Source organism: Pogona vitticeps, chromosome 3 (assembly GCF_051106095.1).
Source record: "Pogona vitticeps strain Pit_001003342236 chromosome 3, PviZW2.1, whole genome shotgun sequence".
NCBI lineage: Eukaryota > Metazoa > Chordata > Lepidosauria > Squamata > Agamidae > Pogona > Pogona vitticeps.
In genome coordinates this window covers 66,421,599-66,493,687 of record NC_135785.1, presented here as the reverse complement: position 1 = coordinate 66,493,687, position 72,089 = coordinate 66,421,599, and the positions used below count along the sequence as shown (strand labels likewise).

The 72,089-nt window shown below is 40.8% G+C and overlaps 2 long non-coding RNA genes across 2 annotated transcripts; one reads left to right on the top strand and one right to left on the bottom strand.

Annotated features, from left to right (window-relative positions):
• The first annotated feature begins 28,938 nt into the window (after positions 1–28,938).
• On the top strand, positions 28,939–57,904 carry LOC144587923 (uncharacterized). The gene is made up of 2 exons (XR_013543180.1): positions 28,939–53,922; positions 56,878–57,904. It is a non-coding gene; the product is annotated as an uncharacterized LOC144587923 (long non-coding RNA).
• Positions 57,905–61,397: 3,493 nt separating this feature from the next.
• LOC144587922 (uncharacterized) lies at positions 61,398–70,067 on the bottom strand. Its single transcript, XR_013543179.1, has 2 exons — positions 66,737–70,067; positions 61,398–64,399 (listed from the first exon to the last, which is right to left on the bottom strand). It is a non-coding gene; the product is annotated as an uncharacterized LOC144587922 (long non-coding RNA).
• Positions 70,068–72,089: the final 2,022 nt, after the last annotated feature.

Here is a 72,089-nt window from a genome sequence, read left to right as displayed (position 1 = left end):
CAGAAGTGATGAACTCTAGATGTTGCTAAACTGCAGTTCCCATAATCCTTAATTGATGCAGCCAATGGTGAGGTGTCATGGGAGCTGCAGTTTATCAACAAGTGGAATACCAGACTTTCCTCTAAATGTCAATAGTAGAGATGGGGGTATTCGTATACGAATATCCCTGCATGGGTGGAAATAACAAGGGTCTGGCCCCATGGGCTGGACTCTCCAGTCACAATTTCACCACTGCCAATGCCTCCACAGTGCCTTCCTATCGCACTATTGTCTGCAATTGATTACGCAGTCCTGGCAGGAGGCGGGATGACAAGCCTCTCTGCTAGATCGGAGAGTGGCTAATCCATTGCAGAGATTAGCGCAATAGGAAGCTGCTGCAGAGCCAGCGGCAGAAGCGAAATTGTGAGTGGACAGTCCGGCCCCATGAGGCTGGACCCTCGTTAGTTTCCCCTATGCGGGGAAATTTGTATTCGTACACAAATATGAATACCTCTAATCAATAGCAATCTCCTTCCCCATGACAAGCTATGTAAAAGTTCCACTGCAGCAGCCTTTTCATGTCACTTATCAGCTGTCACCCTTGTCCAAAGTGTTGAGACGGGCAATGCATGTAGTGTAGTTGCTTAGCAACCTTCTGACCGTGCAAAATGGTGGTTTGGAACTCAAGTGGCTGGCAGGAGTACATCACAATTCCTGAAATGCCCTTTAAAAAGTGTAAGATTTCAGTACTTTGGGTAGGAACAGAAACCACAACAGCAGGATACTGAGGGACTAGATTCTTGATCAAAGCTACTCAAAGCTTAGAACCTTTATTCTACTCCCAGAAGTACTATTGTTGCTAGCCTGCAACAAAATTTATTCTGGAATCTTAAACACTGTTTTGTTTATAGATATATACATAGTCTGAGGAGAGTTGGTAGGTGATCCATGATATATCCTCCAGGAAGATATATCAGGAATCTCCTACCAACTACCCTTAGACCGAAGAAGCTCCTTGGATGAGTAGTGAAATGTTCCAACCTAATAAGAAAGAAGTCCATTTGCTATGACTCAACTTCCAGATAACCTCACCTGGATGACTGAGAATCTTCACAGGATATATACATAGGAATAATAATAGCCATGTGCTGTCAAGTCAATGTTGATTTATCAAGTCAATTTATAGTGACCCCTTTCAGGGTTTTCCTGGTACAGAATACTCAAAAGTGGTTTACCATTACTTTCTTCTGGGCTGCCCTGTGATTGTGTAGCTTGTCCAAGGCTGCACACATTGACTATTGTGCAAGGACAAACAGAGGGGAATTGAACACCCAACTACTGGCTCTGCAGCCATATAGCTAAAGCCTTGAGCTATCCAGTCAGCTATACATGATTAGTTGGGAACTGTAAAAAACAATGGCAAATGGAAATGAGATAGATGAAGTGTAGCGGTTGCTTTAGTCAACCATTATAACCTGTGGCTGTGGAGAGGGAGCCATCACCAGAACCTTCTCTACTTGCAATCTTTCTGCTTTGTCAGGATACAAAAGGACCACTATTTGCATCAAATGGACAAGATTATAGAGCTCCCTGAAACTGGAAACTCTGTTTTATCATGGAATTTATCACATCACCTAATCGCCATTTTTAAGAGTGAGCCAACACATTCCTCTAGTAGACCAAACAGCAGGCTGAATGCCTTTGTAGTCAGCTTCTTGCAGAACTTGGAAGGTCTCTTTTAAATATTTTTTTAAAGTTACAATTGTAACCCCAAGTATCCCATAGCAGTTAACCATAGCAGTTATCTATAGTAATTTTCCCCCTTAGAAGCTAAAATGGTCAAACTGCTGCATATAGGTACTTTGAACATATATGTTGTTGTTGTTTAGTCATTTAGTCATGTCCGACTCTTTGTGACCCCCATGGACCAGAGCACGTCAGGCCCTCCTGTCTTCCACTGCCTCCTAGAGTTGGGTCAAATTCATGTTGGTAGCTTTAATGACACTGTCCAACCATCTCATTCTCTGTCGCCCCCTTCTCCTCCTGCCTTCACACTTTCCCAACATCAGGGTCTTTTCCAGGGAGTCTTCTCTTCTCATGAGATGGCCAAAGTATTGGAGCCTCAGCTTCAGGATCTGTCCTTCCAGTGAGCACTCAGGGTTGATTTCCTTCAAAATAGACAGGTTTGTTCTCCTTGCAGTCCAGGGGGCTATGTGTACTTTTGTTGGCAAGGTGATATCTCTGCTTTTTAAAATGCTGTTTAGGTTTGTGATCACTTTCCTCCCAAGAAGCAGGCGTCTTTTAATTTCGTGGCTGATGTCACCATCTGCAGTGATCAAGGAGCCCAAGAAAGTAAAATCTGTCACTGCCTCTACATCTTCCCCTTCTATTTGCCAGGAGGTGATGGGACCAGTGGCCATGATCTTAGTTTTTTTTTATGTTGAACTTCAGACCACTTTTTGCCGTCTCCTCTTTCACCCTCATTATGATGTTCTTTAATTCCTCCTCACTTTCTTCCATCAGAGTGGTATCATCTGCATATTGGAAGTTGTTGATATTTCTTCTGGCAATCTTAATTCTGGCTAGGGATTCCTCCAGTCAGGCCTTTCACATGATGTATCCTGCATATAAGTTAAATAACTAGCCATCCAGAGTGGTCAATTGACTAGATGGGCGGGATATAAAAACAAACAAACAAACAAACAAGCCAGGGGACAATACACAGCCTTGTCGTACTCCTTTCTCAATTTTGAACCAATCAGTTGTTCCATATCCAGTTCTAACTGTTGCTTCCTATCCCACGTATAGGTTTCTCAAGAGATAGATAAGGTGGTCAGGCACTCCCATTTCCCTAAGAACTTGCCATAGTTTGCTGTGGTCCACACAGTCAAAGGCTTTTGCGTAATCAATGAAGCAGAAGTAGATGTTTTTCTGGAACTCTCTGGCTTTCTCCATAAAAACCCGTGGTTTTTCCTACTCTCTTCAGTCTAAGCTTGAATTTTGCTATGAGAAGCTGATGATCAGAGCCACAATCAGCTCCAGGTCTTGTTCTTGCTGACTGTAAAGAGCTTCTCCATCTTTGAGTGCAGAGAATATAATCAATCTGATTTCGATATTACCCATCTGGTGATTTCCATGTGTAAGTCGCCTCTTGTTTTGTTGGAGAGGAGTTAATGACAAAGGCAATAATGAGAAGTGGAGGGTAGTAGGAAAAGAGGAACACCTAACATGAGATGAATTGGCTCAATAAATGAAGACATGGTCTTGAGTTTACAAGACCTGAGCAGGACTATTAATGTAAGAACTGCTGGATAGCTCAGTGGTTTCAGTATCTGACTGCAGAGCCAGAACTTGGGAGTTCCATTCTGCACCACGTCTCCATAAGAAGGGCTGGACACAATGATCCATAGGGTCCTTTCCAGTTCGACGATGATATAACTTTTGGAAGTCATTAAATCATAGGTTTGCCATAAATTAAAAGCAATTGGATTGCATATAACAACTATTTTTTTTGGCAATAACTCTTTTTTTATTTCTGAAAAGTAACTAGAATAGTTTCAATTAGCTTTTTTTGCTTGAAAGGGAAAAGAAATACATACCTGCATGCTAAAAGCCGCTGGCCTGTGATATAAAATGTACTCTGTTTCCTCCCCTTCAGTGTCACAATACTCACAATAAAGCACAAGTCAGCAGCCTGAGCCACCGCTTGAACCACGTGGTAATCTTCTTCCATTGTTTAATGAGGCTGAAACTTCATAAATTATAGTTGCAGTGCAAAATGAATGAAGTTACACCTCGTTAATTAATCATTCTAACAGCCAAAATCCTGTTGGCTTACACGGCGATGGAAGGGTAATTGTATAAGCTCCCCAGCATTGTGAAAGCCCGTTGGCCTATCAGAAACAGGACAGTCCACCAAGGAGAAAGAACCACTGCATGTGCTTTTTTTCCTTCTTCACAGGAACCTGGCCAATGTAGTGTAGTCATGTTTTTGTTATTGGGAAAAGTAACAAGTTATTTGTAACTAGCTATATCCAAGCTCTGGATCCATAGGAATGGTAGACTGAAGATCCCACTCTACTATGAGCTGCTGCTATTCATGAGCCTGAGAACACCCACCATGTACACATACACACACATGCACATCATGAATGCATCTGAAGCCCCACTCTCCAAAGTTAGAGCTGTGTTTTAATTCACAAAACAGAAGGCTACATAGCCTTTTCAAAAATACCTTCAAATGAGCAGAATCAGTTTTATTCAAGAACACTAGATATCCCAGTAAAACAGCAGTAGTTTGTCTTTTAAATGCCTGTTTGAACTAAGTTTTATGATGCTTATCTGTATGTTTTCTATGAAGCTATTTAAAATGTATGCAACCACACTGTTATTTTGAGACTTATAAAGATCTATCTGCTCTGAGTGATCCTTTGGAGAAGTCAGGGGAATTGTATAGAGTGAATGCAGTGTGCCAGCTCTTCTTATGCATAACACAGCAAATAAAAAGTTCCTTTCTTTTTATTCTTAACAGATGGTTCATTTTGCCAGAGGTTCATAGATGAATTCATAAACTAGCATCGTGGGCAAAGAAAGGTAGGTCTGAGTGAACATATCTTTTGCATGTTTTTCACATTAGTTTTCTCCCATTATCCCCATAGTAACTTCAATGTCTTTCTTAGCCCCATTCCTTGATACATAGTACATTTATATCTTAGAACTGGAGACTTAATAATCAAGGGTTATTTATCTAAGAAAAGAGCCCCGTGGCACAGTGGTTAAACTGCTGTCCTGCAGCTAAAACTGTGCTCATGGCCCAGGGTTCAATCCCAGGTAGATGTCTTCAAGGTTGACTCAGTCTTGTCATTCCGAGGTTAGTAAAAAGTGTACCCAGCTTGCTGGGAGGGGGCAACATATGTAGCCTGCATAATTAACCTGTAAACCACCTAGAGAGTGCTTGAAGCACTATGGGGTGCTATATAAGCAGCACACTTTGCTTTTATTTATTATTTATTTTTTAAGAAAAGTTATAGTTGCACCCGTAGCCCACACCACACCAAAAGGGAAAAGTTTCAGTTCAATTTCATGGCTGCATGTGATCATATACTTTGCTTGCAATGAAAAATCAAAACAAAAAGATGAATGAGAAACTCTTGCATTTTATGGGACTGTGAAATTCTGCAAGGTCAAAAATCAATCACTACACCTCACTCCTAAGTAAGTGAGTAGATAAACAGCAGCTAATATTACTTATTATTCAGTCAAATGACCTATCACACAGAGGACAGAATTTTAAATATTGCTTTAAAAATTGATTTGATTAGGCATCCTTCAGTCTCAAGAGACTATGGTAATGTCCTCTGTATGGAGGACTTGGAACAGCGTCTGGTGTGGCTGAGAAGGCCAATTCGAGAGTGACAATCACTTTCACACTGAAGACAAATGCAGTTTGTCCCCTGTACAGCTCCCTGATTTTTCTGGTTCCAGGACTGCCTCTTTGCCTTAGCCTGCTGGACAAGGGTCTCTTCAAAATGAGAGAGGCCAAGATGCATCGCCTGCCTCCAGGCAGATGTCAAAGTTTCCCATCTGTTGAGGTCCATTCCTAAGGCCTTCAGATCCCACTTGCAGATATCCTTGTATCTCAGCTGTGGTTTCCCTCTGGGGAGATTTCCCTGCACTAATTCTCCATACAGGAGACCTTTTGTAATCCGACCGTCAGCCATTCTCACAACATGCCCAAGCCAATGTAGACGTCGCTGTTTCAGTAATGTATGCATGCTAAAAATTCCAGCTTGTTCTAGGACTACTCTATTTGGAACTTTGTCCTGACAGGTGATACCAAAAATGTGTTGGAGGCAACGCATATGGAACATGTTTATAATAATAATAATAATAATATAATTTATTGTCATTGTAAGTATATACACAGTATACCATACAACGAAATTCACAGACACCCAGAGACCAGACACATGCACACACATAACATTCCCCAAACACTCCCCACCCACTAGAAGTCCCCCACTAAAAATACAAACATCTACACCTCAGGCCAAGTAACACAGTCCAACTAATTATTCACTACTGGTGGTCTTTAAGCTCATTATTAATTGCAATTATAGCTCTAGGATAAAAACTATTTAGAAAACGTGTGGTCCGAGTCTTAATTGTTCTATATCTTCTGCCAGACGGTAACAGTTCAAAAAAGTTATAAGCAGGATGGGAAGAGTCTCTCAGGATGCTGTGTGACTTCCTCAGACAGCGGGATGTGAAGATGTCATCCAGGGTTGGTAGCTGGAGCCCGATGATATTCTGGGCAATTTTAATGGTTCTCTGTAGAGCTTTTTTGTCCGCTACAGAGCTACTCCCAAACCATGCCAGAATGCCATAAGTTAGGACACTCTCAATGGTGCTACGGTAGTAGGACAGAAGTAAATGCTGTGATAAATTTAACTTCCCGAGCATTCTCAGGAAATACAGCCTCTTCTGTGCCTTCTTTATTAGCATGTTGGCATTTATAGTCCATGAGAGGTCCTCTGCGATGTAAGTACCCAGAAATTTAAAACTACCAACTCTCTCCACTTCCTCACCGTTTATGTACAGTGGTAAATGTACATTTCTCTTCCTCCTAAAATCAATTATGAGTTCTTTAGTTTTTTTTGATGTTAAGTGTGAGATGATTTTCTTTACACCATAGTATCAATCTTTGTACTTCCTTTCTATAAGCAGACTCATTGTTCTTATTTATGAGTCCCACCACTGTCGTATCATCCGCAAATTTAATAATTGCATTGGTGTTATATAGTGGGGTGCAATCATGTGTGTACAGGGAATAGAGGAAGGGACTCAGCACGCAGCCCTGGGGAGCTCCTGTACTTAGTACCAGGGTAGAAGAATGGTGGGATCCCATCCTTACTGACTGTGGCCTATCTGTCAGAAAATCCTTTATCCACATGCAGATCTCCTGAGGTAATCCCAGGTTGATCATTTTTAAAAACAACCTATTTGGTAGAATGGTGTTAAAAGCAGAGCTATAATCCACAAACAACAGCCTCGCATAAGTTCCCTGTTGTTCTCAGTGGCTCAATACAGTATGGAGTACGATGGACACAGCATCATCAGTAGATCTATTTCTCCTGTATGCAAATTGCCATGGATCCAAAGAAGGTGAAAGACTAGCCTTTCTAGATTAGCTTCCTCTCCTGCCATGCACAAAAGGTCCAGGACTTGCTGCAGTACAGCAGTGTACGCAGGACACAGGCTCTATAGACCTGGATCTTGATATATGCCGTCAGGTTCTTATTAAGCCATACTCTCTTTGTGAGTCTAGAGAACATGGTAGCTGCTTTGCCAATGCGTTTGTCCAGCTTGACATCTAGGGAGAGAGTGTCAGAGATCATTGAGCCAAGGTACACAAAGTCATAAACAACCTCCAATTCTTGTGTGGATATGGTAATCGAGGGAGGTGAGTCCACACCCTGGCCCATGACTTGTGTTTTCTTCAGGCTGATTGTTAGTCAAAAGTCTTGGCAGGCCTTGCTAAAACGATTCATGCTTTGTTGGAGGTCTTTAGCAGAGTGGGCAACAATGGCTACATCATCGGCAAAGAGTAAGTCTCGCATGCATTTCATGTGTTGGTTTGCTGTCCAACTTTTCCAAAACAGGCAGGCACTCAATGTTATTTAATGCCTCTTTGGTTACTACGTTCTCTCTGGAATATAGCTCTGAGTAGTGCTGCACCCAGTGTTCCATCTGCTCTGCTCGGTCTTGGATGATCACGCCTGTAGCAGACTTCAAGGGAGCAGATTTCTTCTGTATTAGACCTAAAGCCTGCTTGATACCGTCATACATTCCCTTGATGTTACCTGTGTCGATTGCTATCTGTATCTGAGAGCAGAGCTGAAGCCAATAAGCGTTGGAACATCTCCTGGCAGCCAGTTGGACTTTGCTATGAGCAGCTCAAAGAGCCTGCAAGTTGTACTCACCAGGAAAGGCTTTGTATGCTGCTAGATCTCTTCACTTATCCTCAATGGGTGGCATCAACTCCTCCGAATGGGCTTTGATCCAGTCTGCCATCTTTTTGGTCTTCTTGCCAAACGTGAACAGGGCAATGTTATAAACAGCATTCTTGAAATGTTCCTATCGTTCAGGTGCATTTGCATCAGCCAGGCCTGGAAGGGTTTCCTCAAGCACTTGGGGAAATTCCTCCAGTTTTCTCCCTGATGTCAATACATGGTCTTCTTTCCTTTTTTGTGTGATACAATCTCTTTTTTCACAGTTTTACTCTGCTACACACCACAGAGTGATCAGCATCACAATCAGCACTGTGATAATTGTGTGTTTTCATAATACAGTGGTGCCTCGCTTAACGAGCGCACCGTTTAATGACGAAATCTGCATAGCGACACATTTTTTGCGATTGCTAATGCAATCGCATTTCGATGGTTTAATAGGCAAAATATCGCATTGCAATGATCGGTAAGCGTTTTGCTTACCGATCTTTGCATTGCGATGTTTTGGGAACAGCTGATTGGCAGTTCCAAAATGGCTGCCAGGTGCAGAAAATGGCCGCCTGCAGCATTTTCGCGCCCTGCCCTCGCTTACCGGGCAGTGAAAATGGCGGCCGGATGGAGGATTCCCCGCATAGCGGTGAGTTTTTCCCCAATAGGAACACATTAAATGGAGTTTAATGCGTTCCTATGGGTTCCTCCCCCCCGCATAGCAACGAGTCCGGATAGCGACATTAATCCTGGAACGGATTAACGTCGCTATGCAGGGCACCACTGTACTAGGAAGGATAGACCTCTAGTGAGGATCAAATCAAGCTGATGCCAATGCTTGGATCTTGGATGTCTCCAGGAAACTCTGTGTTGAAGCTTCGTATTAAAGAATGCATTGCTGACACAAAGACCTTAATAACAGCAAAACTCCAGCAAGCATTGGCTATTTTCGTTCATCTTCCCAGTGCCAAAATGGCCTAAGTAAGTGGGCCAAGAATTGTGATCAGCACCAATTCTAGCTTTAAAGTCTCTGAGAATGAACAGTGACTCTATCTCAGGGACCTTTTTTTGATAGTAACTGCCAGATTGTCATAGAATTTGTCTTTGACTTATGTTGTGGGAGACAGTGTGGGTACATACGCACTAATGAGGGTGACCGGTCCTACAGTGGAGCTGCAGAGACAGGATTATTTCACTCCCCACAGTAGGTGGAACAATGGATCTCAGCAGAATAATTCTGACCGCAAAGCCAACACCATATTCCCTGGTCTCATTTAATGGTTTTCCCTGCCAGAAGAATGAGAAGTTTTTTTCTTTGACAGATCCCATGTCTGGCAATCTCGTCTCTTGCAGGGCAACAATGTCCATCTGCTGTCTACTCAGTTCCATATTGATGACAGCTGTCTTGTGCACGTTGTCTATTTCCTGCAGGTCGTCAGAAAAGCCAGGGGTCATTGTCCGAACATTCCAGGTGTCCAACTTTAGGGCAGAAGTTTTCTCATGATTGTTGCATGGTGCAGGGTTATCAATCTGCTTGTTGGCTTTCACTCTAAACCCCATGCATCCTGTGAGGTTAACAGACCGTGGCAAGGTAGAACCTTACTGGCTGGGGAGTGCTCAGCTTTAAGGCAGACAGTAGCTACCTAGTGAGGTGCAATGACCTCTTCCACCATTGGAAGTAGCCCCTGGCATCATGCCCTGTGCCAATTGAACAAAGACTTATAACTGGTAACTGCTACTTCCTACGTTATTTCAACGCTGTATGTGAAGCTGGAGTGTCCTGCCCATAGCACAAAGCCTGGGTAAAATAATATGGAGGATAGGCTATTACCCAAACAGCAAATCCCCCCTCTCCACATCGCTGAAGTAGTCCAATGGAAAGGAAACAGCCAATACAACTGGTTCCAGCGATGTCGCAGGAGTTGCCAGAATGACACAAACTGCCTCCAGGACTCCAGCTCTGGATTTTGCCTCAAGGTTAACTCCTGAAGCCTTTTTCCATCAGTGGATATAGCCACAAGGCAGTGGAGGTTTGAAATCGGAGTTTTCCTTCTCCTAGATGGGCTGTCTTCCAAGGCTGACGAGCCCCACCTACCCAGCTTTAAAAGTATTAAACAAGAAAAAGAAGCCTCAGTAATGAAGCAGGGCAAGGGAAAAGGAGTTGGTAAAGTGGCAGATACATCTACATTGTGCATTTCAGGGTCAACCCTGCTGTGAGGCTAAGAGACATGTTTGTATTAGGTAGCAGATCTAGAATACCATGAAAAGGCAGAAAATTGTGTTGGAAATATTGCAACCTGCATATGATGCCTTTGAAAGCTTTTCTGGACTGGGGAAGACCAATCAATTCAGTAGCAGCCAGTTGTTCCCTCTCTACTTCTGATTTTTCTTTTCCCCGCCTTTTTTCCAGTCAGGGTTCTGTCTGTGTTAGCAATGGAGTCTGTCAGAAGTGGACACCTAGAGTGAAGTGTTCTGTCAGCTACGTAGCCAGTCATTTAGTCAGTAATGAAGCTAGCTAACCAGTTAAACTCAATGATGTAATAAGTTAACATTTTTACACAATATAATATTTGTTTTCTGTCTATGTAGAACTGTAAGTAAATAGAAACATTTTATTCTTTCTCATTACCAGAGACTCTGAGTGAATTATTGAGACAGTAAGTGCCAGTTGAGATAAACTAACTACAAGTCTTATAGCTCAATTTGCTCTATAGGTTTCTGAATAAATCCTTTAATCTGCTGCATAATTAGAGGAAATTTAATTTATTCATTTAAGCCAAACTCAATTTCCTCACACACTCTGCTCCCAAGAATGTGTTCTTTAATTTGCCATTCTTATATGCTTACTGCTAGAAATGAGGAGAGGCCCTTATGAGGTTTTCTGTCTCATGTGGTAAAATAATGTGGTAGTTTGGGATAATATTTATCCTGACTTAAATGAATAGGCAGCACCATTTGCTGCTGCATTTCAGACAGCACAACATCTTGAATCAGCCCTGCTGTTTTGGTAACAGAAGAAGAAAATACTGCCAGGATGAAAAATTCAAGGGGTAATTTAGAAAATACAGGTAATAGATATCACAGGCAGCTCAGTATTATCACTGTGTGCAAGTGCAGTGATGCCACTCCGTTGGGCAGGTCAAATCAACATTCAAGGCAATTCTAAAAATGGGGGCAGTCAAAACAAAAAAAAATTTCTAACTGATGCTGGGCTTCAAATAAGTCCAGTATCAGATGTAGCAGACAGTTGGTTTGTCCTTTCTACCAAATATGGGTAGGTTTGTGCAAAAAGTTTTACAATTATGGTTTTTAAAATTAAAGCTGTTTCCCCTCCTTGTGCAGAAACAAGTGACTTGAAATACTTCCTGGTGTAAAACAGATCAAATAAATTGAAAAGGTTGATCTTCTTGATCTTAAAAGAAAATGATTGGTCCCACCCATTTTTAAAAAAAATTCAGAAGGAATCCAGGCTGCAGGAACTGAAACACTGATCTTCAAAAATACCTTTCAAAAGGGCAAAACAAAGACATCTTTATAAACTGAGCATGTGTGGAACAAGTTTATGAGCAAGAGAACTGCATTGAAATTCACACTTTTTGAAAAATAGCCTTGCTTTGTTTTTGGTGAGAAGTGATGAAACTGGTTTGGGTGATTAACTGATTAAAAAAGGAGTCTGCTGAATGTTCCTTGTTTGGTATCACTTTGCAAATGGTAGTGACTGTCTTGACTGCTGCTACTGGTGTTGTTAACATTCAGGCTGCCTTTTGCTATGTAAAGCTTGGCATCCTTTTTCCTTCTGGCAATGTAAGCACAATATTTTGCAGCAATATCAGACTATTTCCTGGCATATTGAATCATAGATACAGAAGCACAATGTCCCATATTCATAAACAGGAGGGTGTTCTTCTTTTTTAAGAATTGAATTACATTTAAGTGTGAATAGCAGCACTTGAATATACATAGATATTCCACATGCTCTTGAAAAGCAGCTATGAGGTACAACAACTGGCTCTGCAATTTTAGATCATCATAGGAAGTGAAGATTTCTGTCCAGGTAACGGAGAATTCATATATGTTGAGAAAGCCTTCTCAGAGAAAATATGGAGGTTGTTCTTATTCATAGCTTATGAATAAGAGAACAATTGGCTATCAAAGGTGCAGTTTACAAAACTAGACTGGGGTAAAAAAAGTGAGCCTGTTCAGGTTTGAATTTGGGTGTGTTCCATTGCTTTTTGGATTTGAAGGCTGTACCCACAGTTCCTCTCAGAAGAGACACATTGGGTAAAACTGATGGCAACTTAGGGGAACTGAAGTCCATAACCCCTTGTTCTATGCAGTCTTGAAACACTAAAAACAATGGTGTTTCAGGAAAGGCTCTAAAGGAGAAAAAGAACTCAATAAAAATGGGCAAAATGTAGCCCTCCGGATGTTGTTAAACTGCAAATCCCAGCATTCTTCACCATGAGCTCTGCTGGACAGATGTAAAGGGAGCTGCAGTCCAGCAATCTCTACTGGGACATGCTGTTGGGCTAAATGGAATGTTAGTCCTAACTAGAGCCATTTAAATCAATGGAACTTCATGACTGGTGTGACAAATCCCATTTATCTCAATGAATCTACTTTAGCTGGCACCAATTTGTTCAAAATTTACAGAGCTTTTGTCTGTATTCTGTGTTGAAGAATATGATTCTGATGAAGACACAAGTGATCCAACAGCAAATGATCTTGGATCACTTTGACTAAATTACTTGATTCTCTCCAGGAAAATATAAAAATATATGATTCCTTCAAATTGTTGCACATTTCAATGGATTTAGGTATTTCTATTACTGGCTCATATGTTATAAAATGTTGCCTGCTTATTAAATTTTGTCACTGGCTCAGCTTCAGTTCTTTCTGTGACTTAACTATAGCCTGTTTCTGAAGGATTCTAGCCTGCTTAGTTGGTGGAACCTTCAACCGTCCATGTGTTATTTCAAAAGAATATTTTCCATCAGTATAAAAAATACTGTAAAGTAACATTAAAATTTAATAAGTACAGTTTGTTCTACCTCACTTTTACAAAACCGAACCCGTAACTCACCTTCCAGATTCCTATAGGCGTAGGTTCCTATCCATTTTTGGATTGAAATGTAAAAAAATGAAGTTTTAATAATTTAGTTGGAATGCTGGTTTTAAACATAATTCCCTCCAATGTATTTATTACTTCTGTTTGGTTACCAGATGACAAAATTTGTTGCAGAGGTTTTAATGCTCCTTTAAAATGTAGAATATGGGTATTATTGCTATTGCTATACATTACGGGCTGAAATCTTGTTCATGCAGCTGCCCTGCTTAAGACTAGAGTGATTGTTTTTTAAATAAGAAGTCTCTCCCCACCTCTGAAGGTTGTGAGGCTCCCATAGAATCCCCTTCATTGTGAAACAGTTGTTGAGGGCTTCAGGATGCGCACGTGGGGAGGGGAGGATTGTTTAGTTTCTCAAGGTTGATGCCAGTGGAATAACTAGTGGCAGTGATGTTCAGAAATTAAAGATCCTCCCAGATCCCATGGCACCTAACAGCTTCTCCATGATGAAGGGGCTTCCATGCAAGTCTCAGGAACCTTGGGGGGGGGGGGGGTTAGATGTTTTTTCCAAAAAAAAATATTGCCAGGATGGATGACATCATCAGTCTTAAGTACTAGAATTTACAAATTAGGCATTTAGTCACTTTGTTGACATTTTGAATGTAATACAAATGTATTCTAAACATATAGTAAAATTACCTTTATCAAATCAAGCCTTAGCTCTCTTTAAAAGAAAAAGGGATTAAGTTGAGATTATCATGCACTGGACTCAACATGAGAAGAAATAACTTACTGGAAAAGACAAAATACTGGGGAAAGTTGAAGGCAGCAGGAAAAGAGAAATAACCAGCATAAGATAGACTGACTCGATAAAGGAAGACATGGCCTTTAGTTTGCAAGAGCTGAGCAGGGCTGTTAAGGGGTCATAAATTCATAGAGTTGCCATAAACCAGAAGAAACTATATGACACACAACAACAACAACACAAAAAACCCTCCGCCACCTGCTGCATGAGTCTTCCAATTGGATTTACCTGGGATTGAAACTGGGACCTCCTGAATTAGGCATGCGCAGTGGCGTTGGACAAATGTGCAAAACCGGACTGAATCAGGGCATTTGTACTGTTTGGAAGTGATTTTGGAGCAGAGCATGTAATTGCTGTTCAGCCCCATGACACATGGGAAGTGTAAACCCAAACATCTGTTGGATGTTTGGGGGGGGGAATGTTCCTGGATAAATATACGCCTCAAATGCCAGGCTAACTGAGGAATGAGGAGCATTTGCTATTCTGGCAGCACAATGCCTTGGCAGGTCCCATTGTTCTGTGAAGCTCACCGCACGGAGCTGTGCTAGTGACCTACTGCACCAAGGGAATGTGGATCTGCCCAGTTTCTCCGCTTAGAAAGTATCCAGGTGCAAAGCAGGCTGGTGACGGTGACGTTTGCTGACTGGTGAATCCACACTGGGTGTTAGTTTCTACTTTATCCACTGTGCTGAGCCTATTTTGGGGCTGGCCTTCAGGACATTGGACAACAGCCAGCATGATATAGGTATGTAAGGATGCATTGTTCCTCCATGCATGATGCCATTCAGTGGGGCTTTGTCCATCTCTGGCCACAGGTGAGACGCAGACCTTCCACACTCCCACAGCAAGCCTGGCCTGTGGAAAGGTGGGTTTTGTCTCTTCACTCCTCAGTCATTAATGATATAGTGGCTGCAGATGGAGGAGGAAGTAGACAGAAATCTCTTTGTACTACCATAGAAACAACACAGGATCCAGCTTAGAGTAAAAACTGTTCTGTGCAGGAAGAACCATTGACAGTAAGGATTTTGCTAAAGCTAAATATCATTAAACAAACAAATGAATATTATAGTCTTTAAAAAGATATTGTCACAATTGATATTGCTTGCATAAGGAAAAGGAAGTATATAAATCAACCAGCTTTTCAATTTTTAAAAATTGATTTGAAAAAATGAATGAAAAGCTTATTTAAAATAGCAACTGTTTGTGGCATTAAATTCCATACCCACCTCCAGTGAACGCAACTCGAAATACACTATTTGTACCAACTCAGACATACATCCCATTCAGTTGGGTAGGGCTTACTCCCAGGTAAGCAGATACAGGACAGCAGCCTTAAGCTCTGCCCCCCCTCCATTCTAGTTTGCTTTGTGTAAATAACATCTTGAAAATGATAGTATACTGTATAGCTTTTCAAGTTTTGATTTAATAAGCGTATAATTTCACATTTTAACGTTTTACTTCATCTAGATTCGCATCTGTGAAGCTGAACTGACTTGCACCCTGTTCAGAAAAAGGGCTATAGCAAGATCATTTCTAAAGTCTAACTGGAAGAGAATTGTTGTGAGTTACAGGAAATTAAAAAATTCCTGCAATACCAAACCACTACTCAAAGTCAATCTGTGGTATCCCACAATACACTACGCTCTGAAGTTGAGCCAGAATGATTTTTGAAGAGTAATTTCAAGCCCTATAAAGGGTCACATCATGTATTAAAGCCATATTTGCTTCTGTGTTTTGTAAATTTCAAGCTCATTACTAAACCTTTGTCTCTTTTGTTATATGTCTGGCTTTGAACTCTGCTTCATCAATCTGATCCTGCAAAGTCCCAGAGAAAACATTTGCCACACATTTTGCATGTGAAAATGTGATAAAACATAAATAGTTATAACCCCAGGAACAGGCCTTTAAAGGTGACAGTAATGGGGGTAGGGGTGGGGAATCAACTTTATTTTAGCAATTGATCGCAGTACACTTTCAAGTCAGAGTCGGGGCAAAGGGTTGGAAAGAGTTATAGTCCTTTTTCCATAATGTGCCGAGTGCTGACTTAGCAGGAGCTCAGGGGATCTCAGCACATTGCATGATTAGGCCCTCGGGGACAAGAACAATGGCTCCGTCTTATGGTGAGTTGCTTCCATACGTAGGTTAATGTTTCACTAAACGAAGCACAGGATTGGGCTCCTGCTTCCAAGCTGGACCACATGCAATTTGGCATTAGCAAAATGTGTCCATATGCAAAATTAAATTGCAAATCTGGGAATAATTTCCATAGGAAGTGTTGTGGGGAGGGAAGCAGGCTCCACCGTGTAATCTGAAATTCCCCTTTTGGGTTTCTATTTATTAGTTAACTTTTGTAGCTCCTGAACTATGCCCTCAGAGTATGGCTTGATTCAGAATCTACATGATGTGCCACAAAAGGGTGTGTACGTGCACTGCAGAAAATCAAACAATATCCAAATGTGTGGCAATTAAAAGTAGGAGTAAATTTATATGTGGAAAAATGAATTCACTTCCTTCAGAGCAGTTATCCTACTTTAGTCAAACATACTGTATATTTATGTGCTTTTCTTGTTGTGTTATAGGAATATATGTTTGTACTTTTAAATTTGGGGCACTAGGATTGCCACGATGGGGATGGCAAGTACAGCTAAATGCCATCTCCCTGCAAGTGCAGAATGGCAATATATCCAGCTTCGGCAATTGTTGGTGTCTAACTTCGGTCCATCTGCACTGAGAGCTTCAGATCTCCTAAATTGTTGGAGAGAATTATGAGATCTGTTCTGAAATCTAATCCCATAACTGTGGTTTATCATTGTCTAGTGGATCTTTATAAGACAGACATTCAAGAGCTTATAAGAGATGTGGCATGGAGCATTAGAAGGTAACATACAATCTAAGCAATGGAAAATCATATTAGAAGCTATACAGGATGTTTCTTTAGACTTGAAATTGATACAAAAAGTAGTATTTAGATCATGGGTTCCCAACCTGGGAGTCAGGACACTCAAGGGGACTGGGAAGTGTTTTCTGGGGGGTTGCCATGGTTGTTTTTAGTTGCAGTTATTTTTAGATCATATTAAATATGGTATGCACAATACTGTTTTATTTTAATCCTCTGAGTTGACAGATAGATAATTTTAATCTGAACCAAAATTACAGACAACCTAAATTTGGGCAGATTTTCCTTTTATGTATGCACATCACTCCTACCCCCTCTGAAAGAGCCACTCTTGTTGGTTTCTCTTCGCTTCTGGGCCCCATGGGGGAGGTGTTTATTTGGATTTGAGGGAGAGGTGCTCTTCACTGAGGGGGCTTTTTGTGGGGGGGGGGGAGACATGAAAGGAGGGTCAGTTCCACACTCAAAAAAAGTAAATTAAACTCAAAGTGTATTGAATTTTTTTTTCTTTTCAAATTTTATCTGGTAGAGGCAGATTTACAGGACTCCCCCATAATTATGTATTACATTAATATTCATATATTAGGGTGGAATTATATTTTGAAAATTCTATTTTAATGTGTTTTCTTTACCCTATTAAAATGCCTTTTTATGGAAATATGGCAGGGGGTTTCAGGTTACTTGACTATTATAAAAGAGAGTTGCAACTCAAAAAAGGTTGAGATGCTGGTCTAGAATATTTTGGATTCCACAACAGTTTTATAGGAAGGAGTAATCAAGCTGATAGATGTTGGAGATGTAATGCAGGAAATGCACTCTTGACACATATGATCTGGGCTTGCCCAGTAATTCATTCATTTTGGTTTGAACTCTTTGCTTGTATTAATGCACTACCGGGGAAATCTTTGCAGATATTTATGTTCTCTTAAATAATAACTGTGTTCTATGGGGTATAACAAATGAAGAGTGAAACTGGACTTCATGAGCTCTTATGGTGACTAAGAGACTTATACTCCGAGCTTATTTTTATGTTTTTTTATGTTAAATATGCAAAAAGAAAAGAAAAGAAAAATAAAAATAGAAAAAAGATACCCTGGATAGAAAGATGAACAAGTGGGTCCTAGGTCAAATCAAGCCTGAACTATATCTGGATGCAGGACTGTTGAGGACCAGACAGGTTGAAGGTCACTCATTCATAGGGTCACCATAAGCCAGAGCTGGCTTGACGGCACATAACAATAACAAAAAGTGGAGAATGGCAATAAATAAATTAAATTTTTAATAAATAAAATTTTTAAAAACAGTTAGAAATAATCTTAGAACTGCAGAGCTGGAAGGGACCCTATGGATCATTGAGTCCAACTTCTGTCAAAGAGGCACAGTGGGGAATCAAACTTCCAGCCTCTGGCTCTGCTGTCAGAGACTTATTTTAATACTACACATTTCATCTTGATACAAAAAAAAATCTCCCTTCCTCTCTCCCTCTCCTCTTATACACACAGCTAGAGATTGTTCCATGCCAATTTCAGGTATCTATTCCATGGATTGCTCTTGGACTGAGCTGAAGGGGGCATATCCAAAATATGGGAAGGGAGATGCCCCCCTTTTCTTGGTCCATAACAGCATGTCATGAATCAGTTCATAAGATCATTTTAACCCATTTCCACATTTTTACCCTTTAAAAATGTTATTATTCACAATCATAGCAGTAGTACAAACATTCATGTAGCGACAGCATATAGCCACTGTAAAGCTTAAATGTTCTGTACTGGCGGAAAAAATAACATATGCTCTTAGACTGTCAAAAAGGATAGCCAAGCCAGATGCTTTCTTTGCAACATGGAACCCCATCTCCACAATGTAAACATGTATGCATAAATACATGTTTATTTTTACATTCATTTCCCCCATGACATATGTTTTGGTATCTTTTAAAAAGCAACCTTCAGAGAAATTTGTGAAATGAATGACAACTTTGTTTTGATCTTTCAGACATTTTTGCCATACATATCTTTAGAGAATTTATATACAATTTTATATGGCATTTTCAAAGCATTTCTCATTACCTTAGAAAAACAGATAGCAGTTGCTATTTTGTAAAGGAAATATAACAGAAAGAAAATGTGATTATTTAGGAAATTAGTTACTATTACTTTGCATTAAAGCAAGTTTTCACTATTGAAATATTAAAAGTTGAGCTTGGGGAAAGTTAATTTTTGAAGGTACTATTCCAAGCCAGCTAGGTCCAAACTTTTCCCAAGTTTTGATTGAAAGTATATTTGACTGAAAGTAATTCAATGCACAGGTGTTGGTCATTGCTATATTTTTTTTGTAATCTCAGTTCACTGAATTAAATAGTTAACTGGAACTCTGCTGATGTGAAAGTCCTCCATGTGGTTATCATAAACAAATGCTGGAAAATATCAGTTAAAGTGGAAAACACATGTACGAGGCTTGGTTTGAGGTAATGTGCAGCCAAGCCAAAAAAAATAAAATAATTAAAAAAAATGAAAGCAATAACAAGGATCAGAGTTCCATGGGACTAATTCTGGGACATCTTCATAAAAGCACAAAATGTTTTTTTTTTCCAAACAACCCGCCAACTTATCAGACACAGACAGTTCAACATAATCCAAATAAGCACTACTTAACAAGGAGTTCAGTGCTACTGCAAAACTAAGTTTTGGAAAATCAAAGAAGTTGAATAATGTTCTTTCAACCTAAGGTATTAAGGCAATTTATTTTATGCTAGCAATACAGTAATATCCTCCTCTCTACTCTTCCTCTTTATTTACAGTCAGCCAAGCATTCTATCGTTGAATAAAATGCAGAGTAAACGTTTATGGAAATGCTCAACATTAAGTGCATATATAAATTCAAGCAATCCTGTGTAGTCTAGTGAGAATGATTGTACTCAAAAGCTTTGCCATTTATTCAGTGGCTGGCCTGTTAAGCAAATATCAATAAGGTAATAGCTAAAATCATAGAATCAGAGAATAGTGAAGTTGGAAGGGGCCTATAAGACCATCAGGTCCAACCTCCTGCTTGATGCAGAAATACAAATCAAAGGATATCTGCCAGGTGGTTGTCCAAGTCTCTCTTGAAAGTCTCTGGTGGTGAAGCACTCACCACCGCTTGAGGAAATTGGTTCCACTGTCTTACTGTTGTTCCAAATGTTCCAAAGGCTATGTGAAGTGGAATTGCTGTATATTTTAGGAGCCTTTTCTTTAGAACTGATGGGGAAATACAGGGCCACATCCAATGCCAGGCAAAGCTGATGTTGCCGTTAGATTGCCTGAGGTGGCTAGCTTAGTTGATAGATTTTGAGTATCATGAAAAGAGAGCAGATTATTTAATTCATTATTGTATGTTTTGCTAACAGGGATGGAGATGTGGTTTGGTGGGACCTTCTGCTTCAGATACTAGGAGTTTATACGTGTTGATGAGAGGAGGAGGAAATAATTTTTGCTAGCTATGAAGAGAGATCTTGCATTACCACTATTTGGGACATGGAACCCTTCTGAACTACATGCACATTTGAGTTGGTTTCAACCTTAGTTTCAGGTACTGTGTACCAAAGCCAAAACAATTTAGAAAAGAATCTGACATGTTTGCAGGCTATATCAAAAAAGTGATTCTGCAAGGGATATTTTGATTGCAACTGTAGTACAAAACTGACAAAAATGGAAGAGTGTCTTTTGCTTTGTTTCAGTGTCCAGCCTAAGGGTATTGCTACTAACATAGCCAAAATGGCATGACTCATGAATTAAGGTAGTCATCAGCAAGATTTCTGTGGAAATGCAAGCATTTTTAGGAAAAGTATTAATACTTTTAATGGCTTTTCAAATATTTCAAGCCAATAAGTTGCTAACATGTTTATTTGTTAGATCTGTATATAATTTTACAACCCCATTGCTCAAAATTGAGTGCACAGTTCCCCATCCTATTGTAAGCCGCCCCGAGTAGACGTGGTCTAGGGGGGATGGGGTAGAAATAAATAAATAAATAAATAAATAAATAAATAAATAAATAAACAATGAATGAATGAATGAATGAATGAATGAATAAACAAACAAACAAACAAACAAACAAACAAATAAATAAATAAATAAATAAATCCTCACAAAAACTCTGTGATAGTGGTTAGACTGGAAAAGTGTGATTGCCCAAAATCACCTCATTAGCTTCTCAGCTGAGTGAGGATTTGAACCCCTTCCAAAGCTGAGGCTTCCATGATGTAGCATTTGGAGATGTAAATGTCTCTTTAAAGACCTAGATAATAAATTCAGACTATTCTAAGGCCTGTTGGAAATGTGATGAAGAAAGTGGCACGTATTATCATATGTGGTGGGAGTGTAAATTGATTAAGAAATTTTGGGAATTGATTTTTAAGGAAATATGTGATATATTTGGAAAATATATTGAATTTCACTATAAAATTGCTTTGCTATCAATTTTTGATAAGATAGAACTTGATTATTGCTCAAAGGAATTGATTTCTAAGTTTATGACAAGTACTAGAATATTAATAACTAGATACTGGAAAGACAAACATAATATTAAATTAGAAGATTGGTATAACAAAGTATGGGACATTGCGTTAAATGACAAATTGACTACTGAACTTAAGATGAAAAGAGGGAAAATAAGTTTAAATAATTGTATGCTATTTGGAGTAGATTTATTGAATTTGTATTAGTGAAAGGAAAGGGGAAAGCCTCTAAGCAACAATCAATACAATTTTGGAAAGGAGGTTCGTAATAAAAGAATTGCTTCAAAGGGTCCTGTGGATATGGGGGTGCACTGTGTTTTAGATTATTCATAAGTATTTTGTACTATTGTATTTGTTTTGGGAAAATTATATATATATATATATATATATATATATATATATATATATATATATATATATATATATATATATGTTTAAAAAAGACCTAGATTGAAGTCCTCTTGCCAGACGTTAAGATGTGGAAGAGTGTTGACATCATCAGCCATGGCGATTTTTCAGAATTTTTTTAAAAAAATCAAATTTCTCCTCTTTCATTGTGTGGAAGTCGTTGTGATTCATGTTCTTGTTTACCATTCTCTCCTTCTGGTAGTACCTTGGGGCTGTGCAGCTTGTCCATGGCTAAACAGGCTCCCTTTTCTCTCATGAGGCACAGTTGGGATCAGGTTACTCAGAAGTAAACCCCGCTATGCTCTCACTCCTATGAATAGGTTTGTTTCCTCATTAGCTACATGTATAGTCTGTCTTGCCTTCAGATACTTTTTTTTCCATGCAAACAGATTTATTTTCAATATAAAACGTATTTCTGAATATATTTCGTGTGGATGGATAACAGCTATGATCAGAAAACATTTAAAATACAATCTTTCACCCTGATATGCCTCTTAGGATTTCACTTCCTCATCGTGGGCTGTATTTGTGAATAAAGCCTCCAACCTATACAGCCCTTAGACAAATTCCAATTCATTCATCTCACTTACAGCAATATTCTCCATGTGTATGAAAGCCAGGTCTTGGATCTGACCACATATGCAACCCATCCTCTAGGAGGGAACCATTTAGAAGGGAGACCGGAGGGAGTCTGCCTGCAACCTTTGCTTCTCAAACTCTGTCAGCCTCAGCAGAAGGATGAGGTGGGGTGGGCTGGAGAGCCAGTGGAGACTGCAGCCATCAGTGCTTTTTCTCAGCTTTTTCTTCAGTATGACAAGGCAGCATAGGTGGAGACAAGTTAAAGTTCCAACTTAAACTTAAGAAATATGTTAACAAATAGTTTAAATATAAATTAAACTGAGTGGCCTCCCATTAAACTGAGTTACTTCTCATTACCCAAAAAAAAACAAAAAACCCTATCATAGTTGGCTAACTCCATTTATTTTTAATTGTTACTGTTGCTTTCTCCGTTGGAAGTGGTTTTGTGCTCAGTGTGGCATAGTCTTATAAGATCATCTGCCCCACATTAAACCATGCCTACACCATCTCTTGTTTAAAGTCATGAAGCAATAGGGAACTACATTTGAAAAGTGAACAATCAATGAAGTTAATTCAAAATACAGCAGGCAGACTGGCATGCAGATGGAAAGCAGTCTGGCACGGCCTTTTACAGAAGGTGCAACAACAATCTTAGATCAACTTTGTTAGCTTCCAGTTTGTTTCTGAGCCCAGCTGAAGGTGTTGCTTCTTAACAAGGACAAGCCAGATGGAATGGTTCTAATGAGACTTTTGACAGTTAGAACATCTTCCTTCCATACTGACTAGAATCAAAGCTGAATCCACATCAAATCTGGTGTGCAGTTCAGGTTTTAGAAAGACCAACAGCTTGTCTTCAAAAACTGCATCTTTTAAATTTTCATTTCTCTGAAAATACCAAGGAGCAAGAAGGTAGGTTGAGTTGACTGAGTTATCCACCATGTAACCAGCAGAAAGTTTAGCAGGGACTCTCCAGTCTCTGTGCTTTGGTGCCAGCATGTGAGTATCATAAAAATCTTTTGCTTCTGACTCACCATTGTTCCTTGCAAGCTGTCCTTCAAGATCTAGAGAGCTGAGGAGGTCATGCGATGTTTCAACATTGCTGGCTTTCACTTTGTGGATTTAATCTTTAATCTTTTCTTCATCCTAAATTCTCTATTCAGTTCAAATCCTTTACTTATTTCTTTCTCCTTTCTAAAAGACTGGAAATTATTTGCCCTGTTGTTGTTTTTTCCTGAAGCATTCAAATCTTTTGGTTAGAATTTCTTGCATTCTTTTTAAAATTCATCCTCTGTAAACCTCATTAGACTTGCTACCTCATCCTTAAGATATTAGATTTCCATGGATAGTCCTTAAAACCCTGCAGATTCAGAGAAGTACACATTCAGATGTTTGGGGTGTAAGCTCATCTTTTCTTGAAATAATTTGCAGTTTGCAAAATAAACCCTGCGACTATCATTACAAGGAATGAAACGTTTAAAGTTACCACTGATGACTGCTCAGAAATGAGGAGAAAAGCAAAGACAGCTTTGATGGATTATTGAGTTCTCCACATAGCATGGGATTGCAAAATGACACCGTAACCACTTATCTTTCAGCTCCCTTAAGATAAAGGCGATGAAATTATTTTAAAGGCTTCTGACAACTTGAGCTTGAATCTTTCTATCATCCTTACCACATCTCCTTAGTGAATGTCACCATTTTTGTTAAAAATTAATTTTGTTAGTGATGGGTTTGGTAGGTCTGTTTTAAAAGCTTGGTGGTTGGCTGTGTAAGTATCAGTTTGCATTTGGAAGTTTGTTAAAGTATGACCAACATTCTACTTTAACCTAAAACAGTCATTCATAAGCCCTAAAATGTATCTTATTTAAGAAGTATGCATGTATGGTAATTTTGCCAGAGCAAAAATGAAACAAGATAGACACTTGCCATCAGGGTGGATTTTAAAATTGCAATTCTTTCTATACAAGAGTAGTGATTTTCATTAGTTTAAATGAAAGGTACTTGAATCATTTCCAGGAACTATTTAATGGATTACCAAGACCACCACAACTGTTACTACTACAACAACAAAATCACCAGTGCCCAGATTCAACACAAGCATTAAACAGATCTCTTCTTAGATTGCCAAGAACTGCATGTCTAAACAGACATGCAAGCTGGGAAAGATAGTGGAGTATACGTTCCACATGATGATATATATCTGTTTCAATCTCATTGAGACTGAAAACAGAATACCTGCATTCTACCAAGAGGGATTTGTGTTTGGAACCCTCTGAGACATATCTGTTCCTCAAAACATGTGTCTGGAACCCTTCGGAAGGACAATGGACTACTGGAGCAGTTGGATACTGCAGTAGAGATGCAGTGGGAAGGAAGAAAATTATTCACAGCACCCACTGCAGCTTCTGAGCTGGATAACACCCTACTCTGCTGCAATTCTTCAGTAAATAGGCGTAATTCATATACTCTATAGTAGTGATGGCAAACCTATGGCATACGTGCCACAGCTGGCATGCAGAGCCCTTCTGCGGGCACACGAGCCGTAAGTTGCTGGGTCGCTACTCCCCCCACCACAGCCAAACCTCAGGAGGCGGCTGCAGCTGCGGTGCTGGCACTTCAACAGGCAGCGGGCCAGGATCCAGAGCAGCTGGCACTGGTGGCAGATCCAAAGTGGAGTCTCGAGGCATCTCTGTGCCTGGGATTCCCCCTTCTGCCATCATTTCCTGTTCCACTACCACCACTTCCAGTTCCTCCACCACCACTTCTGGTTCTGCTGCCGCTGCGGCATAGTGTCTGCTGGGGTTTGGTATTTTTTTCCAATTTTTTTCCAACTAGGGCCGAAAAAGGTTCACCACCACTGGTCTATAGCATAATTTGGATCTGAGATAATACCAGCATTGCAATTATGTATGAAGGAAGTTCAAGGATTTGATATGCACCCTGACTGCACAATGAATAACATATTGTTGGCTCCGCCAGTGCTTGTTGCCATGCAGAACTTCTTTGCCATCCCCCCGGGATAGTGCAAAACATGCTATTCGCTTCTTTCGAGACTTGCATTCCTAGCAGTGGCTGTGCTCAGCACTGCTGGAATTTCTTGCTGCATAGCAGCTAATGGTTTGGAGGGATTGGGGGGGTGCATAATCCCTTAGGATTTCTTTTATCTTCTAAATTCTTTGCGCTTCTTTGCACTTTCTCTCTCTCTTTTATATATACTGTATATATAAGAGAGAGAGAGAAAATGGAAAGAATGTGGGACAGGAAGCAACAGTTAGAACCGGATATGGAACAACTGATTGGTTCAAAATTGGGAAAGGAGTATGACGAGGCTGTATATTGTCCCCCAACTTATTTAACTTATATGCAGAATACATCATGCGGAAGCCTGGACTGGATGAATCCCAAGACGGAATTAAGATTGCCGGAAGAAATATCAGCAACCTCCGATATGCAGATGATACCACTCTGATGGCAGAAAGTGAGGAGGAACTAAAGAACCTTGTAATGAGGGTGAAAGAGGAGAGTGCAAAAAACGGCCTGAAACTCAACATCAACAAAACTAAGATCATGGCCACTGGTCCCATCACCTCCTGGGAAATAGAAGGGGATGATATGGAGGCAGTGACAGATTTTATTTTCTTGGGCTCCGTGATCACTGCAGATGGAGACAGCAGCTACGAAATTAAAAGACGCCTGCTTCTTGGGAGGAAAGCGATGACAAACCTTGACAGCATCTTAAAAAGCAGAGACATCACCTTGCCAACAAAAGTCCAAATAGTCAAAGCTATGGTTTTTCCTGTCATGATGTATGGAAGTGAGAGCTGGACCATAAAGAAAGCAGACCGCCGAAGAATTGATGCCTTTGAATCATGGTGCTGGAGGAGGCTCTTGAGAGTCCCCTGGACTGCAAGGAGATCAAACCTATCCATTCTAAAGGAAATCAACCCTGAGTGCTCACTGGAAGGACAGATCCTGAAGCTGAGGCTCCAGTACTTTGGCTATCTCATGAGAAGAGAAGACTCCTTGGAAAAGATCATGATGTTAGGAAAGTGTGACAGCAAGAGGAGAAGGGGACGGCAGAGGATGAGATGTTTGGACAGTGTCTCTGAAGCAACCAACATGAATTTGACACAACTCCGGGAGGCAGTGGAAGATAGGAAGGCCTGGCATGCTCTGGTCCATGGGGTCACAAAGAGTCGGACACGACTTAACGATGAACTAGATAGATAGATAGATAGATAGATAGATAGATAGATAGATAGATAGATAGATAGATAGATAGATAGATAGATAGATAGATAGATAGATAGATAGATAGATAGATAGATAGATAGATAGATAGATAGATAGATAGATAGATAGATAGATAGATAGAAGGTGGTGAATTGAATAAATAAATAAGAACAAGAGGGAGGTGGAAAAAAGCTTGGTTAAAGGGCCCAGCCTCACTGGGAACACCCCTCCTACGCATATTAGGTGTAGTTTTGGGGACAGACTCATACCTTCCCATACACTCAATTATTTGGGTGCTTGGATGTCTGTTGGGTCTCTTAAATTAATTTGGGAAAGGCTCGCAGATATACGAGTGCACACACCATAGGGTTATTTTTTAAAAAAGAGAGAGAGAGAGAGAGAGAGAAGAAAAATATATCAAATTAAATCAAATTAAATAATTGAATCAAATCATAAAAATTAAATAACATTTAAGGGGTTTTTGTATTGAGGCAGCTCCTAGTATTTTGGAAGTTAGTTCTGAATATTTTTCTGAATATTTTTTTAAAAAAAGGAGAATTAAGAATTAACAAAAATTAAAAATACAACAGGTGATATTGTTGGGTCTGTTTGCAATTGAAGTGTGTGCACAGGTATTAGTTGTGTGTTTAACGGGCTTTTATTCAGTAAAGAGCTTTTGATAGCTGCCAGTTATAGAACACCTGGAGTTCCAATTGGACTGACCAGAGTTATATAGAGGTGATGGGGTTCATTTATCTGAGGTTGGTTTAGAGATCTTTTTGAAGGATTTATGTAGGGGTCTGCCTGCCCAAATCTTAGGCTTTGTGGGGGGAATGGAGTGTATCTAAGCTCGCTCATTCTGTGGGAGGTAGTGCAGAAGGAAACTGAATTGGTGAGTGCCCATGGAGTTCAAGCAGTGCATAGCAGGTCTGAACTTCTGGCACTGAGGATCGTGAGGTTACAGTGCTGGGAGGAAAGTCCTGCTGGGGTCCTCCCCAGACTGAGGGCCGCCAAATCAGGGGGCTTGCAGGCCCCCGGGGGGGGAGAGGCTTGATATTTTGCCAGCCGGGGTCATGCTGTCCTAGGTACAGCATGACAATGGGGTGCGAGACTCACCCATATAGGGTGGTGATGTGGTCCTGTGAGACCCTTGGCACCAATCCTGATTCCACACTACCGCAGGCCCCTGGTTTTGAAGCCATAAGTTTATGGCATGTTAATAAAGTGTGGCCCTGTTTATACCCATCACCTGTGTCTTGCATCATTATTCCGGGTTGGAGGGCAAAGCTATTGTCTCTTGATTATACCTGTGTACATTTTCCTCTTTTTTTAAAAAAAGGAAGAAAAGCATCCACAGCTGTTCTTAGGTTGAACTTCTTGCTGTGCTGGATGTTTCATGTTTATGTACATCATCTTGAATTTTATTTAGAATGGAAATCTGCTTTATAAATTTGGTAAATTAATAATTGTGCACTGTATCACATATCACCCATTTAGCTCTATGTGAGAAGACTGCGGATGCCAGTTATGACCTTGCTTTATCCTCACCTGCTAACTATGAACATTTTTCTCCTTAGAGACTGAGATCTTTTCAGTTGGTCTGGGAGAGAATTTGTTCACAAAACTTAATATAGCAATAATATAGTTTTCTCATGGCATGGACTTTTAAAAAGTAGAAACACTTGCATATTTGTGAGCAATTCGTCTGCTGCTTTGCACAGATGAAATCAAACAAAGTTTCCTTCACCAGAAATGGGACCAGGCTATTTGAAACCCCATATTGTCTACCTTCACTTAAAAATCTTTAGAGGACGCTCTCTCTTGATCCCACTACATTGGAATCATATTGGTTAGAGACATGATCAGCTTCTTAGAGGCTGAACCCAAGCTTTGGAACTCCCTGCCTAGGAAGACTGGGTTGGGCCCCTCTTTCATCTCTCCCCATGGCAAAGGCAAAGATGTTTTCATTCAGGCTGGTTTTTTAACATTAACTTGGATTGCTACTGATGGAGCTTTTAACTGGTTTGGTCTACTCTATATCTTTTGATTGACATGATTTTAATTGCATTTTTAACTAATATGTTTTTAATTGTACTTTGTCAATATTTAAATATCATCATCGCCTGACATCTCCAGCCTGGAAGCAGAAAAGGCACCGTGAGAATAATCCCGAGCAGTTTATTCTCTGCACAAGCCAAGATCAGAACAAATCTTTGCGAGATCATGGTCCTGTTAAGCCATTCCCCACATCAAGATGCTGCATGTGGAGAAGAGAGAAGTGGAACCATACGGTTGACAGTCATATCATGCATAGCCTTCGCCCATCCTCATGGGTATCTTCACATTAAGACAGGAACCTCTGTTGGAAAAGAACATGAACATACAGTATATAATAAATGATCTGAACCAGTGAGGATGGGGCAATAATCAGATAAATACTGTGTTTTCCCATCTTGTTTTTCTTAAATCTAAATGTAAATTGTTAGTTTTAGACTTCCTTCCTTTTCTCCGAGTTCACTCTTTGCTTATTTCTCTTTATGGCTAAAAAGATGTAGCCTCACAGGACTTTATATAGAAAGAGAGAGGGGGGGGTGTTCCCCTGAGCTTCACCAGCCTCCCAGCATGCCTCAACATCCTCCCAGCCACCATGTGGAGCTGCTATGCCAAGGGAAGGGGCCACCAATGGACCAGGGGCCACTGCATCAGGGACCTCATTAAGTCCGTGGCCTACCTTTCTCAGACCACTTCCTGGAGGCAAATAGCAGCATGGTATTTATTAAATATTTATGCATTGAATATGTATTTATGTATATATTCATTGAAATGTTTATTTATTTGATTGGAAAAAAATTTTGTATAACCAAAACCATGCTGCTCAGACCCGTGCAATTCAAGGGAGAAGTGTCTTCCTGTCTCAGCTCATGTGGACCTGAAGCAGTGGTCAAAACCAATGCTGCTGGCTTTTGAGCTGCTCCTCACTCCCTCAAAAATTAGATGCCAACTTGAATTATGTGGAATTCTTCCTCTTCTTTAGATCAATGTAACTGTTATTGAGGCAATATTTTTGCAATGAATGATTTAAATGAAAAATATTAGTCTTTTGCAAATACAGTCTTCTGACTATTTCTAATTAACCCTCCAAACTGGCAACACCCAGATAATAATATTCAAGTAACATAAAGCAACGGATCATTCTTTAGGTTGGAAGTGGATATAATGCTTCATGAATGGCTACCACCAAAACCACTCTCACCTTTGCCTGCCATAAAGTTCTCAAGGTCCGTATCTTTTTTGTCATACACATACATTGTTGTAAACAGTAGCCAATGATGTAGAGTGTGGACAAGCACATACTGTACAAGGACAACAGTATCCTGTTGCATACTGTAGAGTATGCAATGGGATACTGTTCCATCACATATTCTGTCATTGATTGCTAGGCATTATGGAGGTGGACAGAAGGCGATAAAGCAGGATTCCCACTTCCACTGGCAGCCACACATCTCTTATAACAGCTACTGCTAGTAATGACTCCAGAAAATCAAACAGCGTCAAGATGGCACGTAAACACCCAGAGGCCAATTTGTATATGATTTTCTTCTGATTTGTCATTCAACAAATAAGTTTTTGCCCCAATCAACACTTGAACGCAGAAGTTCAGAAATTGACAGGATCGTTTACTAGAAAAAAAGAGGAAAACCTGAGTCATTCATGCATATTTATTTCTAATTAGATTTCTGCAACTGTTCAAAATTCATGCATAATGAATAGAAAGAGAACAAGATAGTACCTATTGTCTGTACTCCATACATGTACTTATTCCACTTTGTAAGTACAACAGAATCCCTACAATATCAGGGTCCTGCAGTCATATGCACATAGGATAGACATGTACAATTTAATGTGCATGGATGCTGTTCAGGCATTCAGCTGTAATCTCAATCCCTGTAGCCTTGTATTTACTGAATGTCTGAAAAGGGCCAGCTTTTTATACACTGGTAACCCTAGAGTCAATGCGGGAATAGGTTCCTCCAAATAAGAGTGCATGTGACTTAACATTAGGAGGTATAAAAGTTCTCATTACAGTATATGATTCATGTTGGCATTCACTTCCTCAATTAGATGAAGGTGTTGGAAGTTAAAGCACCAAAACTTGTTGTAACAAGAACCAGAAGGGGAAGAAAGGAGGCAATGGCCAGAAGAACAGCCAGGTGAGTATATTTTGTCCCCTCTCATCTTTTCCAAGTAATCTCTTGCTCATTTCCAAATTTCTATGTTCAAACTTTACTTCTTCCATCTTCAAGGAAGTCAGAATCACAGGGAGAAACAACAGGTGAGTTCTATTCATTAACTGCTAAAAGCATAACCTTTTGCCCTCAATAGAAATCTCTGTAATGCAGTTCAGGATGCCTCCCACACTATCTCTAAACAGATTTGCTAAAGCAATCAATGCAAGTTATCTGTTTTTACCTAATTACAGGTTTCCAAGGTAGTTATTCTGTTTTATAGCCATATGTTCAACACTAGCATCCTATGCTCTGATGGTATAAATGCCAAATATTTCTAAAGAGATTACGGACGGTGATAGGTGAACCTTTCATTATTTCTAAAAAGTGACTAGAAGACTGCAATGGAACCAACCAGCCTGTCGCACTATTTTCCCAATGAAACACTCTCTCTGGAAGCTTTCAAGGAGAAATTTTCACCAAGAAAAATAGCACACATAAAAACCCCTCTTCTAATGCCATACGCCAGTCTTACTCCTCCTCCAGCGCCTAATTTGGTCCTCTGGTGGATATGGATGTATATGGATGCATCCTTAAATTTCAAACATGGCAGACCAAAAGTAGATATGCCTTCACCTCTTCTAAATGAGCCACACAGGCAATTGTGTTTTCCCTGGCGATGTACCTCATGGTTTGCCAAAAGGATCCAAAACTATTCAAGCCACCTTAGCCTCATTGATGTCAATGAAAAACAACCTTGTTTGGTGAAGCTTAGCAAGCAAAGTTGATGCACTGCATAGAGAGCTTCAGGGAGTATCATCATTCTTGCTGTCGAGAGCTGGTGTTAGACAGAACAATCAGGTGTTTTGATGGAAGGGTGCATTAATAGCTTGGCCAATGGCCTGCCTTGGGGCTCAAGAGGAGATTGATGGGAGATAAAAGGTGAGTTATTCATGCCTTTGATCCAGTTCTTCTGGGTGTGTGTTCATTATGGATAACATCACCTACTAGAGACCAGATTGATTCCTGGCCTGCCTTTTAATAGATGTCTACATTAATTAATGTTTTAGAATGAGTTAAAGATCTTATTTATAATGGCTTTTGAATATCTTTGAAGGTGTGTTTTAGATTGATTTCAGTGTTATTAATATTAAAGAAGGCAACTAAGCTGATTTAACAGAGAAATCCAACACATCAGCAGTTGTTTGGAGTCCTACATGTGATAGCAGAAGTGCTGGAGGAAAGTAGGCAGCCTCTTCTTGTCCGCCAATTTTCCCTCTAGTGGTGCCAGCAGTGGCTTTTACTAGGCACTCCAAGAGCTACATTGGGCAGGTTCTTTCCATGTGCATGCATACATCTACACAAAGAAGCACAAAATCATTTGCCATGACAAAAGCGTTTGTATAAGTGTGTAGGTAAAGGTAAAGGTTCCCCTTGACAATTTTTGTCCAGTTGTGTTCGACTCTAGGGAGCGGTGCTCATCCCTGTTTCCAAGCCATAGAGCCAGCGTTTTTGTCCGAAGACAATCTTCCGTGGTCACATGGCCAGTGCGACTTAGACACGGAACGCTGTTACCTTCCCACCGAGGTGGTCCCTATTTATCTACTTGCATTTGCATGCTTTCGAACCACTAGGTTGGCGGGAGCTGTGACAAGCGACGGGCGCTCACTCCGTCGCGTGGATTCAATCTTGCAACCGCTTGGTCTTTTGACCCTGCAGCACAGGCTTCTGCGGTTTAGCCCGCAGCGCCACCACGTCCCTTGTATAAGTGTTTAGATCTAGAATAATATGATACATCAGGGACCAACTACCACCTAAGCAACAGCATGGTTATGTAGCTTTAGGATAATTTTGGGAACTCTCAATGGCCTTGCAGCGTGGCAGCCACGGTCATGAGAAGCCTTTACACAGCCTAGAAATAATAGCTGAGGTCTGGTTGCACAGCTCCATATGTCAGAATGATGTCAGGAGCGGCAGGAAATCACCACTGATTAAAATTTTCCTTTGGCAAATTCAGGGTGCATCTGATTTTGTTGCACTATGCATTTTTTGCATCCTGAAATCCCCCAAGGAAACCTTTGATTAGCAGTGATATTCATCACCAACATGCATGCAGAGCTGTGCAACAGAATTTCACCCATTGTATTATAAGCAATTCAGTTACAGTATTTATTTTATGTGTAGTTTGCAGAATTGTTTTTTGAAGGAAAAGATACAATATTCAAACAAGCATGATGTGCACTTGCAGTTGCTTGTTCCCCTTAATGAGTTACTTTTTGTGGTAACAATATAAGGAAGTTATATTTCAAAATCAACTCAACAATTGGAAATAAAGTGATTTTAGTAGTACAATAGGTACATGTTCCTAGTTACTTTTCAAAGTCACCTTTAAACCATTCAAACATATTTTTGCAGGCCCATTATTAAAAAAATATGATAAGGGCCTTTTTGGCCAGGCCCTTATCAATTTCCAAGGTGTTTCTTTAATTTTCTTTTTTAAAAAAGACCAGAAAGCAATTTTCAATGCAACTAGTCGCTTTATATGCTGCAATCGGCAATAGCAATGAACCACTTATTCTGAAGCTTTTCTGAATATTATTATGAGTAGCAGAAATCTTTCTTTATTTGTATTAGAGTGTTGTGCAACTTAAAATTATGGGCATATATGAAATATAGGTAAAACAAATTAAAATGTTAAGATAATTAGACTACTTTTTGACCAGAAGTGGGCTATTTCAATAGCGTTTATCTCAGCCATGTGCTAGATCTTCTTTTTGTACATGGGGTGGGGGCATAAACTGCATGCAAATATTAATTAATACATTAATTATACATAGCTAAGACATATGCCAAGGGTTGCTGGGATCTTCCATGTCTTACAAGTGCAATGTCTGAACTAAAGTATTGTTAAATATTTTCTCCTCTTGTTTCTTAACAATAATGCTGCTAGTTTCTATCAAGGAGCAGAAATGTATATCAGTTTGACACATGGGCACACAGCTGCTGAAGGAAGCTTAAGTCCTTTGCATAGGCATCACTCAGCATGGAAGCTGGAATGTGGTACAGAATTTAAGTTTCTCAGAATCTCAGCTTTCATTTTCAAATAAGCATGTTTCTTGGTGTTAAGGGCTAAGACTCTGGGCTGCTGCACTTTCCTTCTCTCTCGCTATTTTAATCCCTATACTGTACCCTGTTCCTCATGCCCCTAATGATTTCTGCTCATTCTTTGGGTTCCTCTCAAGGCTTTCCCAAAATATGCAACATTTTGGGAGAATCCAAACCTTTCAATATAGTATACAGATATGTAAGGAGCCATCATAGCTTGGCATCTGTGCGATCCTGGAAATGTGAATGTAACGAAATGTACAAAACTTTAAAATGAGACAGGCTGTCTGCCTACATACAATCTAAAGGAGAACTTGGAAATAATCTCTTATGAATTTGTTATATTTCATTTATTTTTGTCTGAAACCCACAATATTAAAATTCATTGCTTAAATGGTCAAATACCAACTATATTAGAGGCTCTAGTGGTAATTTACATTTGACATTGTTGTTCAATTTGTGGATTCAGAGGGATAATATTTTGGGTGTGATGGCCATGCTTGGACATTGTAATAGCTTTTATGATTTAAAGTGAGTATGTTACTGATAAGTTATTAATGATGAATATATTTTTATAAAAGTATTAACATTAGCTAATTAATTAATTTACAAACTGGTGTTGATGGATTAGTCTGAAAATTCAGGATTCTAAAGCCACAGATAAAAAAGTAAGAAAGCAAGAAAGTAAAATTGTTTGATGTGTCTGAGTTTGAAAATAATGATGGCAGGCATTCTTTTCATAAAGACAAATTGTTCAGGGCTAGTGACTTGCTTCTTCACTTACCCCAATAACATTCATCTACTCTACAAGAGAACATTACATAAGAAGACCTCTAGTCCACCTAAAGGTGTTTTGGAAAATGACTAAAGGAGACTCCAGGACATAACACACTTCTCCCACCCCCTGAATCCCTCCCCATAGCCAAAGGAAAGCAACGAGACAGTTCCCTGCCGTTACCTCTGACTGGGGAAGAGGTGAGTATGGGTTATGCTGGCTACTTTCATATAGTGTGATTGAGTCTCTAGAATCCAACACAACCTTTTCAGACCTGTAAGATCTAGCTGTAGCCCAAACATGTGTTTTGGAACCTTCTTCCTTCTCTTTTTAGAAAACCATATATTTGCACGGGGGCTTCTACAATCCTCTTTCCTTTAATCTGCGAGTCAGTGGTCGGTCTTCATGTACCATGCAAGGTGAGGTGTAACAATATGCTACACTTTGTGTTCAAACAGAACAATGAGGAGGCCCATCTGACCTATTCACCACATTGTTTATGAACTCATACATTTCCAAACAATACCACACTATGGCACACAGCTCTTGTGTTCTGCCAATATATCTCATATGCCAGTAAAGAAAAATGAAACAATACAGGGTTAGAATTTCTTGAATTCAACCTAGGGATAATATCTAGGATGGTAGCTAAAAATATTTACCTAGCAAATTGTGTGCTGCTTCTATGTACTTAGAAGTAAAGTCCCCTGAATTCAATGAGATATGTATCTGAATCTTATGAGTGTTTAGTTAGAATTACATTTCAATGTATTGAATAGGTCCTACTCACTGGGATGCATAGCACTGAAACTTTAACTCCTTATCACTCAGCTCTGGGTGCTTATTTTCTTGATTTGGACATGAGCCTACAGACCACGTATGAACGTCCTGGGCTGGAGTGAGGATATGTTTTTCCACGTTCCAAGAGTCAGGAAGTATGTTGCATACACTGTTTGAGCATTAGAACTTTTCTCGTAAATTTTGCAAAATAACAACTAGTTAGAACCAGCAGCTCTCTGGGGGGTAAGAAAAGATATGAGCCGTTTAAAAAAAAAATCCATCTATATTCACCACACTTCCTAAAGGATGTTTCAATCTAACAATTTTTCAAGCAATCATTTGCCATTACTTGATGTTGCTTTACACAGAGATAACATATACCCCAGTTGATTGACAACTTTTGTATTCGGCCTTTGAAATTAATTATCTATTATCTATTCTTCTGTCAATATCATGGGTCTAAATCTTGAGCAAAAGAATTACACTTTTGGAGAGGGGGAAAATGTGTCTATACTGACTGTGCAAATAACTAACATTAGAAGGCACTCCATCCCCCGCTCTTAACTACCTAATAAGGTTATGCAAACTGTTTAATCAGCTAAAAACACCCTAGGTTTGTTGGGGTTAATGATAAAACCAGAACTTAATTTCTGTTCTGGAGGAACAGAAATCTTGCAGTAGTAAAATGCATACTATTTCACATTCCTTGTGCTTCTTCCATAATGGTGCCATACCATAATAGAGATAATTTTACTAATAAGAGATACTGGGTGAATTAAGGTCCAGTTCTGTTCTATGGAGGGGATGTAGGCCACAACCATATGTTTCCTTGTGAGATCATGGGAGATGTGAAAAGCTCCTGCTGAAAAAAACAGATGCTATTATTATTTAAGGAAATCGCCTTTTTAGTTGATCTGTAACACACAGATTGGCCCTCATTCTCTGTGCGCAGATAACCCAAAGGTGCCACCTATGCACAGGTATCAGCAGGCTTGAGGAACTTTAAGATTTCCAGAAGTAAAGAAAAAACCCACTTGTTTCGCTTTGTTTTAAAGCTGAGGATGATAAGAGTTGTGGTTCATGATATTAGGAGGTTAAGTGAAGTGGTGGCAACATGGTAATTTGAGCCAAATAGCAGGTGAGTTTACTGTCCACTGGGGCAAACCCACTGGGATTCTTTTTGTGGAGAAGGTTGTAGGAAAGTCCTTTCATGGGGAATATTTATAACAATAGAATAACTGAAGAATAGGCTGAAATGTCAATCACAACACAAGTCCAGTCTATTTAGATCATAATATACATTTTAGAAAACAGGCTAATTACATAATTACCTAATTACATTTCATTTGAAAGGGCCATTCTTCTCTTTGGACAATTAATATATTTGTTTAGGAGAAAGGGACTTGGCCAGCTTAGGGAGAGATTCTTATTTATTGCCCAGTTAGAGAGTTTCCAAACAAGTTGTTCTGCTCTCTGATTTCACAGCTGAAATGAAGTGGGAGGGGGAGCAATTTAAGGAGAATGGAAATGGAGGCCGAGGAGAGGATCAAAATAGCATGAATTGTCTAATTGTTTGTGTCAATAGATGCAAGATCAGGCTTTCCAAGTTGAGAGTAAAACTACAACATTACTTAAGCTCTTCTGTAGCTTTTGGCTTCTTTTGAAATGTGTAGGTCAGGGCGTCCTTGATTTTTGCTCTTTTATCTTTATCCCCAAGTTTTTTTAGACATGATGTAGTGGGCAGCTTCTGTAGCCTTTATTTTGGTGTATATGTGAACACTTCTTCTTTGCCTGGTAGTGTAATCCTCTACCTGGCTACTTAGAAGTAAATCTTGCTGGTTTCAATGGAAATTAGTTCCCCATAAGAGCATAAAAGATTGTGCTGGAAGTCTTGAAACACAGAAACAAAAGTGGCTATGGCTGTTGTTGTCTAATGTGCATTTCAGCTATAGGTTGCTACCCATCATATACCTATGGGATACAGTAGGATATAAACTCCAACAGAGAACTATAATGTAATATGACATCATGCAAGCAGTAAAAATGTGGGGATAAATGCCAACATTTACTGTATCAAGCTCAACCAATGTGTGTGAACATAATCAACCCATTCTGAATGTATTTGCCGGAACATTTCAGATATGCAATGTGCGGAATGGACTAAACCAAAAAAACTTTTTGAAGATATATTTTTCCAAGCCCCACCAAGACTATTGATCTTTGAAGGCTTTTCTACTTCATTTAATCAAAAGGGAACAGATCTGCCTGTATATTTCCTGGTAGAAGTAATAAAGTGATACATGCACAAGACCATGGAAAAGTTACTTTTGGGGGGCTCCAACTCCCAAAATCTCCCAGACAACATTGCTTCACTGAATTGATTGATTGATTGATTGATTGATTGATTGATTGATTTGATTTGATTTGATTTGATTTGATTTGATTTGATTTGTATCCTGCCCATCTGGTTGAAACAACCACTCTAGGTGGCTTCCAATATAACATGAAAAACGAATAAAATAACACAAGAATATTCCATAAATCTTACAATAACAAGTTACAATACAGAAATAGAATAAAATAAATAAAGAAGAATAGAAAGAAAAACCAAGTGTTGACTGATCCAGACACCAACATACTTTGGGAGCATTTGCTCTCAATCAGTGAGATACTAGTGGAAATTCTGCTCCTTCACATAGCATGTCATACTAGAGTAGGCCCACTGAGTCAGTGGGGAATTGGTGAGCCAACTTCCATTGATTCAAATGGGTCTACTCTATTTGTGATTTGCTATGCTAAAGGAAGTCAGACCTAGACTGAGCCCACTTGAATCAACGGAACTTATGGAGGAGTTGACTCCCCAAATCTTCACTGACTCAATGGGCCTAATCTAGTGTAACTACATTAAGCAACAGGATTTCAGCCAATGTATGCATTCCTGTTGCCCACTTAACAGTACAGTCCCACCCCTAGACTTTCAGAAACAAGTCTAACTGACTTCAGTGGCGTTGATTTGCATTAAGCAGTTAGAGGGTTACACTTAGGTTCAGAGACATTATTAAGATCAGTAAAGAGCTTCTAAACATTTTTAAAATTACAGTTGCCAGAGTCCTGTAGCAGACTTGGCCTTGTCAATGCTGACTGGAGGATTCTGGGACTTGCGGTCCAAAAAGTAACTTCTTGGAGCTATGTCTGTGCATTCCTCTCTGACAACTGTCCAAACGGATTTCTCAAGCTCAGTGGGATTTTTCCCTAGTAAATGTGCTAGATTTCTGTTTCATTTGTTTGAGTTGCAATGTGATTGTTCAAGCCCACCTCTTCATTTCCATGTACAGCATCTGTCCCCTGAGTTAGCCCCCAAGCAGTATTTGTAAACTTGTGCAGTTATTAAAAGCAAAGCAAAGAAAAAGCCTTTAATTGATCAGAAAGTCTGGCAGCTAATGCTAACATTCAGTTTTATTGGCACAGGCCATATGATGCATTCAATGTGAGAAACATTTGAGGTGTGTCTACTTTCAATCTGGAGACTTTTGTTTCAGGACAATAAATACCTGGGCTCCCTCTGTGAACTAAACTCCTTATCATTCTCAGGTTAACAGCAGCACAGCAATAATGAGAATGCTGCCTCTGGCAACGTAGGTCTTAAATAATGTCACACAGCCAGACCAGTTTTTCCATCCATTTTCTCTGTGATGACTCATTGTAAGATAGAGAAAATTATCCTAAATTTGGATTGCAATCCCATTTACACTTATCTGGAGGTAACTTCTGCTGACTTAAGTAGAGTATTTTGCTTCTGAGTAGACGTGGTGGCATTGTGGGTTAAACCACAGAAGCCTCTGTGCTACAAGGTTGGATCCATGCGACGGAGTGAGCTCCCATTGCTTGTCCCAGCTCCTGCCAACCTAGCAGTCCGAAAGCATGTAAATGTGAGTAGATAAATAGGTACCACCTCAGTGGGAAGGTAACGGCGTTCTGTGTTTAGTCATGCTGGCCACATGACCACGGAAACTGTCTACAGACAAATGCTGGCTCTACGGCTTGGAAACAGGAATGAGCACCACCCCCTAGAGTCAAACACGACTGGACTAAATATCAAGGGGAACCTTTACCTTTACCTAGACATCTACTGTATAGAGTTTCACTGATAGCCCTATAGCAAAACATTGTAGCACAGAGTGTTTCTCTTCAGTTTTATGTTCCATTCCAAATCTATTCACCCAGTTTGTCTCTCACAAACTCCAAAGACTCAGCTATTTGTTTACCCCAAGGACATTCAACCTTCCTTGGACTCCTTTGGGACCCCTTCTTTGCATTTGCCCCCCATCCCATTTGCTTTTGGACACATTTTTTGCCTAATTCTCTAAGTACATTAACTAAGCATCTTTGATTTCTCTGTTGATATCTATGAGCAACTCACTCTTCCATCTCTAGAAGTATTTTTAAAATAGTTTCTCAGACTGAACTCAGAGGTGACATACCCAGAAAATAAGATGGGTCTTTTCACCCTTTTAAATATCTTTACAGCTATTCCTTCCCCCTTTTTTCCAGCATCTTCATGTCTTTTGTTTTTCTCTCAGAGTACAGTACCATCTGGGAAAAATTCTGTGTTTTCATTAGGTTTAGCATGTTTGAAAATAGTCCTCTGAAGATGCTGGCCACAGAGACTGGTGAAACGTTAGGAAGAACAACCTTCAGAACACGGCCAAAGAGCCCAAAAAACCCACAACAACCATGTTTGAAAATAGTTTTTCAAAAGCTGACTACACAATGCACAAGGAAGCACATATTTTTTTTGCTTGTGAAGCATAGTTTTTTTTTGGGGGGGGGTTGGATAGCAAAGTATTTTACTCAGCTGCGAGAGGGTTATTAATTTTAAATTGCTTGTGAAACTGATTTATTTTGAATAGTTTTGACATATGTGAACACCTCTGTTAGTGTAAATTTTGTCTGTGGGTTCAGCCCCGGCTCCCTTATCTTTCTGGAAATACCCTACTCTCTCTCTCTCTCTGTCTGTGTGTGTGTGTGTGTGTGTGTACACACGCAAGGGCACCTGGCACAGGACATGGCCTCAAATGTGACAATTCTAAAAGCACTCTGGAATTTGTTCTGCAAAAGGAGGCCAAGTTGGTCATCCCTCTGACAGCACACATGAGCTTTCCTATTTTCTCTGGCCTTTTGCAACTGACTGATCACTAAAGTCAGGGGCTTCCAAAGGCTTAACAATACTGTTCTGCTGTAATTCTCAATTTCCAATGAGATGTTTGAATGGGTGCTAACTGCATTCTGGAACTGATTTAATTATGTTTTATTTGTTATGCTTTTAAAATTGTACTTCTTTCTTAATCAAATTGTGAGCTATGTTAGGTCTTAGTTTTTTGGGGGAAAGACTGAATAGAACTCCCATAAACCTTTTTGTACTTTGGTGGTGATGTTTGGTTGCCTCTCTCTGGCTGTGGGAAAACTGAAATCCAGCATAGAAGGAATGTTGATACTTCATTCCCATTCTGTCATATGGCACAGACCTTAACGTCCAAGAGTGCACACCAAACGTTCTGGGAGGGCACTGTAGTGTTCCCCTCCTCTTTCTCCAGGTGCCCCAATTGGATGGAAACTGAGGAGTCTGAACAGTAGAGCCTTCAGTGTCCTTTAGGACTTTCCATATGGATTAGAACCTTGAGTTCCAATTCATGTAGAACAGTGGTCCCCAACCTTGGGCCTCCAGATGTTCTTGGACTTCAACTCCCAGAAATCCTGGTCAGTAGAGGTGGTGGTGAAGGCTTCTGGGAATTGCAGTCCAAGAACATCTGGAGGCCCAAGGTTGGAGACCACTGATGTAGAAGACTGCAAGTGTAGCAGAGAATGTTCTGTTGAGATTCATCACCCTGCTTTATATGTTCAGGTTCATGAAATCATTGATTCTGAATGCTTGGTCAGTGTTTTAGTGCCTGAACTATAGTCATACTATTTTGAAGTGAGCACCAAATATAGTATAGTATATAGTATGGTATATAATATAGTATAGTGGTCATGCTATTTTGGAGTGAGCACCAAAAAGTTTTCCAGTGTTTACTAATCTCATCATCTGCATTCAGGACCTGTGCTGTGCTTTGCATGCATGCTGAGTATACAGTGAGCATAATCAGGCAGAAAACAATCTGGGAATACTATCCATATTTATGTACCTATCTGGTTATCATTATGACTCTTGGTGTTGAATGTTTAGTGTATGAAATCAGCCTTAGAACAGCCTTCCAGATAGCTAAGTGCAAATCCATTTGGAACTGTTTATCCCATTATTCTTAAAAATGTGAGGTGGAATCTTGGAAGTCACACCCATGTCTTTAGAGGTGTCATAAGTAATCTTGGCTAATTCTGCTATATAGAGAAAATGTTGGTAGAAGTTTCAGTGAGTTTGTGTTTTATCTCTGAGAGAAGATGTTTGTATTTTCTTTCCAATATTACATTTTAGCCTGTGCCTTGAAGGGCCCCCTAACACCTGATTTTCACATTGAAAAGCCATCTGTTGCCAGGAATTTTTAATAAAATCCTATTACCACAGGGGGGGTCCTGGGGTCTTCTGGAAGATATAGGTAAATTACAAGTTAGGGATTGGATTGGAGGGACCCAATTCAAAAGACTTAAACACAAACTGTAGAGCAGGACAGGGGCGACTGCAATAACTACCGTGGCATCTCTCTGCTTAGCGATGTAGGGAAGCTGCTTGCCCACGTTGTGCTGAAGAGGCTCCAGGTGCTTGCAGACGGAGTCTATCCAGAATCACAGTGTGGATTTCGAGCTAATAGATCCACCACTGACATGGTATTCTCCCTCTGACAGTTGCAGGAGAAATGCAGGGAACAACAACAGCCACTCTTAGTGGCCTTCATAGACCTTACAAAAGCATTTGACTTGGTTAGCAGGGATGGCCTTTTTAAAATACTTCCCAAGATTGGATGTCCACCTTGTCTCCTTAACATCATCAGATCGTTCCACGAGGGAATGAAAGGCACTGTAGTTTTTGATGGCTCAACATCAGATCCCTTTGACATCCGAAGCGGAGTGAAACAGGGCTGTGTCCTCGCACCAACACTTTTTGGGATCTTTTTTGCTGTCATGCTGAAGCATGCCTTTGGAACTGCAACAGAAGGTGTCTATCTCCGGACTAGATCAGACGGAAAGCTGTTTAATCTCTCTAGACTGAGAGCAAAAATCAAAGTCCAACTAAAATGCATGCGGGACCTCCTCTTTGCAGATGATGCAGCCATTTTGCCCACTCTGCTGAAGACCTCCAACAACTCATGAATTGTTTCAGCAAGGCCTGCCAAGACTTTGGACTAACAATCAGCCTGAAGAAAACACAAGTCATGGGCCAGGGCATGGACTCACCTCCCTCTATTACCATCTCCACACAAGAATTTGAGGTTGTTCACGACTTTGTATACCTTGGCTCAACCATCTCTGACACCCTCTCTCTAGATGTCAAGCTGGATAAACGCATTGGCAAAGCAGCTACCATGTTCTCTAGACTCACAAAGAGAGTATGGCTCAATAAGAAGCTGACGACACATACCAAGATCCAGGTCTATAGAGCCTGTGTCCTGAGCACACTCCTGTACTGTAGTGAGTCCTTTGTGCACGGCAGGAGAACACCTTCCATATGCGTTGCCTCCGACGGATCGTTGGTACCACCTGGCAGGACAAAGTTCCAAATAGAGTAGTCCTAGAACGAGCTGGAATTTTTAGCATGTATACATTACTGAAACAGCGATGTCTACATCGTGAGAATGGCTGATGGTCGGATTCCAAAGGATCTCCTGTATGGAGAATTAGTGCAGGGAAATCGCCCCAGAGGGAGACCACAGCTGCGATACAAGGATATCTGCAAGCGGGATCTGAAGGCCTTAGGAATAGACCTCACCAGATGGGAAAACGTGACATCCGAGTGTTCAGCCTGGAGGCAGGCATTGCATCACGGCCTCTCCCAATTTGAAGAGACCCTTGTCCAGCAGGCCGAGGCAAAGAGGAAGTCACAAAAGCAGCAAAACCAGGGAGCTGGACAGGGGACAGATTGGATTTGTCTTCAGTGTGGAAGAGATTGTCACTCTCGAATTGGCCTCCTCAGCCACACTAGATGCTGTTCCAAATCCTTCATACAGAGCACGTTACCATAGTCTTTCGAGACTGAAGGATGCCTAAAAAAAAAAATAGGAGCAGGCTATAGGGATCTTCTTTATTCTTAAATAGACTATTAGCTCATTTAAGTCAGGGTGGACTACAATGTTTGGTTGGTGACAGCTCTCCAGGTTTTCAGACAAGACTATTTCCCAACCCTACCTGAAGAATGAGTCCGTGGAGTGGAGTGGAGACAATCAGACTAGGACTCAGGAGACCTGGCTTCAAATCCCTGCTCAGCCATGGAAAATCACTGATGGGTAAAACTGGTAAAACTGCTCCTGAAATAAAGCATATAGCTTGAAAACCATACAACGTTCACCAAAAGTTGGAACAGACTTAATGGTACATGACTACAATAGCAACAGCAACAAAACCTGAATGTGCCAGAAGTTGGATCGCCTGCCCTGCGCAGCATATATGTCTAATACCGAGCTGCACTCTGCCCTGGATTGCTTTTGAACTGTGCACACAGATCCCTAAAGTTGGAAACCAGCTCTGCCTTAAGCAGGGAATAAGTTTGATTTTTCATCTTAAACTCCTCTGCAGAGCAGCTAGCACAATATAGCAGCTCGTCCTGCAAATTGAACACTGCCCTATTTCCTCTACAGTACTGTGATGTAGAGATCCATAGGACCAGACATAAAGCTGTTTGACAAATGCCATCCCCAACAAGCTCAAAACTGGTGTTCTATTAATATTTTTAAAGTTCCTTTAAATCCCATTCCTTGAGAAAATGTGCACGCTTGAATGGAATCAAATCCCCAAGCCCCTATGTATAAGTAAAAAAGAAAAACTTTAACACATACATAATCACTGCCACTGGGCTCTTTTGTTTGTTCAAATGACAACAACGACAGCTATCTTTGCATATACATTTGCTTTCACACACATGGAAAAGGAAGATTTTCTCATGAAGGTTGGTTTTGGAAACAGGCAAAACAATCTTATAGTCTGATTTGATGAAGTTGTGAGAAGACAGATATGTTGCCTCTACACTTTCCAGGTGGCCATTTTATCCTATGGATGCTGAGCCCTGGAAGTGCTACTGAATGAGGGAGATCCTGTGTTTGAAGAAGAGCAGTTTGTAGAGATTAAGGGGAGACACACGGGGTATAATGCGCAATATTCAGAAGCCCTAACAGTGTATTTTGGCAGTAGTTATGGGCTGTCAAGTTGCTTCCAACCTGTGGAGACTCTATCAATTAGTAACCTCCCAAAGATCCTGTGCTTAAAAGCCCTACTCAGGTCTTGCAGACTCAAGAGTATGATTCCTTTATTGGGTCAATACATCTCAAATTCTGATATACCCTTTTTCCTGCTGCCTTCAACTTTTTCCAGCATTGCTGTCCTTCCTAGTGAGTCTTCCCTTCTCATAATAATCCCAAAGTGTGACGACTACAGTTTATTGGTTTTTGCTTCCAGACAGACTTCAGGCTTGATTTGATCTAGGATCCACTTATTTGGCTTTGTGGCAGTCCACAATATCTATAAAACTATTGTCTAACACTATCTTTCGAATGAATTTTTTTAAAAACTCTGACATCTTTCTCCACTGTAACCTTTTATATTTGTACATAGTAATTGGAGATACAATCATGCTGATGATTTTGGCCATGGTTCCAGGTGACATGTTCTTATTTTTAAGAATCTATTCTGGTTCTTTCATAGGTGACTTTCCATGTCTCAATCTTCTTCTGATTTCCTGGCTGAAGTCTAAACAGAGAGTATAAGAACTGATATTGTACCAAGGTATAGAAAACCTTCAACATATATGGTATTAGCCAAGGTTAGTTGTTTAAAGTACTTCCTTCGAGTGTAAAATAACAGGTACCATGTTCTCCAGAGTTCCTGCCACTAAAGTACTTTGTTCTGTGTGGATTCCATTCTTCTTTGTACTCTAAATGTACATGATATTGTGTGAGAAACAGGGATTGCAGGAGAGGCTTTTATCACAGCATCCTCCTGCCTCATTCATTGCCTTTATTGGTGGGGGGGGTTACATTATATTATCCTCCACTCAGAACTCTCCATGATTATTCCACCACTATTTCTTTTTTCCTACCATGGAAAATGTGTTAAGGAGAAAAGATGGACTAGCTGTGAAATACCTTCTAGCTGCTACCATGATAAAAGCATCTCTATACTATAATAGACATTGTTTCCATGCTACATATGATACTATCTAAATTATGAATCCCTATGTAGGGTTCCTATCAGAGCTTGGAAATAACATGCCTGGAAAAACATTTTATGCGCATTCATTGGAGGGATGTTCAATAACAAGAATTTGTATTTTACTTTTAGCTAAACAAAGACCCATACTCGTTCAGTTCTTGGCATAACTTGAGAATGAGTTCTGACTTGTCATTTTGCTATTCCTCTGGTTTTAATTCTCAATAGTGAATTGTTGGAAGGCTGAGAATATTTTGCAGTGAAATAAACTCTGGTTTGCAGCCCCTGGAGGGTTTTGTATGGAACAAGAAGTCTAGATTTAAGAATGGCAAGGTTTTGCATAGAACAAGGAGTCTGGTAGGCAGTCTGTCTATGGTTTCTTTCAGAAGAGATGATTAGTGTAACAAATTAAAGATTCTCACAACTGATGTTAGCAATTAACAAATTGATTTTTGGAGCCCACTGATGATCAACAAAGCAAATTAATTTTCCAAGCTTATGTTCCAAGCCTTGGTTTACATAGTAGTGGTGTTATGCTCTGATTGGATCTGAAGCAATATTGTACCTTATACTTTGACATGATGACAGAGCATTGTTGTGGAGGCATCTTTTTTTAAATCAGTGAGAGAGAGTTCTTTGTATCAGGTCTGATGCTGAAGTAAAAGTACATCAGTGACCAAGTCATGGTTGTAAATTCAGGGAGTATAAGATGCAGCAGAAGTGTGCTGCATCTTAACACCAGCCACATACATCTAATTCCCCCTGTTTCTTCTGTATCACATGCATGTATTCACAGCTAGAATGACTCAGCCAGCAGAGTATTCCACCAGTAGGTCATGGTGGTGGCATATCTCATGTTCTGCAACTGTAGCTGGGTTTCTCCCAAATCCTATAAACCACCACCATGCTTGACTGTAGGCATGACACACTTTGTACTCCTCACCTGGTTGCTGCCACATGCGCTTGACACCGTCTGCACCAAATAAGTTTAGCTTGGCCTCACCGGACCACAGGAAATGGTTCCAGAAATCCATGTCCTTAGTCTGCTTGTCTGCAGCAAACCGTATGCGGGCTTTCTTGTGCATCATCTTTTGAAGAGGCTTCCTTCAGGGACGACAGCCCTGGAGACCAATTTGATGCAGTGTGTGGCATATGATATGAGCACTGACAGCCTGACCCCACCCCACCCCTTCAACCTTTGCAGCAATGCTGGCAGCACTCATACGTCTATTTCCCAAAGCCAAACTCTGGATATGACGCTGAGCACAGGCACTCAACTTCTTTGGTTGTCCATGGTGAAGCCTGTTTTGAGTGGAACCTGTCCTGTTAAACCACTGTATGGTTTTGGCCACCGTGCTGCAGCTCCGTTTCAGGGTTTTGCCAGTCTTCTCATAGCCTAGGCCATCTTTATGTAGAGCAAGAATTCATTTTTTCAGATCCTCAGATAGTTCACTACCATGAGGTGCCATGTGGAACTTCCAATGACCAATCTGAGAGAGTGAGAGTGATAACACCTGCTCTCACTTCACACCTGAGAATTGTGTCACTAGTGGGGGGGTCTCATGACACCATGTGGGAAAATGGCTACTTGGGTCCAATTTGGACATTGTCACTTAGGGGTGTACTCAGTTTTGTTGCCAGCGGTTTAGACATTAATGGCTGTGTGTTGCGTTATTTTGAGGGGACAGCACATTCACACTGTTATGCAAGCTGTATACTTACTGCTTTACATTGTGGCCAAGTGTCATTTCTTTAGTGTTGTCACATGAAAATATATACTAAAATATTTATGAAATGTGAGGGGTGTACTCACTTCAGTGATATAGTGTAACTAGAGAAGAAACATTTCATTTTGCTTTATTTCATGGTTCTTTCTGGGGCTGCCTGTTGTATTTTCATGTTTTTCAATCGCCAGTCCTTTTGTATAACAGAAAAGGAATTGCTTCTTTGGGCTCATTTTGTTTTCTGGTGCTACTACAAGAAACCCATAAAAACGATCCCCAGAAAGCACAGGCAAGGCAACAGAGACTCAGTCTTCTCCAAAAGCAGGCAGCAGCATGGCCAACAATAAATACACCCCCCCCCTGCACCAAATTCACCAAAATATGCATCTTTAAAAGAATATATATACAGTAAATTAATAAAATGTTTTTAAAAGCACTTGAACAGGGAAAGCATCCCCCACAGATGGAAAGAGTAGCCCCCCCAAAAAAAGCACCCCCCCCTTTAAAAAAAAACAAGAAAAGCAAGGAAGTAAATAAGGGGGCAAATACATTCAAAGCCCTCCCAAAGGCAAAATTATTAGAATATGGGGAGATTTCTATCCCCTCTACCACTTAGCACTTATTTGACTCCAATGCAGTGTCAGGCTAGGAAGGACCAAAAAGGGGAGGAAAATTTTGAAAGAAATTGAGGGTGGAATAAAAAAAAATTAATCCCAAGGAGGCACACTGGTATGGGCAGTCTACAAAGAAGACTACAAAATAATCCAAAGAAATGCAGAAAAAATGACCTCAAAAATCAAAAGAAAAGGGGAGGATCCAGGAGAGATACAAGCAGCCAAACAGCATAAAACAGTGGGTGCCAGAAACTCTTTCTCTCACACACACACACTGAAGGAAGTACTGAGGCAAAGAAAGAGAACACCCATTGGTTTTTTGTTTTAGGGGGCTTCTTTTGGGAATCAAAGAAAGAAGACAAGACATGAAGGTCCCATCCCTAAAATGAGGTTCAAAAGCCTGCTTCATTAAGAAGCATATTGGATGGACCTAGACAAGTCGCCACTTCTAAGGGCAGTCACTGATGAACTGAGGAAGAAGAGGAAGCATATCACGAGCAAAGAAGATTTGTACCAAATTTGAATATGCTAGCTATGAAGTAAATGAATAATTGCTCTAGCTAGACCAGCATGTAGAAACCCATCATTATATCTATACTTCAAAGAGCAATGGAGCATGCATCTCTACAGGGAGTTGACTGCAACCAGAGGATCCACTTGCCTCCTTCTCTTCTGTTATCCAAAGCTCCATGTTGATCAGCACTTCCAGGCCTTTAAATTTTTTTTTTCTTATGGCTCTTTCTTTTTAAAACAGATGTGGGCTGGACCACCCTTCAGATCAAAGTTCTTCAAAGACAGAGGACTGCCCTGTGTTAAGTAAGGCATGTGTTCACATTGCTAGCTCTCAACCTGGCCTTCTTTATCAGGTTGTTGTAGAAGGATGACATATGGAAGAACCACGTAGACTTCCCCAGGTTGCCTTCAGTACAAACAAGGAACTCGTTTTCTAGTAAAACAACAATGCCAGAACACATTTTCCTGCATAGTCGTGTGTGAATCTCCCAACCACTTGGTAAGCTTTATAGTGTGAAGTGGTGAGTTTTATTATATCCATATGACAGATGGGGTGGCAATGGGTGGATTTATATTATAAATGGGGATTTAAGGCCACCCAGTGGTCCTGTGTGGTTGAATGGAGATTAACGTCATGCTCTTGGCCACAATACTATCCAATTATTTTGATATTTCAAAAACAATTTATGTTCATTTTTATAGCAGTGTATAATATATAAGATATTATGTGTTCTGCATAAATATGCCAGATATGCCTTCTACCAGCCATATCTAGTCTATCTAATGTTGTATTGCCTTCCCTGAGTGTTTTCTAGGATTTGGGACTGGTGTTTTTTTTCCAGCTCAAACTGAAGATGCTGGAGGTTGCACCTCCAGCTTGTTGCATAGCCCTGCCCTGTCACTGTTTATTTATTGTTGCTATGTGCCATCAAGTTGCTTCCAATTTATGGTAATCCTTGTAGTGTTTTTGATGTTCAAGGAGTGGCTTACCATTGCCACCGTGTAGTTAGCTCCTACAGTCAAGTGGGGTGGGAAATGAACCAGGCCTCTGGATCATGTGCGGAATATACAAGAAGTGGCATAAAAAATAAGTGTTGACATCTGTGTTAATGAGAACCAAAGTATGTATTCATGATGTTACCCATGTGTTTTGGACTTGCACGGCTACAAATAACCAGCACAATTATTGGCACAAAATGAATGACTGTAAATTGCAATCTAGTTGTATGGAATGGAGGCTGAGGTCATATTCTGTTCAGAATATGGTGGGACCAGCAATTATATGCCTTGATATCAATCTTCCCCATCCTAACTATTCCTTAGAGGAAAAATGGGTATGGTTGCTAGTCTCAGTACTGCTATGATTTCCAGAATTGCTATTCTCTGCTCACCAGGTAGGAAGTGAAACTTCAGAGCAAACAGCATCCGAGAAGGAAGGAATTTGATTTTTGTCTGTGCTATAAATATAAACCTTGAACGTCAGTCTCCAGGCATTCCTAGCATGTCCCAGAGCCCATTGACTCAGCTTGAAGAAGATACCTGTACATGTCTTGTGCTTCCAGAACACAGGCACAAAGGCGAGGAGTGGGAGAGGGGAACTGGTGAGAGACGGCACATTTGCTTGGATCATTTGGGCAGCTTGGAGTAAGTCAGGTATGGAGCATCAGTGTCACCTCTAGGTAGAACCATAACTATGAGTCCTGCTACCTGAGAATCCTCTGCCATGTACTGTAGTTGAAGCTTGAGTCATGTTAAAATTGTCATACATGGGGAGAGGATGGAGACATGAGGAGGAATGGCTTAGACCCATGATGATCATACTGGATCCATAAATCCATGTGTCATATATCCTTCTGCTCAACAAGGAGTGCTTACTCAGGCCCGGCAGGTTCAGGACTTCCCAGCAGCAAATAGAGCTCTCATCTTAGCAAATATTTGCATCTTCTACATTTCAATGCTTTGCATGAAAGTTCCAGTCACAACCGTTATGAATTTTGAGACCTTCCCAATAGGCTACAATTAACCTTCTATAAATCCTGGCACCTGTATATGCATGGAAAACACTGTGTATAGTAGTGTAGTGGGGCTAAGGTTTGCAATGTCAAAAGCCCAGAACTTCCTGAGTAGCAGGGTCTATGACATTGTCCAGCACCCCTTCAGGTTTTCCAGTCTCCTCTCAGCTAAGCTTTGCAATACCTGGGAGAACTTTGCAATATCTAGTATAGCATTGCTAGCTATCCCTGTGGCAATACAAAAAAAAAAAGGCTCTTGGTTTGCTCTTGAATGGAGAATTAAGAGCCATTACATTCATAAAAGTCCTGAATCATCGTCATTTGTCAATAGGGACTGAACCAGTTACCTGCATTTTTAGACAGTCCTTTGGGGGACTGGTGATAAGGATGGTCATGATGAGCATTTGCCCTTCCAAATATACCACAATCCCAGTGATTATGTGTGTTGCAGGTAAAACCACATGGAGGTATGAGTTTATTTTGCTGCCTGCCCATCCATGGGAAAAAGAATCCATGGGTTTTGGGATGCCATACTACCTGATTTGCCAGTTTTCTAATCTGAATTCGAGATCAATTTACCCAACCACTGATCTAGAAGCAGTTCTAGACCACCACCGGGTACGTTCCTGCCTTGGCTTTGACCTACCCCATGACATCACAAGGATCAAGGCCCTTATCTCAGTTTTACATCATAATCTCAAGATACAGGATACTGCTGTCCAAACAACCCAATTAATATTGCATGTAATTTGGCCAAAGCATTAAAAAGTTATGGTTTAAAGATGATAGCCCCTAGAATTCCCTAGCCATCACTGTCAGTTGCCATGCTAGGTAAGGATTTTGGGGAATGCAGTCCTAAAAGGCAACTTTCTTAAGCTCCAAGTTTGGCCCTGAGCTGCAAATTATGCTATAGAGTCATTTTAATTTTATTACGTCTCAGAAATGTGGAGGTCTAAGTTACAATTTTACAGGGCTCTCCTTCTGGTAAATTAAGAGGGCTAAAAATATCCAGAGACACAGGTGTGCCAGATCTGCATGTGCAACTGAGCTTCTTGGATTTGTTATGGAACAGCGGGATGCAGCCACCCACCCGTATGCCAATGCACACACACACCTCTCCACGTGGAATGCAAACCATTTTAGGAAAGTCAGAGGGGGGTTCGAAAGCAGCTTGTGGTGGAGCCCAAGAAATCTGCTCTGCTGAAACAGATAAAAATGAAAGCCCAGCTATGTGTGCATTATGCTTTGCAAATGTAGAAGGGGGCTTGCTGATTGTCCAGGGTTGAATGGAGATTGGGTGTCCCAAGCTAAACCCAACAATCCATCTTTGGCACTAAACTAGTCCTTAGGGGTTCATTTTTAAACTAGGCAGGTGTGCAGTAGACAGAAGTTACATTTGGACCTACCAGAATATTTCTAAGTGATTGGCCATGGATCAAATGTTCCTGACTGCCTATTCCTTGACAAAAGCAAGAAAAAAGTGACGTCCCCACTCCCTCCTGCTCTGAATTATTCCAGTGAAATGAAGAAAACTTGCAATAATCAAGACTGGGTTTACATGTATGAGGGTCATGAGCTAAATTCAGTTCAGTACTCCAAACAAAAGTGTAGGTTCAGAAATCTTTAATTCAAAAGCTCTATGCAGGTCCAAAGTCAAACCCTCTAATAGGAGTGGAGCACCAAGCAGAGGAATGCATGTGTTCAGACTTGTGGTTACACAACACGTTATAATAGACTAGTCCTGCCTCCTCCGTTGTCGTTTCCATCCTCCTCCTTTGCATGGAGGATGACTTACTGAAGTGGAGAGCTTCCTCTACCTGTGGTTCATGCCCCTGGTAATCCTAATTTTTCACATTCTAAGTTTCCAGGAAATCCTCCATAAGTGGTAAAAGATCTTTGGTCCCTCTCCATGCAGGATAAAAGAAATGAAAATGGGAAGAGGGGTCTGAGTGATTGTGCATGTTGAGTAAACTTGCTGGCAAACCTGCATAGGGCTTAAGTGTAACTCTTTTTCCACCACACTCCAAATGGTTGATCCCAGGGATATGATGGCCACACAGTCTGAGAAGGCATTCATCATTGTTTCTCCACTTCAGGCAAAGGACACTGAACTACAATTTAAATTCCAAAGTGATTTCTAATTGTGTACCTAATTGTGTGTCTTCTTTTTCTTTTCTTGCTGTGATATGTTAGGAGGCTTCTTCACTCAGAGTTCCAACTTAAAACAATGTAAATCCCACAAGCCTAAAGTCTGCTCATTTCTACTGTAGAAGGCTTGTTTCCATGTTGCAACTCACTTTGACTCTACTTCTTGAGATCAGAATCCCAACTGGCTTGTGCATGTCTCCAGAAGAATTTCAGTTTCCCTTTCCCAACACAGGTCCTCTTCAAAAGGCCCTCCGTTGTGGGCCAGGGGCTCAGAAACAGCAGCTACGATAATGCAAGTGACTTTAGTATGCACACACACACATGCACCAATACACTTCACATAAGTCCTATCCAGTATCTGGGTAGGCTGAGCATGTGAGGAAGGAGAGCAGACTAGCCCATCTCCTCCCTTTTCACCTTGCTTCTGTGAAGTAACACATCTGAAAAGAGTACATGTCTCAAGCTGTGAAGGCTCTCCACATAGGCCAGAACATGGGGAAACTGAGTTTTTGGCTTATGTGGAGAATCTTATGAATCATAGAATCATATGAATGATTCTATCTTATGAATCATAGAATCATCTTATGAATCATGGAATCATCTGAAGATGCTGGCCACAGAGTCTGGCGAAATGTTAGGAAGAACAACCTTCAGAACACGGCCAAAGAGCCCAAAAAACCCTCAACAGCCAATCATAGAATAATTGAACTGGAAAGGGCCTATAAGGCCATCAAGTCCCCCTACACAATGTGGGAATACAAATCAAAGCAGACTTGACAGATAGTTGTCAAATGTTCTCTTGAATGCCTTCGCATTGGAGCACTCACCATTTCCCATGATCATTGGTTCCATTGTCGTACTACTCTAACAGTTAAGGATTTCCCCTGATATTCAACTGAAATCTAGCTTCCTGTAGTTTGAGCCTATTATTATTTGTCCTGCACTGTGGGATGATTGAGAACAGATCTTGCCCCTCCTCTGTATGACAATCTTTCAAGTATTTGAGAAGTGCTACCATATCTCCCCTCAGTCTTCTTTTTTCAAAGCTATATGGGAGTTCGATCGAGGCTTCTGTGGAGTCCAGAGAACAACGCGCTGGGGGCCGAGAGCCGGGAGTCCTGATAGGTCCTGACTGGGGGAGATCCGGGGGAACTCAATGGGGACACCAGGGATGCCTACAGAGTCCAATGTGGAGAGCCTGGGGAGATGCCAGGAGATTCAGAGGTGCAGAAGATCTTTCGAACTCGGTAGTGAGCTTGGGGCTTCCATGGGGAGTCTGGAATTGGGGAGCAGGTGGTGGAGTCCCATTTGTTGTGAGGTTCTGTTGGCTGCTCCCCTGATTGATGCCATGCCATCAATTCCATTGGGAATGGCCCCCCCACCCATTCCCTCGAGGAGCCCAGCGAGGACTTGTCAGCTATCCACCTCGCTTTGAAAATGGCTACAACAGTGCCATTTTATTTATCAACTCTTTTGCTCCTTTCACTCTCCTTGTTCATCATTGAAACTCATCCCAAATACAAGATGAGTCTCACAAGTGTTTTAATCATTCCTGGAACAACAAGATCGCCAGACAGAACACGACAGAACAGGACTTTGAGTGGGGGGGGGGGAGAAGATTTTTGGGTTTAATCTTCTATTCATTTAGATTATTGTACTGTGGGGGGGGGGAATCTGCATTTAATTTTGTTTTCTCTTTATAGCTTCTCTATTTATATTGTTTATTTTATTTCAGTTCTATTTTATGGCTATGTTATCTTTATGTTAAATTGTTTTGTTGTATTTATTTTAATTCATCCATTTTAATGCCAATTGTTCTATGTTCCTTTTCTTGAATTATATGCACTTTAAATTATTTAATTAGATTATTGTTACAGTTTAGTGTAATGCTATTTTGTTATATATGTTTGGTACTTTTTTGCTAAATCCTCATATCACATTTCTGTTCAACTATATTAATCCCGCCCCCCAGGCTTTCTCTGGTGTTTTCTCTGGGTTTCTTTTTTGCTGTTTGGTATGGAGTGGAAGGCTGGGTGATTATGGGTAGAGGGAGATATGGTGCTGGCAGGGTCCCTACTCATGTCAGAAAACCCGTGAACAGATGTTTGAAAGCTGTACACCATCCTGGGACTCTTACCAACTGTCAGTATCGAGGTAGCCAGATCAGCCTACCCTCCACTCTAAAATTGGTGCTATTGAATGCCAGGTCTGTATCTAATAAATTCCAGCTTATTTATGATCTTATTCTGGAAGAGGATGCAGACCTGGCATGCATAACCAAAACCTGGATTAGTGGGGGTCCTCCCCTGCCCTTGTCTGTCCTCCCGGTTATGCTGTCCAGCACCAAAGTAGACTGGAGGGATGGGGGAGCGGCCATTGTATATAAAAACACCCTGGAGGTTACTAGGCACTCTGTGGTAGGCGAAGCCAGGTCTGGAGGCCCTCCACATGTCAACAGAGGCCAGATTGGTATTGGGATTTTGCTGGGTTACTGCGCTCCCCATGACCCAGCCATCTCTCTACCAGAGCTGGTGGACTTTGTCTCTGCGGCACTGTAGGAACCCCCGAGTCTTTTGGTCTTGGGTGATTTCAACATCCATTCAGGGACTGAGACATCTAGTCCAGCTCTTGAGTTCTTGGAAACCATGGCTTCCTTGAACATGTCCCAACATGTTAACCCACGCAGGTGGTCACATGCTAGACCTAGTTTTCTCCACCAACTGGAGTGATTATGGTCTGATGGTGGCTGACCTCATGTCGGTTCCCTTGCCATGGTCTGATCACCACCTAGTAAAATGTAACCTCTCAATGGCCCTCCCACCTGGCAGGGAGCAAGGACCCATTATAATGGTCTGCCCTCGAAGGCTACTGGATCCTGTAGGATTCTAGGATTCTGTGAGAGGGATTCTGGTAGATCTGGTTGGTGCTCCTGTCAAGGCTCTGGTTGATGGCCGGTTTACAGCCACCACCAGGGCTGTACACATGATCACTCCTAAACGCCCTCTCCAATACAGAGCTCGGCCTGCACCCTGGTTTAATAAGGAGCTACGAGAGATGAAGCAAAATAGGAGAAGGCTAGAGTGCATATGGAGACAGAAACAGACAGATCACAATAAGGTAGCTGTCAGGGTCGCGACCAACTGTTATCTTGCTAAGATAAGGGCTGCTACTCAAGCTTACCTCGCTAACTGTATAAGCGAGGCTTCAAATCAGCAGGTAGAACTTTTCCGTATAGTCTGTGACCTATCCAGAATAGGTCGAAATGATGGGCCTCCTTCTAGTACGTATCTCATCCAACCAATTTGCAGCATTTTAAAAATCTAAAGTGGAGGCCATCTGCTAGGAGCTCTCTCCTTTTTTGGATACAGGGGATCAAGCAGAGATGTCCAGCATTCCACCCGGTAAGTTTTGATCTCTTTCAGCCGGTGACACCAAATATTATAGACAAAGCGCTTGACCGCTGTCAGGCCACCACCTCGTCTCTTGACCCTTGCCCAGCCTAGCTAATCAAAGTAGCCAGGTCCATAACAACAGACTGGACCTCAGCGATAATTAATGGATCTTTCCGGGAGGGCAGGGGGCCCTGCCCTCAAGGAGACACTCATTAAGCCCATAAGAAAGAAACCAAATTTGGTGGTGGACGATATTGGCAACTATAGGCCCGTTGTCAATGTTTCTTTCATTAGTAAAGTAGTTGAGAGAGTGGTGGCCGATCAGCTTCAGGTGCATTTGGATGAAACAAATGCCTTGGATCCATTCCAGTCGGGCTTCAGGCCACACCATGGTACAGAAATTGCATTGGTCACCCTGGTAGATGACATATTGAGGGAGGCCAATGGAGAAAACTGTCTCTGTTGGTCCTCCTCGACATCTCAGCTGCTTTTGATACCATTGACCATGGTATCCTCCTGAGGAGGCTCTCCGAGCTGGGAATTGGTGGCCTGGCATTGGCCTGGTTCTGATCTTTCTTGGAGGATCATCTTCAGAGAGTCCAGCTTGGGGAGGGGGACTCGGCCGCATGGAGCCTCAATTGTGGAGTTCTGCAGGGCTCAACCCTCTCTCCAATGCTGTTTAACATCTATATGGGGTTGCTGGGTGGGGTCATCAGGGGGTGTGGAGCATCGTGCCATCAGTATGCTGATGACACTCAGCTCTACATCTCCTTTTTTCCAACTACAGTGGATGCTATTCTGTCCCTTCACCGCTGCTTTGAGTCTGTACTGCAATGGATGCAAGAAAATGGGCTGAGGCTGAATCCGAACAAGATGGAGGTCCTGAGGGTGGGTGGATCCACTGTCAGTGGTTTGGGAAACTCCCTCTCTTTTTTGGGGGGGGGTGACTCTTACTGTGAAGAGTGAGGTTTGCAGCTTGGGGATACATCTGGACCGGGCGCTCACCATGGAAACTCAGATGGCGTCCGCACTGCCTATTTCCATCTTCGGCAGATTGCCCGGCTGCATCCCTTTCTTGACGTGGGGGCACTCACCACCTTGGTCCATGTGCTCATAATCTTGAGATTAGACCACTGTAATGTGCTCTACATGGGGCTACCTTTGAGATTGATGCGGAAACTCCAAATGGTGCAGAATGCAGAGGCCAGACTTCTTAGTGGGGTTAGGAAACATCAACATACCACTCCCATTCTGGCCACATTGCACTGGCTGCCCATTCGATTCCATGTTGATTTCAAAGTTTTAATGTTCACATACAAAGCCCTAAATGGTTTAGGACCTCGATACTTGGTGGAACGCCTCCTCCCACCTAGATCTGTTCGTATCACCTGATCTAGCCAGTAGGGTCAACTGAGGAGCCTAATGCCGAGGGAGGCCCGGAAAGAAAAAACAAGACACCGGAGCTTCTCAGCAGTGGATCCCAGGCTCTGGAACAAACTCCCCCCTGAGATGCATTTGGCTCCCTCACTGGGCATTTTTAAAAACCAACTCAAACCTGGTTATATAGACAGGCCTTCCCTCCGGACATTACTTAACTTACCTCTTCCTTTATATTTAACTATTGTCTGTTGTGTAAATGTTGCAAATTGTCATTATATATCAATTGTTTTTACTCTGTGTTTTGTAAACTGCCCAGATTAGACTATGTCTAAATGGGCGGCATATAAGTTTAATAAATAAATAAATAAATAAATAAATAAATAAATAAATAAATAAATAAATAAATAAATAAATAAATAAATAAATAAATAAATGCCCAGTTCTTTCAGTCTTTCCTCACAGGGCTTGGCTTCCAGTTTTCTGAGCATGCTTGTTGCCCTCCTCTGAACTTGCTCCAGATAATTAGCATCCTTCTTGAAGTGCGGTGTCCAGAACTGGACACTGTATTGTAGATGAGGCCAGATCAGTGCTGAATAGAGGGGGGGACTAGTGCTTCATGGAATTTGGAGAACATGGATCGACAAGTCCTCACTTCTGTGATGTACTGCTATGCATAAGCAAGTTATGGTAGCAGAGGCAGTACTAGTTCTCTTTACCTCTTTGTGCATTAGAGAATGTAGATATTGAACAATTAAAAGGGCTAGAGAAAAATGATGTCTATGTGTTGGTGTGCATGTGGGTGAGGGAGGGAGAGAGGGAGCAGGAGCAAGGGAGCATGAGGCTGTTTGGATCACAGCCTATGTAAACCGATCTATTACGTGACTTTATTATACACAGGCATCCAGTAGTCTTTGAACATTGGACTCAATTAAAATTAGAAGGAGGATAAATATAAAGATTTGAGCAAAGGCCTAAGGAATGTCTTCTCAAGGGAATATCACATAAATGGCATAAACCTCCTGGGAGTCATCTTCTGTAATGCATGGGGAGAGGGGGAGCAACATTATTATACAGGAACAAATAAATAAAAATCTCCCTGCCTGTCTCCATGCACCAAGTATATGTAGCTAAACGCTATGCAGAATTCTGCCATTAGCTAATAATAGCATTAGCAGTTCAGAAGTTTATATTAAAAAAAAGTCTTTAATACTTAGTCTTAGCAGCTGATAATGTAAAATAGGGTGGCATTTGGAGGCATTGGATGCTGCCAGTCTCTGGGGAAGAGAAAGGTGTTAACTTCTAATAGCTTTTCAGTAATAGCCAAGCATCTGCAGTCCCCCATAGAAAGGGGTTTTTAAAAATTAATAGAGCTGAATGTGCTTCACACTGAGGAGAATGCCAGATTAATAAGCGCATTAAGGACTGCTTTGGATTGGAAATAATTATGGAAGATGACAAGGAGCAGAGGTAGCATTGGTGGTGCTTTCAGGAATGCATTTTAAAAAGGAGTTTAAAGAGCCTTCAGATGTTGGTATTATCCTGCGTGACCAAATTAAGAGCAAATGAGAAAAGTTTATCTGGCATTTTGGAGTATTGAAAGGGCTTAGTGTTATAAATTATACAGTATGAGGATAGGTAGTGGTGTGCAAATTCATGTTAAACATTATTGGCAATTTAAATAGCAGCTGCTTTATGAAGCACTAAATGTTTTATATTTGGGATGAAAAGAAATTCAACACACATACACACAATATATTTGACTGTTGCTAGTATAACAAACACACATCCCTTTGTTTAGAGGTCATTCTACATGACTCCCTGTTTTATAGTTTTCTTAAAAATAGCATATATTCCTGGACAAAAAAATTCTCTCCAACTTCAGGACCGTTAGAGAAAAGGAGGTAGCCAGCTAAGGCAGCACATTTCCATGTCATGAAGGGACAGCAAATTCTGAGTTAATTAAGTTATTGTAGTGTGTGTGCATCCATGCGTGTCTGTGTATGCACATGCACACACTATCAAGCCAATTCTGACTCATTGCAACCTGTTCCAGGGTTTTTTAAGGTAGAATACTCTGAAGTGATTTATCATTCCTTTCTTCTGGGGATGCCCTGGGACTATGCAGCTTGCCCACGACCAAACAGGCTGGCTCTACTCAAAAGAGGCACAATAGGGAATTGATCTCCCAAACTTTGGCTCTGCAGCCAGATAACCAAAGCACTGAGCAATCCAGCCAGTTAATTTATTATCACTCTTTTCCCCTGCCTGCAAGGGATAATGGCTGTTGCAAAATCTTCAGCAAGTGCCCCAAACTTGGAAGGTATACTTAATGGCAACATTTTGGTTGCCCTAGGATGTTACATGCCCTAATTTTGGAAAAATAGGGTTCAATATATTCGCGAAGGCTTTCATGGCCGGGATCTAATGGTTGTTCTGGGTTTTTCGGGCTCTTTGGCCGTGTTCTGAAGGTTGTTCTTCCTGACGTTTCACCAGCAACCTGTGCTCTGGAGCACAGGTTGCTGTCCTCTGAAGATGCCGGCCACAGAGACTGGCGAAACATCAGGAAGAACAACCTTCAGAACATGGCCAAAGAGCCCGAAAAACCCAGAACAACTAAAATAGGGTTCCATTTGTTGTTTTGTCTCAGGCAGTAAAATGACCCTGCCCAGACTGGAAGAGAGTAATGCCAACCAAGGCCCACTTTCAACTAGAGAATAGGCCCAGTGTCCTTTTACAGGTCTTGCACCAATATTCTGCAGTCACCACATACATACAAAGTTCTTCACATTGACCTGGTGATCCCAGACATAATTGGCAATGAGTATAAACAGGTGCTTAGGTTTTAAAACAACCTCCTCCAACAAAAACCAAACTTTCTCCTCAGCCTGAGATTTGTATCCTTCCAGGAGATCCAGAGAAGTATGACAATTCTCTGAGATTCATACCAGCTGCCTGAGACCTGTCAACCCTCTGCAGCTCGCTTTTTAAAAATTGTGTTTATGCTGTTTGGATTGTATTCAAATGCTTGAAACTGGTTGCCATTCACATTCTCTAGAGTACCATGTATAAAGCTTTGTTATGAACAAACGTGATGATTGCCCCAATCAGGTCTTAAATGAAGGAAAGATTTAGGACAGCAAATGCAAGAAGTGGACCAAATATCCTGGGACCACATCTGCTTCTAAAAACTTCATTTATCTGTGGACAGCCTATTTTTAAAACCAGCCATTTCCTTTATCCCCCCACATAAATACACTTTCAGCACTGTTGGTAAGAACTATAGAAATTCAAGCCTCTTTCCAGCAGGGTGTAGTGTCAATTTTTTTGTCATGTAGTATGCCTCTTTTCTTCCGTTATTACCTCCTTTCTCAGTGATGAGGCACCCGTATTTCCTGATAATGTTTTTTGAAGTTATTATTCATTGGAACATGTCCCTAAGATCAGCAGTGTTCCGTGTTTCATAGCAAATAATAATACGATGGTATTTCAAGAGCTGTGTGTGTTGGTTGATTGCAAGGAATGTTTTCACACACAAGACAGCTGTGCCTTAGATATAACTAAGCTATAGGATGTCTTCTGTAAGAAAATATTAAGGGGAAATTTCCCGTCTTATTTGCAGGTTGATGTTTTTCTTATCCTCCAGATTTTAATGATGAAATTAAAAAAAAAGATTTATAAAAAGAAAGTAATTAATCCTTTCGGCCAATGAAATCCATACAGCCTGAGAAGGAAAATTTTAACCATTAAATAATACTTTAAAATAATAGGTAACATATAATTTCTCTCCAGTCTCCTGGTATTAGATCCATAGTGAGAAAAAAAGGGAAGTGATTGAATATTTGATATAGGTGAGTGAAGCTGCTAGCAAGACAACAGAATTATAACAGCTATCATTAAACTGTTCCACGCACTGTATATGCAATATGCGGGAGACTCATTATTTCAAATCCAACTTCTCAAAGATTTATTTTTCTTTTGAAACAATTTCTGACAGCTTTTGATCTTCTAAACGGAAAAAAAATCAAAGAAATCTGTTTCTCGAGCGTATTAATAGCAAAGGAATTTCTGGATGTTGCAAAGTAGGGAACTGAATATAATAGCATCCCAGTTTTATTCATCTTCAAAGAAAACCAAATATATTTTTGCGACTGAAAAAAAAATAGGATACCCTACAGATTTTGAAGGGACAGGATAAACCTCTTTCCACAAGAAAGGATGACAAGAAATTCATCTTGAAGGACATTTTCTTTGCCTCTGTCCATTTAATGCACTTACAAACCAGCTGTCACGAAGTAATCGGCCTTTTACATCTGAAGCAAAATTACTGTACAGTTGGGGAAACTCATATGCTTAATAGTTTTAGTCCTTTCCTCCCCTCACTTTGCTCCCTTTATAAGTTGCTACCCTTTTATATCTACAAATATTCAAATTTATATGATAGGCTAAAAAAAAATGCCTAAAATGCTGGTTTCGTTCAGGGGTTGGACACGCTTTACATTTCAGCCCTTTGTCACTGTACCAAAGGTAAGTGTTCCATTTATTTCTGGGTAGCTGTACACTTGCCTCTGAGCAGAGTCTGATGGAAATTCACAAATTTTTAGTGAGAGTCATCTACCCAAGTGGTAATGGAGGAAGTAACTGCATCTTAACATTTTCATCAATCTAGGAAGCAATTAGCTTTTACCTACAGGTAGAGAAAAAAGAATCAACACCAAGCTGGTGGGTTTCATCAAAGATATAAATCTTTTTCAGTTTTTCAAACTGTCTTGGAATGGGGTGAGGGGCAGAATCAGAATATATGTGAAGGATTTTCTTTCTGCCCTTGTCATAGTTTGCTTATATACTGGAAGGGCATACTTGGACTTCCATGAGTGCAGACACAATTGAAGTTAGTATGACTAGTCTAGTGGATACTTCGTAAACATGCTTAGATTTGGTTAATCCCAAGTATATAGTGTAGTGTTCACCCTTATTATGTTAAGTAGTCATGCATATTCATGTTGCAGGCTAGTGTTGCTGAGAGTTGGAGCAGAGAGATATGTAAAAAGAGGCGGAGTCAGAGAGGGAACAGTCAGTCAGTTAGAGCAGTCAGAGTCAAGAGGGAGATGAGAGTGGAAAGAGAGAGAGTGTGTGGTATTTGGGAAATCTGAGGTGTGATTAGTGGGAAGAGTGAATAAATACTGTTATAACAAATAGAAGGTTGAAATTGATGATAAATAAACCTGTAGAAGTTACTTACGATTAATTATCAAACATCTGTAATCAATAAGCTTGTTTTATTTAAAAGACAGTGAGTTTTGGACTTTCATCTTCATCCTTCCATAAGTAAAGTATGTTGATTTAGTAATCAACTAGTGGCAGTGTGTGAAAAGGAGTATTGGTTTGCCTTTGTGTGCTCTGTGTTTGGGGAGTCAGCCACGAGGAGCAAACGCCACATATAGAGACTTTCTTGAATATTCTCTTAGCTCCTGCTTTATGGTCTTAAATGCTGGTTTTCTCATGGGCTGCTTCCCAAAGATATTTGGCACTTACAGTTATAAGCTTAGCACCAGCTGTTTAGTGGAAATGTTAACCCTGCATATCTGGCATAAACCTGATCGGAGTTGGTAAATGATCATGACATCACAAGGAAGCAAGGAACCAATAAAAGTTGGTTGGATTAGGCAATGTTTAGGTACAAGCTGCTGAAGGAGGCAGGGCAGGAGTCTGAGATTGTAGTAATGAAGATATCAGCACCGAGAAAGCCTACAGCAAAATGAATTCCCACCGTTAGTTCTAGTTTTCAAGCTAACTCTCCGCTCTGGAGAGTAAGGAGCTTCCCCAGAGCTGTTGGCTGGCAGGGTTTATTCCACCTACCCACCCCAGAACTGAAAGGCAGCAGTTTAGAATGCTACATCTGTTGGATATTGCCTGTTGTGGGGGGAAAAGTGCTCCAGCAGAAGAAATGTGTGCAATGTAAGCTAGGTAGAAAGAGATGCCACAACCAGATTTTAGAAAGGTACTTTTTAAAAGCAATTCATTATCTAACTCATTGTCTAATGTTACTACAAATTTTGCAAACAAATAAAAAAGGTAGCCTGTTACATTACTTATCATACTTTTTGCTGCTTTTCATTACATTTTGTGTCCAGGTTTTGTTTTTGTTTTTGTTTTTTGATGGGCAACTAAAGAAGGGAAATTGCCTGAAAATTGAAAGGGGTGGGAAACTTTTAAAGTGCCCCATGAGAACTCTTCTTCACAAAAAAAAGGTAAACAGAAAAGTTAATAAAATGTGCCTCATTATGCAGAAAGCAACAATTCTGTACTTTTCTCAAAGGGCTATTATTATGCACTCGTTTCCCCACAAAAGCAATAGACTATAGGTAATATGACTTGTGATACATTACTTCCAAGCACTGACTGTAACCAAGAAGTCCACATATTCTACAGAGTAGTAGAAATCTTCAAAAATGGATGTCACTGCTGCTTGGATACATAGTCCCTGGGTCCCTGGAACAGTCCTTGGAGCTAAGAGGTAGACCTTGTCAAAACAGAAGGTAAAACCTCCAGTTGCATGTATTCATGTGTTTTCAGAGATTTCTGACATGACTGTAAGCTGAACAAGGACAAGACCTGGGCAGACACCCAAGGCTGCTGGGAAATTCATATTTAGGGTTGTTGTTTTTTTTTTAAATCCTCTGTTGATTCTCAGTAAGCAGATCTCCTGTCCCAGCAGTGTCTTTTCAACTAAATCCTTCTTCTCATTCTTTTCTCCCCTGTAAAAGTCTTTGGACATGGTTAATAAATTAATAGGGGATATGAACTTACCAATGCACCATTAATCCCCTTCTGTTTTCCACTCTCCAGACAACAGATGATGGTGAATTTACAACAGGAAGTAAACACAGCCATGTTGAGTAAGGAAAAAATGGGAAAATCCCACCCAGTCTCTGAGGGGAAAAAAGATAAAAAACTTATAGCCTCTCTCATAGCAAAATATTTACACACATATCACACAGTCATTGTCCTTTTATACTGTACATTGCATTGTTGCTACATTCAGTGTCAGTTTCCCACTGCAGTTATAAAGAGACCAGAAAACAAGGTTGAACCACTCTACTCCAGGGCTGCTGTGCAACATTCATACCTCACCAGTAAAATGGATATAACGACTAGTTTGTAAGACTGGCATAGCTCACAGTCTCTTGGCTGTAGTCTCACCTCCTGCTATTTGCTTGATTGCTTGTTTGCCTTTATATATATATTGTTTTCCATTCCAACAATTTCCAAGCAAATCATAATAAAGTATTAAAATGATAAAACATTAACATCACTAAAACCACTGAGTCACTGATCAGGACTTGATGGAAAATACTGGCAAGCATTGTCATGATGAATAATATAATAATAATAATGGATTTTAGCTCATGAATTGGAAGGATGCTTTTGAAATGTTTACCAGACTCTGAGGGAGGGGCAGCTTGTTAAATAAAACCTGTACACTGCTGCCTGATTACAGCTATTAAAATCCTGGATTTCTGTTTTTTAAAAAATATGGTGCAGCAGTTGCCTTCCCTGAGGAAACCACACCATTACCACAAAGGCTTTAAATTAAAAACAAACTACAATGCTCCTTCTCCTCATAACCAGGGTACAGTATTAACCACTGCTCATATCACTTCAGGCATTGGTTTGAAAATGCTGAATCCCTACATAAACTGTCAAGGAAGTCAAAATAATACTAATTGCATATTTTGCCTGCATTTTGCACCATTTCTTAGCTTCTATAAAGGCTAGAAACTTGCCTTTTCTTTTGAATTGAACACAAAGAATCTGAAGAACTCAGCAGAGAAGAAAGTGTCCCATTGCCACCAGAACCCTGTGGGGCGCATTTTATGATTCACTGTCATTATAAATTTAAAAGCAAAGGGTGACTGAAAATACGGCAAACAATTTTGCTTTGGACTAGACAGGTGAACCAGGGTATTCAAAGATGACACCAAAATACCACAGTTGTTTAGCATCAATGCGACTGATAGATACACAAGAACAAAGGAAGTATAGTTTACCATTTTAATAGCATGCAAAGAGAAGGAGAATCTACAGGACTTATTATTGCAAAGGATTTTATTCGCAGACTGAACATGATATTTGGACATGGTTTGTAGCAGCAATTGTTTGATACCACAAATTATTGCCTTATAAAATATATTGGTTTGGAGGCTGCAAAAGAAAAGGTAACAGTTTTGGAGTATAGTAGCAAAATGACACACTAGAGCCCTAAAGATAGCAGGGGCCACTCCACATGCTTGGTTTCATGAGAGGCAATTAAGCTTTGTATGAGGCACTTGTCATAGCAAGTAGAAACAAAGAAGAGGGAGTAACTGAGTGACAAAATCTAAATGTTGTGCAGAAACCTGCTTCAAAATTTGTGTACAAAACCTCCAATGTGTGCAGGTCATCCACTTTTGATTCCTGGTCTATTTCTTAGCAGAAATTACCAGGTAGAGAATACGTAGAAGTTGTTTACTATTTCCTTCTTCTGGGGGCACCTTGGGACTGGGCATCTTGCCCAAGGCTACACAGGCTGACTGTACTTAACAGGAGACACCGTGAGGAACTGAACTCCTGACCTCTACCTAAACCACTGAGCTATCCAGCCAGCTCTGGGATACTTAAGAACAAAACCAGGAAGACTATTATGGATTAGAAGAGGAAGAAATACCTGCAAAGCTACAGAGCTGGATTCTGAAACCTGGGAAGGACACTGCCTCCTGAGTGCTTCTTCAGTTACCCTCACGTATCTTTTAACTGATTGTGTTTATTTATTTATTTATTTATTTATTTATTTATTTATTTATTTATTTATTTATTTATTTAATATCCCGCCTATCTGGTCGGGTCAGGACCACTCTAGGCGGCTTGTGCTAAGTATAGCACCAAAATCATCTTCATGAAACTTAGAGCCTTTACGTTAAAACAAAAGGTCACGGACTGTAATAATCATATTAATCCAAACTACTGCTGAAATATGTTGTCTCGAGAAGATCTACACATTGATAAATTGCATTCCATTCTTCCTTTCTTTCTATAACATGGGAAGAGATACACTCAATGCTGCTTTAGAGATTTCTTGCAGCAGTATACAAAGGGGCCCCAGGGAAATCTGCTATATTGTCATCTCCCGTGTTTTCCATGCCTTCCACCCCAGTTGTCCCCCAGGAGATCTCTTCTGAACTACCCTACTCATGAAAAATGGCCACTTTGCCACCAGGGAAGTCACTCACCTCACTGGAATTCACAATGGAAGCGAATGAGGAGATGACAGAATGACATGAAGGGTCAGAATGTGGGAAACCACTGATAAAGGATAAGAATCAGGGTGGAAGGCAAGGTCCAAAGGCTCTATAAGCAAGGAGGGAGATCCAGATATTATAAACAGAAAAGAAGAAGGAAGGCAAAGACATTTTAACCACTTCTGGCAGTAAGACACAGAGATACAAGCCACCCAACATATGACATCTTCCTGGGGCAGAGGACTGAGGCAGGGGCAATTCTGAGCATCTGAAGACTTGGAATGGAAGGGTGAAGTAGCCACTCCCCTTCTTTGGCCTGAAGGCTTGCAAAGAGTGGACTAAAAGGAGCAAATTGTTTAATGGTTTGTATGGCTATAATGACTTCATTATCTAGTTCAGGAAAGTTGAGCTGCAAATGAAACATGAACTCTGACTCTTGTGTCTGGATCACTAGACCCTTTTAGAGCCCACCACCACCACCACCATCATGAAGGACCTGGGTACATGCACACAATAATAACAGAAAAGCATTCAGATGCTACTATGTCAACTGTGGCAAACTACAACCAAGCTGTCCATATCCTTTGCCTAGTCTCTCGGTAGAAGTCTTTGTTGGACTTCCAAACTGCTGGTGGCATTGACATTTAGTCTGTTCTATCAACCATTCACCTCTCTTTCTTCCCCTGATTTTCTGGCTCCATTTAAAATACTGCCAGTTATGATTGCATCCCCATCCCATCCACTGTTTCAATGATTGGATATTGTTCTGGCACTAACCAGTTATGTTAGATGGCCTCTGGGAGACTTGTCAGCCTTGCAACTTTATTTTCCTTCTGGTTAAAGTGGTGCAAGACTCCCCTGTGCCAAAGAACTCAAGAGTGTCGTACAACCTGGATAATGAGAGTTGACTGAGATGTAACAAAGGTTTTGATGAAACCTGGCCAGAACAATTAACGCTGTGATTTACAGTGGAAGAAGGAGGAGAATGCCTAGCAATGTGTCAGTTATTGTGAAACAACCAGGGGTTATGATAATTTTACTCATCAGTCAGTCAATGCAATCTGCAATGGACAATGAAAACAAGCACCAGATCTATCAGTTGGTAAACTAAGTTAATTTTCTGAACATTGGGGGGAAACATCCTAATCAGGATTTGAACTATAAAACACAACAGATAACTATGAAATCCAGAATGGAATTTGACTCCCCAGTGCACATCAATTGGCCCTATTGGATTAACAGGTCTATGTGTATTATTTTATTTTGTTCCACTTCTCTCTAAATCTCCAAGATCAGGTACTGCCCTTTGATGGAATCAGCATGCCAATTCTGAAAGATCATTGGGCTTTACAAATGTTCATTCATGTGTTAAAACTGGCCCAGTGTGCACACTCCTACAGTCATTCCACATTGCCCACATCATAATCACATTTGATACACATACTTAAGAGCTCTACCTTCTAATAATGGATATGGAAGAAGGGAGCTTGTTAACTGTGGAAAGTGCTTCATTTGCTGTGATTTAATTATACCCCAGTGAAAGTACAAACAAGAATAGATAAAGTGCATGAACATCTCAAAGACTTTCACGTCCGGGATCCGATGGTTGTTGTAGGTTTTTCGGGCTGTTTGGCCATGTGCTGAAGGTTTTTCTTCCTAAAGTTCCACCAGTCTCTGTGGCTGGCATCTTCAGAGGACAGAAGTTAGAACTCTGTGTTCTGGTGTAGTGTGTGAGATAGTTTAGTATTTGTAGCTGTGGGATCAGCTTTTTGTCCTTTTCAGGAGATTGGATGAATATGGTGATCAGGGTGTTTTTTGTTATGGGTGTATTGTTGCAATAAGGAGGGGGAGATGATCTGTCACTCTAATTGATGGGTGTCATTAGCTAGTCTTTTTTGTGTAGTGATCACCGGACCTTGTGGCTAGGTAGAGTTCACTGACCTTTTTCAGGCTGTATGTACATCATTGCAGGCTACATGTACATCATTGACATCTACATGCAATGAAGAGCCATACAAGCATAGAATGGATAGTTGCTGAATACCACTGATACAACTGCCCCAGCCTCCAACATGACATATTGTATGTTTAAGATGTTGGCAAAAAAAAGATGTTGAAAAAAAAGTTAAAATAATGTAGCACTTTAAAGTGTTCTCAAGTTATCAAGTTAACAGGGCTTTTAAATTAATTGAGATGTTTAACAAGTAGTCTTACCAATATCATCCCATCCACACACTCATCATGAGCTCCCATGACTGAGTGTGTATTCATACCCAGGTTTCTTGTGTCCTAGTCCATGACTGTATCCACTACACCATGCTAGACACTCAGCACTTTAAAGAATAACAGGTTTACTTGTTTCAATGCATGTTTTTATCAATCAAAACCTACTTTTTCAGACACAGGAGGGAAAATACAGGGCCAGCATATTTATATACATTCCCATGACCAAGTGAGGATACCAATAATGGACAAAGTGATAGTGGGTTGTTTACATAGGTATGAGACTATCAAGCTGTTAATCACTTCAGTTAGCAGGTCCTAGCCAAGGTATTAGCTGTGGGCAGATGAATTTGGCCACAGAATGTTAAGAAATGTTTCTGGCACAGAGGTCAAGGGGGTGGGAGGAAAACTGTTTAGACCTTAAACTATTACAGAAACCTGAATTATTAATGTATGTTGCCCACTAGGAATCCTTTATCTCTATTGAGACCCTTGAATATGTACCAGGACTTGTTTATGTAGCCATTTTCTGCTGCCTCCTTCTAAAGTCTCCCTTCGTTCTTCCCTTTTCATACAATGGACACACTGAGAACCATAAGAGATCATCCGGTGAGACTGAAGTTTCCTGAAAATGGTTTCTCTATGTTGCCATTCATGATGTCAGATTTGTGTCCATTCATTCTCTTTTGCAGAGATTGTCCTATGCAAAATGCTGGGAGACACTGCTCGTAGACAATGGCATAAAATATATTACAGGAAGAACAAATAAACTGAACTCTGAAGTTGTAGCTGTCATTAGTGGGGCCCTTGAGAGTTCTGTCATTTTTTTATAGGGGGACACAGCTGGCACTGAGACATGGGCAGGGTCTTGTTCCTATCTTGTTCCATGTTGCGTTGCCCGTTGAGTATCAGTAGTTGTTCGAGGTTGGGGGTTTGTCGGTAGACAGATATGGGCTGGCGCTCCAAAACTTGGGAGAGGGAAGTGTTCTTGTTCAGAATGGCTGAAGGTCATCGATGATATCTCTAAGTGGTTTCTGTTGAGAGCTGTAGGTAACTGCTAATGGTGTTCTGTCATTCTCTCTAGTAGATCACCCTTGTCACTGTTACATAACAGCACTGATGTTACCTGTCTGTCATGGGTTTGGAGGGAAAGTTCCATCCTATGGGGAGTGGAAGGCGGGACATCAGGAGGAGGGGCTGTACTGTATAAATATGTGATGCCTGTGTGGTGAAGGGACACACACACTGAGAGACACTGAGAGACACTGGGATGTGACGAAGCAGCAGCTGGGAAGAAGAAGCTGTTGTGGGAGTCTGTGTGTCAGACAGGGTACTTCTGTGTGTCAGAGTACCAACCTGAGAGGTTCAGGTGTCTGTTGGTTAGCCAGAACTGATAGGTTCAGGGTCTGTGCTTCAAGTTAAGGGTTCTGGGTGAACCAAACCGTATGCTTGTATGTGTGAGAATAAGCCACGTTACTTTATTTTATTCACCTGATTGTTTATTTTTCCCTGTGTGTATTTAAAATAAACCTTATTCTTTTTATTGTTTGAAAAATCCATCCCTGGTCTGTGTGACTTCTTAAAGGGAATGGTTGGTGGCAGCTTAGTGTAACTGTGTGGCAGATCCCAGTAGGTCTGGGTTTGTCACATTGATTGGTGTCCAGCGTGTGGGATACGACTGGTCCAGTTGTCCAGTGGTCCAGCAAAGCCTTGGCAAGTGTGCCCAGAGCAAGGGGGGTCTAGTCAGGGACAGTCTGAGGCGCGTAGGTAATCTTCTAGGTGTACCTCACGGGGAGGTGCGCTAGTAGAAGAACGTGCCAACTGGGGAGACTTAGATTAAGGTGCTCTGAGGCAGCCTAGTTTTGGCGGGAAAAAGCTGAGGCAAAACTGCGTAGTAACAGTGATCTAGCTTGCCAGCTGAGAGGCCCAGCAGAGGGGGGTAGGCTCTGACTCGATACTGTTGCAAGTTAGTGCTGAAGAACAGCAGCAATCTCTAGGGAGAGCTGGTTCTGAGGCAAGAAGGAAAAAAGTGGTCGTTTTATTTTGAGGCTTGACTTTTTAAAGCAGCCTGTTCTGAGGGGGGATTATGCCCTTGACTCGAAGCCAGATGGCCGAAATGAGTGAAGTGAAAGACCCCCAGATTGACCAAGGTTCTGAGGATGAATTTGGCTCAGTGCAGGGTGACAGCACAGGAGAGCAGAACCCAGAACTTAGAAAATTGCTCATAGCCCAACAGCATGAACTGAGGATGAGGCAATTTGAAGTGGAGGAAAGATTAGAGAGAGAAAGAAGGGAGGAAAGGGAAAGGCAAATTGAAATGGAGGAAAGGGAAAGAGAGAAACAGAGACAATTTGAATTGACATTAGAGAGAGAGAAAATTGCTCTGGAAAAAGAGAGAATGGCGTTTGAATTAAGAAAACTGGAAATGATGAACCAGAACAATAATAACAATAGGGATTCTGAGGGAGGCCAACTGTCTAAAGCTGACCTGAAGAAATTCCCTGTGTACCACAAGGGAGATTGTCCTGAAGTGTTCTTTTCCTTAGTGGAAAGAGCGTTTGTGGACTTCTCAGTGAGGGAAACTGAGAAGATGACCATCATGCGATCTTTAATCAGTGGTAGCCTGGCTGAGGTTTATGCCGAGATGCCTGAGGAACTGATGAAAGATTTTGCAGAGTTTAAAAAACTGGTGTTTGCCAGACATGGGATAAATGCGGAGCAGCTGAGACAAAGATTCAGGTCCCTCACCAAGAAACCAGAACAGACTTTTACCCAAGTGGGGGCCCAATTGGTGAGGCTGCTTGAGAAATGGCTATCGCAGGAAGGGACAGAGACCTATGAGCAGCTTAAAGACTTGATAGCACTGGAACAGTTCTATTCAGTCCTGCATGGGGAATTGAAATTCCAGGTGAGGGAAAGGAAACCGAAGTCTGTGGCAGCAGCCGCAGAGATCGCAGATTTTATTTCCCAAATAAGAAAGCCCTTGGGTGAGGGGAAATCTGTAGGTAAACCCAAAGAAACCTACAGCAAGTACTCTCAGGGGCCAGGGAAAAGCCAGCAAGGGGGAGGGGCCCATGGTGAAGGGAAGCCCTCAGACATGAAACTAAGACCTCAGATTTTG